The sequence below is a fragment of the Lupinus angustifolius genome, chromosome LG06 (genome assembly GCF_001865875.1).
Source record: "Lupinus angustifolius cultivar Tanjil chromosome LG06, LupAngTanjil_v1.0, whole genome shotgun sequence".
Taxonomy (NCBI): Eukaryota; Viridiplantae; Streptophyta; class Magnoliopsida; order Fabales; family Fabaceae; genus Lupinus; species Lupinus angustifolius.
This window is the reverse complement of record NC_032014.1, coordinates 5,051,723-5,122,405: the sequence shown is the minus strand read 5'-3', so window position 1 is coordinate 5,122,405 and position 70,683 is coordinate 5,051,723. Positions and strand designations below refer to the sequence as shown.

At 32.5% G+C, this 70,683-nt stretch overlaps 8 protein-coding genes and 1 long non-coding RNA gene across 17 annotated transcripts; 6 read left to right on the top strand and 3 right to left on the bottom strand.

The window, feature by feature from the left end:
* LOC109349186 (probable BOI-related E3 ubiquitin-protein ligase 2) lies at window positions 3,386-7,043 on the bottom strand. 3 transcript variants are annotated; one of them, XM_019589896.1, is made up of 5 exons: window positions 6,814-7,042; window positions 6,692-6,720; window positions 5,647-5,811; window positions 4,458-4,816; window positions 3,386-4,091 (listed from the first exon to the last, which is right to left on the bottom strand). In XM_019589896.1, the coding sequence occupies exons 3-5, from the start codon at window positions 5,747-5,749 to the stop codon at window positions 3,543-3,545; spliced, it is 1,011 nt and encodes a 336-aa protein (XP_019445441.1). In that variant the 5' UTR covers window positions 5,750-5,811; window positions 6,692-6,720; window positions 6,814-7,042; the 3' UTR covers window positions 3,386-3,542. The 3 variants fall into 3 exon arrangements, with proteins under 3 accessions (XP_019445441.1, XP_019445442.1, XP_019445443.1); XM_019589897.1 differs by lacking the exon at window positions 5,647-5,811 and having other exon boundaries at window positions 6,814-7,043; XM_019589898.1 differs by lacking the exons at window positions 6,692-6,720; window positions 6,814-7,042 and having other exon boundaries at window positions 4,458-4,860; window positions 5,647-5,775.
* On the bottom strand, window positions 13,499-16,003 carry LOC109349911 (axial regulator YABBY 4-like). The gene is made up of 7 exons (XM_019590968.1): window positions 15,271-16,003; window positions 15,053-15,187; window positions 14,800-14,923; window positions 14,653-14,701; window positions 14,493-14,568; window positions 14,257-14,361; window positions 13,499-13,769 (listed from the first exon to the last, which is right to left on the bottom strand). Exons 1-7 carry the CDS (start codon window positions 15,349-15,351, stop codon window positions 13,692-13,694), a joined length of 648 nt encoding a protein of 215 aa, XP_019446513.1. The 5' UTR covers window positions 15,352-16,003; the 3' UTR covers window positions 13,499-13,691.
* LOC109349185 (ubiquitin-40S ribosomal protein S27a) lies at window positions 22,137-22,800 on the bottom strand. Its single transcript, XM_019589895.1, has one exon. It carries the CDS (start codon window positions 22,758-22,760, stop codon window positions 22,293-22,295), a length of 468 nt encoding a protein of 155 aa, XP_019445440.1. The 5' UTR covers window positions 22,761-22,800; the 3' UTR covers window positions 22,137-22,292.
* Window positions 25,441-30,485, top strand: LOC109349183. Of its 3 annotated transcripts, none has more exons than XM_019589894.1 (9): window positions 25,441-25,709; window positions 26,494-26,851; window positions 27,571-27,604; window positions 27,823-28,050; window positions 28,492-28,581; window positions 29,315-29,380; window positions 29,461-29,552; window positions 29,642-29,689; window positions 30,069-30,485. In XM_019589894.1, the coding sequence occupies exons 2-9, from the start codon at window positions 26,526-26,528 to the stop codon at window positions 30,184-30,186; spliced, it is 1,002 nt and encodes a 333-aa protein (XP_019445439.1). In that variant the 5' UTR covers window positions 25,441-25,709; window positions 26,494-26,525; the 3' UTR covers window positions 30,187-30,485. The 3 variants fall into 3 exon arrangements, with proteins under 3 accessions (XP_019445439.1, XP_019445438.1, XP_019445437.1); XM_019589893.1 differs by having other exon boundaries at window positions 25,442-25,709; window positions 26,497-26,851; XM_019589892.1 differs by lacking the exon at window positions 25,441-25,709 and having other exon boundaries at window positions 25,888-26,851.
* On the top strand, window positions 31,974-38,542 carry LOC109349181 (ATP-citrate synthase alpha chain protein 1). Of its 4 annotated transcripts, XM_019589886.1 has the most exons (14): window positions 31,974-32,058; window positions 32,520-32,623; window positions 33,955-34,131; window positions 34,254-34,415; window positions 34,523-34,603; window positions 36,414-36,465; window positions 36,566-36,680; window positions 36,788-36,869; window positions 37,304-37,399; window positions 37,487-37,588; window positions 37,791-37,907; window positions 38,008-38,124; window positions 38,206-38,286; window positions 38,317-38,542. In XM_019589886.1, exons 1-13 carry the CDS (start codon window positions 32,016-32,018, stop codon window positions 38,275-38,277), a joined length of 1,320 nt encoding a protein of 439 aa, XP_019445431.1. In that variant the 5' UTR covers window positions 31,974-32,015; the 3' UTR covers window positions 38,278-38,286; window positions 38,317-38,542. The 4 variants fall into 4 exon arrangements, with proteins under 4 accessions (XP_019445431.1, XP_019445434.1, XP_019445432.1 ...); XM_019589889.1 differs by having other exon boundaries at window positions 32,043-32,058; window positions 32,514-32,623; window positions 38,206-38,542; XM_019589887.1 differs by lacking the exon at window positions 31,974-32,058 and adding an exon at window positions 32,115-32,308 and having other exon boundaries at window positions 38,206-38,542.
* Window positions 46,719-62,503, top strand: LOC109349184. Its single transcript, XR_002107929.1, has 2 exons — window positions 46,719-46,750; window positions 62,347-62,503. It is a non-coding gene; the product is annotated as an uncharacterized LOC109349184 (long non-coding RNA).
* LOC109349182 (F-box/kelch-repeat protein At1g23390-like) lies at window positions 50,660-52,187 on the top strand. Its single transcript, XM_019589891.1, has 2 exons — window positions 50,660-51,943; window positions 52,117-52,187. Exon 1 carries the CDS (start codon window positions 50,812-50,814, stop codon window positions 51,940-51,942), a length of 1,131 nt encoding a protein of 376 aa, XP_019445436.1. The 5' UTR covers window positions 50,660-50,811; the 3' UTR covers window position 51,943; window positions 52,117-52,187.
* Window positions 57,273-62,434, top strand: LOC109349178 (protein NSP-INTERACTING KINASE 3-like). 2 transcript variants are annotated; one of them, XM_019589883.1, is made up of 11 exons: window positions 57,273-57,958; window positions 58,347-58,479; window positions 58,598-58,672; window positions 58,883-59,026; window positions 59,159-59,230; window positions 59,380-59,439; window positions 59,536-59,630; window positions 59,723-59,869; window positions 60,011-60,352; window positions 61,075-61,466; window positions 62,003-62,434. In XM_019589883.1, the coding sequence occupies exons 1-11, from the start codon at window positions 57,856-57,858 to the stop codon at window positions 62,318-62,320; spliced, it is 1,881 nt and encodes a 626-aa protein (XP_019445428.1). In that variant the 5' UTR covers window positions 57,273-57,855; the 3' UTR covers window positions 62,321-62,434. The 2 variants fall into 2 exon arrangements, with proteins under 2 accessions (XP_019445428.1, XP_019445429.1); XM_019589884.1 differs by having other exon boundaries at window positions 57,275-57,958; window positions 58,601-58,672.
* Window positions 64,909-69,035, top strand: LOC109349179 (protein trichome birefringence-like 2). The gene is made up of 5 exons (XM_019589885.1): window positions 64,909-65,915; window positions 66,801-66,993; window positions 67,078-67,268; window positions 67,542-67,700; window positions 68,508-69,035. The coding sequence occupies exons 1-5, from the start codon at window positions 65,140-65,142 to the stop codon at window positions 68,848-68,850; spliced, it is 1,662 nt and encodes a 553-aa protein (XP_019445430.1). The 5' UTR covers window positions 64,909-65,139; the 3' UTR covers window positions 68,851-69,035.

Sequence of the window (70,683 nt, the reverse complement as noted above, 5' to 3'; positions counted from 1 at the left end):
GAGGACATAATAAACCCTCATATATACTTATAAATTCGATTTATTAATAATTTGTAGTTTAATTTATTCCTATTTGTCTCAGTTTGCTTTTCCATGCTCTAAGATTATGGCATAGTTTGTAGAGAAAGATAGGAAGGAGTAGATTCGAGCTTCTTAACCGTCCTTCTGTGCTTATTGTTCTTGTCTCGTGAACTTTTAAGTGGTCTCGTGAACTGCATGCTTATACAAATATGATTAATTAATTTAAGATTGATTCTGCTCAATTATTAAGCTGTGGTTTAATAATAGTTTTAGTAAAAACAAACAGAATAGTTACTTGCACAAACAAAAATTCAAACTACACAAGAACCATTTACAGGAAAGGAAAAGTGCAGGGAAAAAAAGGAATGGTTATGATGAATTAATGTGAACTAAAAACTTGAAGAACTTTTTATTATTATAAGAATTTAAATATGGGTACATGACAGACTCTGAAATGTTGAAGTTCTCGGAGTTGCTAAAACTTCTCCAAAATATATCACATTTCTTTATCATTTACTAGTTAAGTTGCATATAGATATGCTGCCTTGACTTTTTGTCCTGGATAATAAATTGGTTGGATTGTACATTTCTTATTCAAAATATAAATTAGATATCAACCGAAGAATGGAACCAATTTAATATGACATAGATAGAACATTTATGCAAAAAAAACTATCTATCTATGTGTAAAAACTATCTTACTTCTTATGTAAAAAAAATGGTACCATAAGAGTACCGGAGAAAACACTGCTTGGTTCCTTGTGGCTTTAATTATATACTTAATTTTACTATAACTTTTGGTTGTTGCTCGCAAGTTGCAATCATTTTGAGAACATTATATGTATGGTTGTAGTTATGTCATTTTCCTTCACAGAAGAAGAAAGCAATTATATGCTTTTGGACACATTCCCTCATTAATTAATAGAGAATGATAAAATAATCAGCTCACTTTAACAATAGCTGAATTAGATTCCACATCACATTCAACAATCAATTACAAATGTTGGTAGAAAATGTGCTAGAGAGGTAGTTATGCTTCTAGCTAGGAACAGCTTTTGGTTCACGGATCATTCTAGAATTTTTAAGAAAAACATGAGTGTAAATAAAATTACTATCATAATTTCTATCATTGTTTGTCATAATTACAAATATTTTCTGCCAACCAAAGATAATCTTGTTTGAGTAGGATAAGACTATTATGGAGAGCAAATGTGTCTTTGCCCAAGGCAAGTACATTCTCAAACTTGTAAATATTAATAAGGCGTTGATTTAGTGGTGTAAAGTTTTATTAGATATAATATTTATCTATAAAAGGCTGCCAAGAAAGACCAAATCCCAGCCTGCTTTTTGAAAAGGGTTGGATGTTACCAGTTAAGCAAATCATGAATGGCTAATTTTTCACACAGGAGATTTCTCATTGTTGCTGCTGCTTATGGCTTGTGCATGTGAATTTGCAGTTGGAAGAAGAACCCATTTATCTATGTGCCCCATCATCAACAATTTTTCATTCTTATATTAATCAAAAGACAAAAAGTGAATTTTGTCCCATCACTATGTTTGCATGCATGGACCCTCTTCCTTGGATTCATAGCCTACAAAAATGTCAGTTTCCCAATACACATATTCACGGATCACTTTGAGCCCCTAAAGCTTTTTGGTTCATCAATAATTCTTTGGAGGAAGAAACCCTTTATCTGTTACTTTCTTCCTGTCCATTAATCAAAAGTTATGTTCACTAGTTCGCATGAAATCAAGCATAGAAAATATTTCTTGGAATTCTTTAAATTGTAAATCTTGAATACAACACTTGTGATACACATTTCTCACTTTTGAATACTTTATCGATATCCTTATTGACTCATTAGCAATGAGACAATAACTTCATTTTGGCTATGATGAGTGTGCACTGTACTCACCCATGTGCCCTTTTGATTTTTGCTACTACTATGGAATGTTCATTTTGTGTCACTTAGATAATAGGTGCCATATTAAGTACCATATCAACAAGTACGGAATTTATGCAATATATTTTCAAGAAGCTTAAAGATATTTTGCATTATGAAAAAAAAATTGGGTCATTGTTTAATAATCTCTGGCCTCATATGACTGATATAACATTTTCTGTAATCAATAGTAATTTCTATATATAAGTAGGGGACAACAAGATTTTACACTTGAGATGAAAAGAAAAGGTATGCCTATATTTTAGATTGGGTGGTAGATACTGGTAATAGCACTAGTCTAAATTCAAACATTTGGAATCTAGAGCATTTATATTTCTGTGGTTTTGAATTTAAGATCGTGAAATTTGTTTTCTTAATGAGCAGGACTAACCTATGCTAGCTAGGCTCAACTTTCAATTCACATGTTTGGAATCGAGAATATTTAGGTGATTGTTGGTTTTTTTCTCATTTCGTTTTCTATGATAATATTTTCATATTTCAACTACCAAAACATATGAAAACATGGTAAAAGAGAAGAATATTGCAACAACAAAAATTGAAAATATTGTCATGATGTCATTCAAGAGGATGAAGTAGAACAAAGGTAATACACAACTACAACTACTAAGGAATCAACCAGCATTTTTATATGGAAAAGGACTCTTAGCTCACCAATTTTCATTTCTTACACCTGTTGTACTACCAGAGATCATGTATTGTACTAGAGAATCTAATACTAGATAGGAATTTAACGGTGACAAAAAAATATTTAACGGTGTTAATTTTAAGTTATTTTTAATAAAACAAATTAACTTTAAAATCTCATTATCCTCATACTCCAATATCAAACTCTATAGTACTGGGAGGATACTTGAACGTTTATGTTCTGTGCTTTTTTTGTTTAGTTCCAAATCTCATGAGCTTTAGAAACTCAATACTCAATTATATTTAAACTATAACTCCACCATTTCTGCACCTGAAACCCCCTTTGATACTACCAACTTTGAAAATGTGATATTATAGATAATAACCAATCCCAATTTATCATTAGATTATTTAGATATGTCAAAGCAACTACAAGCTGATATCCCATGTGTTACCTATGCAGCAAATGTTGAGAAATAATAAAACAATGTGAAAATATTGGCATGTAGGTGATATTTCCCATATATTATGTTCTCTAAGCTTAATGAAAAACATTGCATAAAACCAAGAAGGGTTGGTCAAGTGATGGAAGGCCTCAGTGGATCCCCAAGGTCGATGATTCCAATTCTTGTGAACGATACTTGTTGGGAAGGACAGTCACGAACCCCAAAAGAAATTAGTTCCTTACCCAAAAAGGTGAGGAAATACACTTCGTAGTACCCAAAAAAAACATTGCATAAATAAAAGGGCAGAGAGGAAGAAGAAAGGCAGATAGATAACACAAGAAAAATTGGATAGAAATATATTGGAAGTAGTCAACTTTTAGTGATAAGTACTTCCTCTTGGTACATTAGTCACAAATAGTTTTACTTTTAGTTAAATCACAAAGAACATTGACATATTTTCCATATTTAATACTTAGCCCTTTGTGGGTTAAGACAGATAGACTTCAACACTTCCAGTTTTTATCAATTGGCATACAGGACAAACATTCACAAATCCATCACAGTCCTTACACAAGCACAGGTGCCTACAAGGCATTAACAACATAGATACCTCCTTTGCCCGGCATGCCCTGCAACTCATATTCTCCATGCCTTGGCAGCTCTTGGAAGTAGACTTCATAGGCGCGACCGGGATGCTCAGAAAGTTACTGGGATCTATGTATGATGCTGCGTCATCAACTTCGCTATCCCCAAACCCTTCCTTCCCTTGTTCGACTCCTTGTGAAATGGCGAGCTGGAGATTGTTCCTTAACACATTGACAACTGACTCGTTATACTTTGCTTTGTAGTGCCAGTTTTGTGCTTCAATAGCCACCTGTTTTATTCTCTCTGCTAGCTCCCTGTTCTTCCGGTTCATGTTCTCTATCTCAACATCTTTTTCCCTTAGCTTCTTACAGACACCTTTCTCAATGGATGTAAGGAGAGTAGCCATGTGTTTTTGCTTTATGTCTCTTACACCTTTTGACAATTGTTCCTTCTGCGTATAAAGGAATTAAAATAAAATCTCAGGAAAGTGAAAAGTACTAGAACCAGAATCATGTACAGTTGATAACTCCATTATCGGAGTGCCACTTCAAGTTCGAAGTATTATTGCGTAATAGATAAAACAAAAAAACATTTCAGAACTTTTGATCACAGGCCCCAATATACAAAACTGTGACTCGGCAATTTGAAGAGTACATATATAATTTCCTCGTTTTCCTGTTGGATTAAGCGAAAGCCACAAGCTAGCATGCATACCTTTCTAAAGAATATAAATATTTTAAGCATAAATCATTTGCACCAGAAGATATCCCGTAACCAACATCATGAATTGAAAGAAGAGAGCAGCTATAATGTATACCTGAAGTTTAATATACTGGTCCAACTCATCTTGCTGCCTATCAAGCTCAGCTCTGATATTGTCACCAAGGGACAACATGATTGAAGGTGTGGCACTCATACTGCCACTAGACGTGACAGATGAGTTGTGCTCATCATCATCATATGAAAGCCTCAATCCAGTTGAAACAGGGTTACGGTTTGGAATGATTCCTGGTCGATTAGCATCATCTTGACAGATGTTGTAATTTAAGGAAATCTGAAGCTTTTGCTGCTTTGAGATATTTTCCATTTCGCTGCTTTGTTTATTAGGCTGACTCATGGAATTAATATGCTCGTTTCCAAAGTAATTAACTGGATCAACACCACATCCAGCTTGTACTGCAAGAGATATTGCATGTTCATCACTCAGTCCTAAGGTAAAACTACAGATAAAATATAAGAACAATTAAAAAATATAAATTTGTTGAGCTAATTATTTAGTAACAAGAAACAAATAAGTATTTCACGAAACAAAATAACAAGATTACAGACACAGTACATGATACAAGTAATATAAATAGCCTCTTGTTACAAGCATTTCAGTGTGCATGCAAATGACATGTCAAGGGCCATTGTAGTTCATATGAACCATGGCCACCTCAGAAAATTTGAAAAGTCCATATAAAAATTAAATAACATTACATATACTTCCCCCAAAATATCATATGGCATAGGCAACCAAAACATTTTTGTTCAACACTCCCCACAGACTTCATGTTTTCAACATCATAATATATAAGAGATTATGCAGGATAAGTAGCAATAAAACAGCATTGACTGATGTTGTCCTGTAACATAAAGCAGACACACACAATGCACAAAAGCAAAATGGAGAGGAGATACACACATGCATAAACAAAACAAGTTAATAACCAAAATATTGCTCTCCTTCACATTTTTCAGAAGAAGGCGTCGTCATGCCTGTGGCAAAAGGAAATGAAGGAGAGCAGAATGAGTACGAAATGGAAAGTGACAGTCATGTAAAAATAAAGTAAAAGGAAGTCATCGTAAGTAATGTTAAAAAGGTTGATCCAATAAAAACAAACATACTATAGTAAAAAATATAGGTTCAGCAAAACAAATAAGACATAACCCACTAACCCAGTATGACAACCACATCCAAAGAACCATTCTATTATCACATGACAAAAAATAAAGAGAAAACTAACAGTTTCCAAACAGCTGCAACTGATTTGCTGTATTTTGATACCGAAATTGAGTCTCATCAAGGAAAACAGGAAGCACAGGGTTGCCGTTGTTGCCACCCAACATTGTCCAAGAAAATGCACTTGACTAACTCAAATTATGTAAAGACTAAAGTAGCCAATAAATATCTACATGGAGATAAATGGAAGAGTTAATATCAATTTTAACTTATAAAAAACTAACATCAAATATTTTAGCACTACCAATCACATCACAACAATTTAAACTATATGGCTTGAAGAGGTAGGATAGTTGGTGGGTCTAATCAAAAAGACTTTTATCAAATTTTCCAATAAACTATTACAAGGCTTAGCAAGTCGGTTTTGTAGCAAGCTGTGATGATTCATTCCCACCAACAGGATTTCCAAATATTTTTGTGTCTACTAGTTGACAGGTTATTAGTGAAATATTCAATCTACCAAATCATCTAGAAGTTCATACAAAAACCAAACAACATACAAATTCCTTTATAAGTATAACCAATTTGAACAGAATAAAAAAAATAGGAGCAATTTGTACGATGGCACAATAAGTTGCCCCGAAAAATGATTGAATTTCACCAAAATCCATTAAAACTGTTACAAAAAGTAGCAAAAGAAGATAGATAGCATCCCCATAAATCAGTGGATCGGCATGTATGCTCTCTATCCCTTTATTGATCCCTTTTTCTAAGTAGTACTCATAAAAACTCAGAAACTAGCACCCCAATTACTTTTATTTCAACATAAGGTATTGTGAATAACTGAAATGGAACCAATAGACTATCCAAACAAATCTGATGAATGTCCATTAAAATGGATGCATAAAAAGGTGAAGAAATTTTCTGGTGAATTACCAATCCAATATATGAAATCAAAACTGAAAACTTAGTCAATGGATGATGAAATAACATGCAGATCATCGCAAGGACTTCAAAATATTTCATTTCATTCCTATTACAAAAAAATCTCAATTGAATAACAAACTAAATGGCTAGAGACAGAACAGAAAATGACAAGACAAGGTTACCTTGATATTCACGACCTTTGAGATTCCATCTACAAAGCAATCAGACATTAGAAACTAAAAAGGAGAAAACTTTGTTATAAGAATCAATGAAAAACCAATATAAACAAAAACCCATTAAATACCTTGAGATTATAATGCTTTCTAACGGTAAAAAAAGTTGAGTCAGAAACATGAAGATGAAAGACAATCCAAAAATAACATAGAACAAAAATTGGGTGAAATGGAATATGAGAGGAAGATATAGATCTGCAAAGGAAGGTTAAGGAAAGGGGAAGATGAATGATAGATAGATTGGGAATTGGTGAATAGAATAGAAAGGACGAAGAGGTGGGTGTTCCAGAAAATGGAGAGGTGGTTATTATTTATTTATTATATTATTATTATTATTGCATTGAAACCATCAATGGTTACAAAACCAATTTCAGTTTTTTTTTATAATAAATATTTTTCAAGACTATAGATTGCAATATTATTATGTTTTTTACTTTTCAAGATTGTGGAAGATATACGACAATATTGGAATCCCCCTATCTCCGTGCTGTGTGTCATGCATGACAAATAAATATAATTTAATAAAAATAATAAATTAAATCCTTTTTTTTTTTACTCACTAGTTATGCTCTTGGTTTCACCTTACCATTGTTGGAAACAAACTGGTATATAATATATTAGACTAAGTCTTTTAATAAGCACACAAGGAGTTCTCACAACACCAATTTAACATAAAAATGTCAAGCTCTACCTTCTTAAAAAATGTATTGAGCCCGATTAATCTGTAATTTTATTATATATTTATATTAAATATTTTATATAATATATACATAAAATAAAAACAAAATAGGTAAATCATGTAGACAATTTGATTTGATATTAAGTTGTTAGATTTATTAATTTTAATGTATGGCTATTAGCTTATTTAAAAGCATGAGAATGTTTAAATATCTTATATTATAATAAATTTTTAAATAAATTGTTAAGTCAAGTTAGAGTTTTAAACAGATTGATATTTTATATCAAACTTTTAAATATCTTATCTTAAACAGTTAAATATGTTGAACAAATTGAACCTTTCAAGTTAAGATTTTTTTGTTTACACCTTTAGCATGCATTTGATAGATATTATGTTTTAATTTTTTATTTTATAAACTCCAAGATTATAAGTTATGAAATTATAATCTCGTTAAGATTGTAATTTATTATCTTGGATGGAAAAAAATTGGTAGAAATCTTGGGTGAAAAATAAATATAAGCCAACATGTTCTTTTTCTTTCTCTATTTTCTTATATGATGATGACGGAATGATAGGAGAATCTATCCACCTAATAATAAATATATGTTATTGATCATTTAAGACTTTAAATTGCAACTCGAGAGTGTTATGATCCATACATCAAATTGAAGTTCAAGGGTTGGGTTAATTGTGCCATAATAGGTATCTCTTTGATTACTTGAGGAAATAATACATTTCGAATTGTGGAAGGAAATAAAGTATTTATGAAGGGGAATATGAGATCGATCTTTTTGAAGGCCTACTTCTGAATCGAAATAATTTGTTTCTGCATTTCAGTAAATAATATTCTTCCCGTGATCGGAACAATAGGTTGGCATATTTGTTAGAACTGAATATGTGATATCGGTAGCCCAACGTGACATGTTACTTATTAAAACACTAGGATAGAGCCACCTATCAAAACATCTTTTTTCTGCTTGTGTAATTTCATCAATAGGAATCATATCTTATAAAAAAAAGAGAATATCTGCAAATTATTCCATTTATAATGCATTTTGTTAAATCCCCACAACGTTAAACCACAAACTCAAATCTATTGGTACTAAATCAAGCTATAACATCAAAATGTTAACATATATTAATGTATGCATGTCAAATATTATTAACTCCCATTACTTTCACTACATTGACAAATATAATGCACCATCAAAATATAATGTCAATCACCTATACACATTTTGATTGACAATAAAAAATATAAATAAAACTGATACAAGGAATTTTAGAACACGATGAATAGAAAAGTAAAAGTATGGAATTATAAAATATGATTTATGACTTAAAAATCTTTCATTTCTCTCAATTTAAATCTCTTCCTTCATACAAACATTCAATAAATTAGTAAGTAGCCCCACATAAACTAATATCTTAGGTCGGGAATGACAAAAAAATTTGACATGTAGGTGCCTGTGAAAATAGTCGCAACTAGCATCCACTATAATAGCTTATGAGTTAGAATGAGTTTTATGATACTCGTCATATTTGTACCACAAATTTATAAATTTAGTTTTTAATTAATTATATATATTATAATTTATTATTATTATTATTTTAAGATTATATATATCATATACTTTAATATTATTTAATAATAAATTATTTTTAATATTGAGTATTATGAAGTATATAAATATATAATTAAAAATAAAAATATCCATATGAGTATCACAAATATTAAATTATGATATTAGGAATGGAAAAACATTTTTCCCATTAGCATGCCTACTTCCCCTAAACTTGAGATGCTCTTTAGAAGAACTTCTGCAAATGGTAAATGTGGCTTCACCTATGTCAATCACATATATTATAATTTTAAAAATTAATAAATATCCTTTAGTTTAAAAACATACTTGAATTAATTATGTGTAGTACCATTTACAATTTTAATATTTCTATATAATTCAAAATTCATCACTGCCAATAAAATATAAGGTTGAATTGATTATTTTCACCCTTTTATTTTTGCTCGATTTTTAAATAATTCCTAAAGTTAAAAAAATATTCATCACATTTTTATAAATAATTGCATCCAACATGACTTTAATTTAAAAAATATTGTTTAGAGGGACTGTAGGGGTTTTAATTTAATTTAACCTAAAAATATATACTAGCCGAAGAGTTGTATACAAAAACCAAACAGAGGTTGGAGTCTGCAGCAGAGTAGAGTCACAGGGCACGGCAATCGCAGAGGAAAATGATAATCCCTGTTCGTTGTTTCACCTGTGGAAAGGTCTTTACTGTCCTCACAATACTACTTTTTTCCTCTTCTCTCTTTTTCCCTCCATCTCAAAATTAACCAATTAAATTGTAAACTATGATATTATTTTAGGGTTTTGTTTAATTTTGAATTCTCAATTTGTTTCCTTTTCTCCCATTTAGGTCATCGGAAATAAGTGGGACTCCTATCTCGACCTTCTTCAAGCAGATTACAGTGAAGGGTCAGTACCCTAATCCTCTTTTTTTTCTTCCAATTTTTCATTTTTTAATTAATGATTTATTTCAATTTTTAGGGTTTTCACTCCCCTTCCTTCTATTGGGTGTAGGACTGTAGGGGTTTTAATTTTCTATTGACATTATCTCATTGGGAAACATTTAGGGTTTATCGTCACTGCCTTATTGGGTGTAGGGGATTTTTTTCCTTTGCTACCATTGATTCTGACGTGGCATGATTATGATTGCTGAAATTGAATATTGGGTATCGTATAGATATAACAATTGAATGGGTTTTTACTTTTTTATTTTCATCTTGCGAATTTGTTTTTGTGGCTTATATGAGAGGGTAAAGGTTGTGTTAATTGAGACTTTTTGTGTTTGCGGGAGTTGTTGAATGTGATGGCTTTGAATTTGTGTGTTTTTCCACCACTTTTACTTTTAATTAAATTGTAGTCCACATGCTTTCCCAAGGTGACTTTAGGTATCTATTGTAATAGGGTCATTAATCTTTGATTTGAATTTGTCATTACCGGTGATGATTAGTTGGTTTCTTACCTTAAAAGTATAAACTGCACTTTGTGTGTGTGTGTATATATATATTGTGTCTGTGCATGGTGCCCACTGCCCTGTAAGTTATATATATTTGCTAGAACCCCTTGGTTCTTCTCGGCTTGGACGATAAACAAATTTGTGTTTATTGCAGAACTATTCAGAAGTTATTTGCTTGTTATAATTATATTGGATCTGTAACTCAGTATTGATAACTTGTACAATTAATTGATGGCTGGTTTTCAATCTTATCTTCGTTTCCACATCCACTAATACGCGTACAACATGTCTGATTTAGCTAACTTGCTGATGAGCTGATTGGGGGAATAAGAATTTGAAGTATAGATGTAGGTTCTGCTTGTTGCACCTTTTTCGAGGTTTAAACTTTTCATAGTGTTAGTGTATTCCCTCATAAACATTACTTTTCCCAAACTGCATACCTTAAGGGATATTAGGTCCCATTGTATCCTCACATAAATCCTTGAGGGTACTTTAGTGTATAGATACTGGTGACTATATTTTAAATATAGTAGTATTAACATGATGATGAATGCAGAGATGCACTGGATGCTTTGCAGCTAGTTCGCTATTGTTGTCGGCGTATGCTTATGACCCATGTTGATCTCATTGAGAAGCTTCTGAATTACAACAGTAATATTTCTACTTCTCTGTCTCTTTTTCCTGTGTCAATTTTCTAATAGAATTATTGTTTTTACTGATGGTATATTTGTTGCAGCTCTGGAAAAAACTGATACCAGTTAAGAAGGATTAAGGAATTGCAATCTGGTCACATGGTTCGTGGTTTTTTTCTTCTTCTTCATGTTGTTTTGCAACAAGCAGTGGTCTAGTTTATGTGCTTGTTCGGATCAACTGTGACAGTATCCTGTGCTGCAACTTATGTTAGCTAGTTTTTTTTATTAAATTGTAGTCAGTGTGATGCAAACTCTCCTTTGATATTTATGTATCATATGATTTGAAATGCCAAAGTTTTGTGACAGGTATGTAAAAATCTAGTGATTTTACTCTACATGTTACAATTAACCTCTCTACATAACGTGCATGGTGTTAACTTGGGGACGAACTTGATATGAAAATTCATCATTGAAAATTTCACTCCAGTTTTTTATTATTCAATATCCAGCTGACTCTTAGGAGTTTGATTTCAACCTAAATTGTTCGTTTTCTCAAACACATTAATTCCAACTGATTGGCAAATTGCTGAGTGCGATGAATTTCTAGATATCAAGGACAGTTGCTGGGATTTTTATTCCTATATTTAATGCTCTATTGTCGCTGTATTTGTGTCGATTAACTCTGATATTGGGATCCTTAGGATTAGAATTCAGTATAGTATGCTGGAAAAATGTTCACCATATTTGGTTGCGTTCCTCCTTCCTCAAGCTAAACATTATCTCAGTGCCAGAACTATAAGTCTAGAGTAACTAATTGTAAAGTAAAATGGTAAGTTAATAAGTGTATGGTGATGGGCCTATAGTACCAAGGAAGAAACAGAATCAACTGTGCCCTTAGTTTTTGTAAACATCAAACCAATGTAATTAAAGCTTTTACAGAATCGAAAATGGAAAGATCCTTTGAGTGCAGACTCGAGAAAAATACCAAACACGTCATCCATTGTTTCTTAGTGGACTAAAGTCTGAAGTTAAATCTTAGTGATAAAATAATGACATGACAAAATCTTAAGAATAAAGGTACCTAATATGAGGATATAAATTTGTGAACAACCTCCTTTTTCGGTGCAGAATTGCAGATTAGTAAAAGAGTAGATTGAAGATATATAGGGTATTAGATATATAGAAAATATATAAACTGTAGATATTCTGTAGATGAAGATATGGATATATGCTTTTCAAAATAATCCTTTATTATTTGATTGGCTTAAACATGTCGAATCCTAAAAATAAAAATGATTTTGGTCTTGTAAATTGGTTTATTTGATTTCAGTCTATGCTAGTTGGCGATATGCCATACACTATCTTTGTTTTGAATTTGGTCAAAATAATAATCAAAAGAGGTGTCACTTGAGTGGGAAGTTTTTATGCGTAGTTAAAGATCATGAATTTTCAGTTTAGACGCGAGATGACAATCAATAGATTCATAATCCAAAACAAATAATATTAATGACTCATTTGTCTACCTCAAAGAGATTCACTGTACCGTGTATTCATTTGTCACTGTAAAATTTTCTAAACTTAAAAGCTTCTCTCCTGCCTTCAAAATTTAAGAAAATCTGCCGCGGTGAGAAATTATGGATAGTCCTCAAATTTGGTCAACACTGGAGAAATCATTGGTTCGTCCACTTTTGCACAACCCTTCAGAAATTAGGGACAATCCTTTCCTTCTCTGTGCCTTGTTAGGACATTCAGATAATTATTAATATCAAAATCATAAAGTGGTATCAAGTACTGGTCTGAGTTTGGTTTCAGTGGAAACTATGTTAAACAGTGAAGGACTGTCTTTTTAAGAAACGAAGTAAGTCATTAAATATCCATTACATTTCATTCCTTCTCATTTCATTTCATAGTTCATTAAATATCAAAACATACCATAATGATGTTGGTCGGCAAAACTGGATGATAAAACCAACAAAATGGGATTTCTAGATGAGTTTTTTTGTCATGTGCACTTGAGTATATATTAAGGATTCCAAAAGAAAACAAATTTTATTGGAAAACTTAATACATCATCTCTCTCACTTTTCAATGATACTTTGCTTCTCTTTATCATTAACATATGCTATGAGCACCCACCATAGAAAAACCTAAATATCTGTTGCATTATAGCTGCATGTGATGTGGGTATGCTTGAGGTTGTCTTCTTGGTGTAGTTCCTATTTGTATAAGGGTGGAACCCTTGTGCTTTTTTATCAATAAAACTTTGGCTTATCAAAAAAAGATTAACAATCTTTAGTTTCACAAAAGAGTTTAAAATGTACTGACTTTACACTATCGACACATCATCCAGCATTGATTTGTATTACTTTTGTCTAAGAATGTAGTTGATATGCTCAAGCAGAATTTGAAGTGTCAGGTAAAACTATCAATTAAGAACTTCCTAAAGTCTCAAATTGTCAGGTCAGAATTCTACCATAATTGTTTTCATTTCCCAATGGCATCTTTTCTTCAGAAGGAAATCAATTTACATGCAACATTAATGTTAAGATAATAAACAGCTTTTTCTTTTGTTATGTCATAACATGCTACGCTTTGTTCATTCAAATGGCATCCTTCCCAAGATGGAATTCCTTGGAATCTTTCTTCCACGGAAACCTTGACCTTCTTCATTGACCTGAAACTTCAAATATCATAATGCAATCATTACAATGGCAAAGTTATAAATGGTAGCCTTGTATGGGAAGCACATCCACATTTTTACCTTAGAAAGTTAGCATTTTATGTTAGTATTACAATGTTGTCTTATTTAGTTAAGTGTTACTATTAACTTTTCGGTCCTCTTCAAATTTCAAGGTGACTCAGCTCCTACCACATACTGATTTAATCTCTAAAGGTTACCTATAATTAGAACATTAATTAAATTATCTAAACGTTAAAACTTGCCATGTTAATCAAAAGCATATGCTATCTTCTTTATTGAATCAATGGAGCCTACCTCAATTCTTCATATGTGAAAGGGACAAGTAACACTATCTACACCAAATAAGTGCCTACTAATAACAAGTTTTAATTTTCAGAAGTAATTTGTTTCTGTTATAAGAGAACTATCTGATTAATTAATGAAGAAACTGTTAAACTTTACAAAATGATTATGCTTTTACCTCAGCATCATTAGGGTCCACATGTGAGTCTAGATCCAGAAGTGGCTCTGTTTGGCTACAGTTTTCATCATCCCCTTTGCACTGAGTTGGAGGGAAATTGGCCCACTGAAAATGGCAAATATTTTCAGGATCATTCTTACTTAAGTACCCTTTATGGTTAACCAATCTTAAAAGGCTGCCAAATATTAAAATGTGTTGAACTACTAGTACCATGCACTTGAATAAATAAACCTTACATTCTTTGCAGCAGTACTGAAAGCTTCCTTGTGGGTCATGTCAGGGTTTTCAGCCTTTAGCCTTTTGATCTCATCCCTGCATTAAACTAATACTGACATTAGAGTCCATGGTTTGAAGTTTATGGTCTATAAAATGCAACTTTGTTTCATAAAACATTACTTGATGAAGCGGTTATAAGCTGATGGTGTTCTTTGTCTCTTTTCTGGAGCTGCATGGAATTCATTTATAGATTTATGAGGAAATATTTGTTAATAAAACAAGCTTCAAACTGAAGTAACTTATCAAAGTTACCACTGCCTTACATACGTTTATTCACAACATTGTTAATTGGAATCACATCCTCTTCCTCACAATCAGAATAAGTCATCATGGAAGCATTATAGCTGTTCAAAGTCTTGTTTATATCCTCTTCTGGACTACTTTCTTTTGGCTAGAGTGTGGAAAAAGTCACAAATGCATTTAAAGAAGAAAAAAAACCATTAACTAATATGTGGGTCATTGGACTCACTTTAACAACTAAAAGAAAACAAACCATAAAATTGGAAAGGTCAGCTATCACCTCAAGATGGCTAAGAGATGCTAAAAGGTGTAAAGGGACAAAAGAAGCTTTCATCATGTTAACAGAGAGGAGGCTTGTGCAGTGCCCACATCTCACTGTAACCACCATTGACATACTGCTGCATGGGACACTTACCTGCATCTCACAATTGAAATGAAAACAGGAGAAAGCAAATATAATAAGAGAAACTCAAGAATTGTAGTTATATAACTCATTACCATCAAAATTGTGGTGCAGAATCCACATTGTACATAACATATCTGTTCTGGAAGATCAAAAAGATGGTTCAGTGTTGACATAGGAGTCTTTTTGAGTATATAAGAGAGGTTGTGTATGTTTGAGAAAGAAAAGAGAGAGAAGACTCATGGTTTAGATCATTAGACAAAAGGGTGCATTTATAGTTGAAGTTGGACATTCATAATCAATCATCATCATACTTCAATGATTTGTGGAATGAGGTACTAATGGTGATTTTCATTGCCGGAAAGCACTCCAACATTGATAGCTAGGGATAGAGAGAGTTTAAAAAAATTCAATCTTTAGTATTTAGGTGTTGAGAGTAAAACTAGAATTACAATGACACCCTTGAGAAGATGGTTTATTGTGATAATTTTACCTATCTGTTTAAACATTGTTGTCACTGGCAAACTTCTTCATTGGGTTGCAGTGGCTCAAAGTTCTATGGTACTTTGCAGAACGACTTCAAGTACTTGTTTGTTTCATGTGTTGTTTTCTCTTTTATTGACACTCTTAACCTCTACAAGGCTTCTCTTTGTCCTAGATGAAAATGAAAGTGCATAAAACTTTTCCATAATAGAATGAAGGGAAAGTTTCCACAAGTGTACATAGAGAAGGTAAAGAGGCATCTTAGGATTTGTCTTCCTTGAAAGACAGCAAAATAAATTGACCAATTAAAGAGGATCCTCCCCACTTTCTGTGCTCTCTTGGCATGTGTTACTTCTTTCCTATCTCTTTTTGTTTCACATTGAATTTCATTCAATCCTTTTTCTGCTACTTCCTTAACTCCATCCCATGTGATTGCAGATGAGTTGGGTTTGAGTTACATTATTTTAACATTAGAATTTGACAATTTTCTCTTGCAACAAATGAAACTATCTTTATCTATTACTTTCTTTTTATGTTTTATGTATACATACTCTTACAGATACATCCCAAAAAATCAAGGGGAAAACAAATCTTGTCTCATATTTGATGTATAAAAAGCAGTACTGCTTGGATTTATAGGTTCCCAGGATCACAGGTCAATATTCACTTAACAAAATGAAAAACTAGTACAAAACTACAAATACAATACTGCCATGAAAATATCCTAGAGTGGATTAGATTTTGTTTGATCAGCCTCATTAAAAGGAATTTTAATATGAAAATTGTCCTATATGCGTTATTGCAGACAACTAACATTGGCAATCCTATGCGTTATTGCAGACAACTGACATAGGCATCCTAATATCTAAAAGATTAATAGGGCTAGTTATTTTCCTACAGAGAACCAATGTATTTTGTGAAAAAACTTTCCATGTTATATTCATGGCTATGTCCTACATACAAAATAAAGGGAAGGTGTGTAGTAGGTAGGAATCAAGAACCGCATATATACTTATATTATTGCTGCATTATTTTGAAGTCATTTTTGGAATAGATAAAGATCTCCTTCAATTATGTTATCATGTTCTAAAGCACCCTCAACTGTTTATATTTTGGCCTTTTCTGGTTTGACAATTTTGTCTCAATAATGAACACTGGTCCATCTTTGTTCCTTGTTCATTTATTACATGCATACTTACTTGTTCATTTACATATCAGAATAATGAGTTTGGATTGGGAGACCTGTTTTCATGTAAATGGAAATAATTCACAGAATAACATAATTTAATTATACATATTATGAAAAGTTTAAGGTTCTGATTTCGACACAAAAATAATCAGTAATAGTTTGCTGAAGTACAAGAATCATAGCATTCCTTAGCTCACTTCTGAAGCAAAACCATAGCATAAGCAAAGTGACTATTACCTAACCTGACATTTATTTTTGAAAAAATTGTATCATCAATACAGTATTGATAGTAGTGAAACTAATTTACTATTCTAAGATAGCATGAGTAAAGAAGCTTCTTTGCCTATGGCATCTATCTGAAGATAGCTACTTTTGTTAATCACTCAGAAAAAGTAAAATTATCCACTTTTGGCATTTTGCTATATGAACAACTAAACTCAAAGCTGTCACTGCACCTAAGGAATGGTTTGGAGTGTTTGACTCACGGAAACTTTTGCTGTCTACATGAACCTGAGAAAACTATAAAGCTGAAAGCTAGGCACCAATTTCACGGCATAAATAAATTACCATAAAGCAACAGTGTAGGTTGAGCTTTTATTAACTCATATCAGAACCAGAATAGGGTATCTCATAATTGTGGGATGTAGTAGTTCAACCTTAAGAAAGTGACTAATATTTGAAAGTTTTGAAGTTTGAACTAAATGGTTGAGTCAAACATCAGATCATTAAGCATACACTGAGGTGTCACTGTTGTTAATTGAAGTCGGATCAAAAGTTTTCAACAACTCAGTTTGGCATCTAATCCTTCCCAATAACATAACTTCACATTTTCTTCTTCAATTCCAATGAGTCCTACATCATTTTCTGCCCATTTACATATTCTGCAAGTGCAACCAAAGCCTAATGCCAGGTGTAAGTAGGGATCCTCTCCATTAATAGAGAGATAAGTGCATATTTCATTATAATTAAAAGGATATATGTGTAATGGAAAGTAACATTTCTCTTTACTTTTTGAAGCATTTGCCTCTCCATTAAAAGAGATGATCCTAACTCGCCAGGTGTAAGATAAAATGTATACCAAACATTAAATAATTATTCCCCTATTTTTTTCTTCACAAGCATTGATCTAAGGAAAACTTTGAAAACAACAATGAGTATATGGTTATACACTTGTAACAATAATGGTAAAAAGGATAACAACATTTTCAAATAAAATATTTATTCTTATTTGGGTCTCACATATTATTTTATAATTTATTACAATTATTTATAAAATAAGAACAATATAATTTTTTTCGTAATGACTTATTCTTATTTAGATCTCACAACATTTACCTATCTCCTCATTTTCATTTGGCTAAGAACAACCAAGAATAATTCTTTAAGAACAGAAAAACTCCTCAATATGTTCCACATTTTGTATCAATCACTGTGTCATTAAAATAATATTTAAGATTACTTACTCCAAATATTCAATAGCTTAATATTTTCTTGAGCAACTAGTAAATGACATTACAGAGACACATAATCTGAGATGATAGATAACTAGTAAATGACATTAAAGGGGATATGTGGAAAAAGAATGTGCAAACATCCTTTGAGTCCTCACTTAGTTAGACTTGAATGGATTTAGTTCAATCCTGGTGTAATCAAGGATAAAGCTGTTTCCCTTTTTTTTCTTTCTGGTTTTATAGTTATAACTTTATAAGTTTGGGTGACCTTTTTGTGGTTTAGAATATACGAAATGACAGAAATAGTCTCTCTACTACCGGAGTAAGAATGCATATATCTATCTTTTTCTCAATCTACTAAGTGAAAGACTCATGCAGTAGGTTGTCATTTTTTAGATTATAGGAAATGTTGTAGACTAGTAGCAGTCTGTTTAAGGAAAAATACTCACAATTTTCCACACAAACCACGAAATAATTATACAGATAGGCTTATTCACAATTTCACATAGTGATAGTGATCTGGATAGTTCATATTCTGCACAAGTCTGCACACGAGAAAAAAAACATAATATGCCAGAGAGAGAGAATAGCTAAAAGCAGAAATGTTGCTGGCATCGACTGAGATGCATGCCTAACACATCAGATAATGAAATAAATATAATTACTAGCGGTTGAAAAATATTAGAAGGTAGCATCCTAAGTATAAGAGGCATGCCATTTTGGATGTTCCCTTTTCTGATGTTTTATGTAATATCATGAATAGGATACACCTTTCCATTTGGATAAAACAAAATTCTTGAGATCCCATTTCCCGGGTGTTGACAATTAATCTACAGCTTAAGTTCAATAAAAAAATAATGGTTAGATTCAATCTTATCAATATTGGACCACCATATCGGCAGGTATAGTGATGAAGTGTACCCTATACTGGTATACATATCATATATATCATCAGTGCATCAAAACCTATCAAAATATGCCACCTGGTTTTCAGTTATACCATCAATTCAATGGTGGTATCACTACACCGGGGCTATACTTTGATAAGAACACTGGTTAGTTTTCCAATTGTACCATTAACAATAATGTACAATTTTATAATATAAGAGATGATTAATAAAGTAATATAATGAAGAGATGAATGGTAAACTTGATAAACAAACAAAAATCACATGATATTAGTCCTATATTTGACTGTTTCACTCAGACACATGCGATCAATGATTGAGCTGCTGGTAAAAAAGAAAATCAAATACTCCAACGATAGATACTAAGAAAGCATACCGGCCAGTTACAGAACATCAGGCGCATGTTTGGTTTGATGATTCAAAGCAAAGTAATTAAGTATTCATTTCATCACAAGACGATAAAATCCCCATACCGTTTTACAGAAGACAAAACGGTTCAGCCTACGTGCTTAGCCCAAAATGTTTTCTACGGCTGATCCATGTTTTTAAGCGAGAAATAGGCCTGGACCAATTTTGGGCCAAGCTTACGTTAGATAGTATGTGAGTGTATAAGGGAGGAAACTAGTATGTTATTCTATTCATTTCTAACGAACACCCCTGTTCAGGTAAGATAACCATTTTCTATCCCACTGCACACCAAACTCCTTCTCATCTAGCTAAGCTGGGTGGATTCATTCATTCATTCTGGACTATACAAATATAGAATATAAAAATCAAGATGCAACTCTTAGTGACATCTTCACCAATGACTCCTCCATCAAGCAATGACTCCTCCATCTTACCCAATTCACACTCATTCTCAATGCATCACATACTCAAGCAATTACTACGAGATTCGACCAACCAGCTGAGATAGATTTTTTTCCTATACACCAGTAAGTAAACTCATTTTAGGTAGTTCCACTTAAATTAACTTAACATGAAAAACAATTATATGTAGTTTACCAAAATTGTCATTCATCAGTAAAAACAATTTCCTTTTCTTTTACTTCTCAATTTATTTGAATAAAAAAGGTATTAAAAAATCATTTATCATATATAAAACTTCTGAGAAAAAGATTTTACAATTAAGAACAAAATAAAAAACATCCAAAAAAATTATGAAGACAGTTTAACTATGAACTCCATAAGGCATGACAATTCTGTTGAGTGAACTGGTTAAGCTAACTTTTCAGCATTCGTAGTAGTTAGAGAACTCCACGGGAGAAAAGCCATCAGTTATTTCTGAAACGTTACAAAATAAAGGTTGTTTTATACAAGTTGAGCTTAATCCACTACCAAAAAATATCAGTCAGCTTAATCTATCCATAACTGTTATTTGGCTAACACTTGAGTTGAGAGCTAGAATTAGAGGGCAGTAAATGTTTCATGTCCTCAAATGATTAAGGGAATTCCAATGCTGTACTCTAATCAAGATCTTACAAGCTACTGAAAACAGACAAAACGAAAGCATAAACAATTTGCATGTACTATAACCTGAAACATTTTTTAGGGTTAAAAAGTGCTTCCCGTTTTCAATCGTTTGGGCAAAGTTGCCATTAGCCACTAGGTGAAGTGCACTGGTTTAAAAATGATAATAAATCAATGTTTAGAAATGAAAAGCTTCAAAAATAACTGTTACTGATATAGATGAAATTTGTTACTGATCTGACAAAAAAATTGGTTTCAAATATCAAGAAAAACTTCCTGCTGCTCATCACTAAATTACTATTCTAGAGCAAATGCAATAATGTTGATAACTCACCTGAAAAGTTTCAGCAATATGAACATATTATAAGAAATCTTGACCATGTGAGCAGTGAATTCATACACCATTTTCGAACAACCAAATTTTAACTCAACTTCCATGAAACCAGCTGGGCACTAATTCTCACAAGACAATAACAATGAGACCAACAAGGACAAAATTCAGTAAGTGTAGCACTATGCCAGGATAACCAAGGTGGATGTCAAGTTGTAATTATATAATAAAGATAATCATTCAAATAGAATTCCCTAGCACAGCATCATGTGTAGCTCGGAGTTATGAGTGCCAACAAAACCACAAGCACATTGTCCATTCACTTGACAAGTTATTCGATTGCCACATTATCATTGGGTCTCCTAAATATGATTGCGGATGTAATGATTAAAGCAGCATTAAAAGGGGCAGTCAGTATTAAGCCTGACATGAGCAAAGAGGGTATCAAGTTCTGGCCATATATATGAATCTTCAGCACAAGATGTTACATGTGCCCATTTGAGAATACTGTGAGTAACAGATGGGCACAAGCACATGCATCACATATGCAAGTTAATTGAATACCATATTTGTGTATTGGGCACCAAGATGATCCCATCAAGACGATCATACAAATTGAATCACATGAACATCAGCATATGACATGAGAAGCAACACAGGCACTAACATCAATTTCACGAGAACATATTAAGTGAAAGCCCCATCAATTTTTTTGGGGTAAATCATAACTCAGACTGATATCAATCAGTCACTAACAAATGACCTCAAAAATAATTTCAATAACCAAACCAGACACACTGAAACCGCATCCGAATCTGCGTTTGAAGAAAGAGAAGCAAAACATCTCTACAACAGTCCTGCTAAGTGGAAATATTTTCATAACTTGGAAATCAAATACACAACATGGACACAAAATAACAATAGATATCCAACAGACTCCTCATCAGATAAATTGAACAAGAAACTCAGTCTTGCATATCAAGAACAAGAAGGACACGGGCTAAAACACATAGCAAAATATCCTGTGTTCATATTGAACTTCATAAAAAATGACTACTCCAGCAGATATATAACCGGCTAATATAATATGAAATTACGGTATATAATAAATAAACCAACACGCAATTGGGATTCACCGAAAATAGCAAAACGCAGAATTCTAATACGAAATAATCAGGCGTTCATAACGATAAACGAAAAATTGTCTGACACCAGTATTCAAGAAACGAAAAAGACAATAACTTTAAATTAAAATTCTAGAAATTGAAGATTTCAAAAAACCTAATCAAGCATCAGCCTTCTGGTACACATAGGTCGTACCACACTTTCCACAGTAGTGACGATCAAAGTGGTTAGCCATGAAAGTTCCAGCTCCACACTCAGCATTAGGGCACTCCTTCCTAAGCCTCTGAACCTTCCCAGAATCATCAACCTTATAGAACTGCAATAGCGCTAGCTTAACCTTCTTATGCTTGTGCTTGATCTTCTTGGGCTTGGTGTAGGTCTTCTTCTTGCGCTTCTTGGCACCACCGCGGAGGCGGAGGACAAGGTGGAGGGTTGATTCCTTCTGGATATTGTAATCGGCGAGGGTGCGGCCGTCCTCAAGTTGCTTTCCGGCGAAGATCAGTCGCTGCTGGTCCGGTGGGATTCCTTCCTTGTCCTGGATCTTGGCCTTGACATTGTCGATGGTGTCAGAGGACTCAACCTCGAGGGTTATGGTTTTACCCGTTAGGGTTTTCACAAAGATCTGCATCTTCGAAAATTAGGGTTGTGGAAGAGTGGAGGAGGTGGGAAGTGATGGGTTTTTATATAGTGGTGGGAAATTAGGGTTTTGGTAATGAGGTTGTTGGGCTTATAAGGCCCGGGTTTGATTTAATGTCTTGGAATTGGTTTAGGTGTTTTAAGGCTGGTATATGAAAAGGATAAAAAAAAAATAGTTACGGTCCACGTCTCTAATGCTTTTGATTATGGGAGTCGGGGTCTCTATACCGGAAGTTAAGCTGACACTAATATGGATCGAGTTAGTATTTGAGCCTGAACTGATCATGAATCCTATTAAATATAATGTATTTATCTTTTATATAAAATATTGTCAACATTTTATTTATTATTATGACTATGTAATTTGACATATGAAATGATACATGTATATATAATGAAAAATTAGAAAATTGAAATTATTTTTTTTATTATTACTTTGTACACAATTAAATAGATATATATATAACTATGATGAGTGAATGATTGTGGAACGAGGTTAGCTCGAATCATGCATGTCTCATACTCAATCATAAATATTGTTCAAGTCTAAATTTTAAACTGAATCTTAGACTCGATACTATTTAGATACAATAATGGTCGAGCCAAATCACGTGAGTGGGTAGAGTCGAGTCTTGTTCACCCCTACTTTTGGCGTTATATTATTTTCATGATGCATTATACAACTATGATGAGTGAATGATTGTGAAACTAGGCCAGATCAAGTCATGCATGTCTCCTACTCAGTCATAAATATTGTTCAAGTCTAATTTTTGAACTCAATATTAGACTCGGTCTTATTTAGATCCAATAATGATCGAGCCAAAGCACGTGAGCGGGTAGAGTCGGGTCTTATTCACCCATACTTTTGGCGTTATATTATTTTCATGATGCAGTGTGATATATCTGTATTTTGTATAAAAATTTATATCTATGAATATCTAGGTACTGCTTGACATTATATCTATATACTATTAGTGTAAAATTTATATACAATTAATATATCATTCATTATTCATTTATATTATTTTATTTAATAGTGAATGATTTTTACATTATAGTTTAAGGTACACATATGTTGTCTCATATTTAATAGCGCATGACACACAAGAAGTGACACAAAGTATGGGAGAGCATATATGCTCTCTGACTAGTAACTCATTATAGTTCTTTAGTAAGGCGCTCACTAATGTTCCACGGCAACCCTCTTTGCTAAGCCTCACCGGGCCTCACCCAAATTTCAATTTAGGGCCGTAATTAGTAGTTGATGAGGTTTTTTTGTTTAACTTGTATCTTGTATCCTTGGGATAAATGACACGATGTTTTCTTAATTTTTTTCATATGTATTATCGCACAGAAAACAATACTATCTGAACCGGAAACATCTACAGGTATATGAGATTAACTCTCTCAACGATTATTTTTTTATCCACAAGACTCGAACACAAGACCTTGTTTAAAGGGAATCAATGCCAGTTGGTCACCATGTTTTCTTAATGTTATCATCAGAGAGAATTTAAATTAATCTGAACTCAATAATCAAATAATATAACGTGTTAATGGATTAGGATAAGCCTTTATACTTCTCAACTTCAACCAATTCGGATCCTTATCATCATCGACACATACATATTATGTAATTGCACGAGACCAGAGGAATCCCAAGTTGTATCCCAAACCTTCTCCTTTTCTTGCTAGAGTAAAAAAAAGTTCAATGTGGGGATATCTTCTGTCTTATAATGAGTGTTACGTCATGTGTTATAAACTATGATTGGTTAGAAAATATTTAAAATTTAAATTTAAATATATTTTTTAACCAATCACAAGATCATGACATATATAATAATACACTTATTATGACATAACAAATATGCTTCCGTATATCTAGTTGGTATGTGCATGAACATTTAAAAATACTCTCGAACAAAAGTACCATGTTCAAATACATTAAAAAGTCTGATTGATTTCTTGCATATTTTTTTTAGTTAGTAATAACTTTCTGATGACACTTTTCAGTATAACCCTTTCAATTTTTTTAATTTTATTTTTGTGACATTATTGTCTTCCCAACTACTTAGGAACAACGTGGTTATGGTTGTACCAATCAAAACTTAAGAATGAGTAATGACTTTAATAAAACACGTTAAAATAATTTATGGGTTGGACTCCTCAATAAAATTGGATTGTATGAAAAAAAAAACATTTAAATATTTTATATTATTTAATTTTAAAATCAATAAATATTGTCATATGTTAAGAGATCTACCCAAACAAATATATGGTGGATGTGCAATTAATTGGTGAACAAAATAAAAAGTTTCATAGAAAAATACACTCTCTTAATGAAACAACCAGCTTACAAATTTTCATCATCCCACCATAGTATAATTTGTGATTCATTATTTTGCTCTCATTATATTCTTATTTCTTTTACTCTTATTATCTTCTTATTTTAAAAGTATATTTAAAAAAGTTGAACACTATACTACTGATCAAATAAATTCAGATAAAAGTTACAAATATTTAACATAAATTTCTCATTCATAACTATAAACTACATGTTAGAATCGATAAGAAAGTAGCAAGTAGCAACAAGCTACTAACAATAAATAAAAAAGTGAAATTTAAACTAACTAATGCATGTCATATATTATGATCATATCGGCAAAACTGTACTGTGTAAACATGATTCTCCTTTGCTAATAAAGACGTGTTTTGTCTTCTCTTCTGCACTGTATAAACACAAATCTTCTTTGCTGATCCATCAAGCAACGAAAAAAACCAAACATAATTCCCCTTTCCCCAACTAATACCAAATTCTTTGGTTGGTTGGGGATTCATCAGTTGAGACATGTTCCTATATAGATACCCAGATAAAAGGTTGAAGCAAAGCATCTTCTTTCAACATTGACTCCTCTGCCCCTCTCAATTTTACTTCTCTACTGTGAGTACCACATCTTTCTTTCTTCTATCCATAAGGAATCAATTATCTTTATGTTTTTTTTGTTTTTTATCATCAAGTTTTGAACTTTTTGGAATTTGAGTGATGCCCACTTTAAGTAAGGAATATGAGATTATTAGAGCTGTTCTTTGCTAAATTATATATTTTTTGCTATGCATGCTCTAAATTCTGTTTTTAGCATTAACTAGAACATTGAAGCTTCCTTTTTTATTTATTGTTGTGTAGAACTGAATAATTTGAGAGTTTGGACTAAGTTGTCATTGACACACATTGTTACAGATAAAGGAATTATTTACAAGTTTGTTAGATGATTAGTTAGATTGTTCCAGTGTATAACACTATAACTTCTATTTTACACCCATTCTATTCACCTTCAATGAGTACAATTTCAGATTTTCCTCCTTTATCTCTTTTCCCTTACCCTCATTGCTTTCCAAAATTTTATTTGGATTACTAGCTTTCTTCTCACTCCTTCCCCTCCGTCGTTCAAACTTTCTTAGCTACTAGAGTTAATTCATATGTTTTTTCTAGTGGGGGGGAGGATTGTCATTATACTGTTAATATGTCCTTTTGTCTCTCCATAATTATGATCATGAATTTATCTGCTCCAATTTTCTTCATCTGAATTTTGTCACCCCATAACTCATGCATACTTGGGAGGCCTCCATGTCTAACTGAATGCTTAGAGCTTAACTAAATTTACGAGAAATTCATATTTACCCTAGCAAGTATCGAAAGTTGAAGCTCATGGCTTTCTTAACTATAGCAGGATCCTCAAACAATACCTGGCAACCCACCATGGGAGCAGATACTACTACCCCAAGTTATTGGTTGAATTGGAGGTTCTTCATCTGCGCAGTATTTGTTTTGATCGCTATGGTTCTAGCATCATTTTTGATATGGAAATATGAAGAATTCAATAAGCCGAGAAGTGAGAGGAGGAGAAGAAGGCAGCAAGAAACAGCTGGTTCGCTGTATAAGGATGAAGCATGGAATACATGCGTTAAAGGAATTCATCCTGCCTGGCTCCTTGCGTACAGAACAATCTCTTTTCTTGTGCTTTTGTCTTTGATCATTGCCAATGTGGTTTCTGATGGAGGTGGCATATTTTACTTCTACACTCAGTAAGCTACATTACGCATATCCTGTATTTACAATCTTGTATGCAACTATTCACTTAATCATCATGAGATAGATTAAACAAGTTATAGACATGCTTGCTTGAATTAACAAGAACTGCCCAAGGCACCAAAACTTGTATGCATGAAAAAAATACTTTATTGCTTCATGTGTTTAATTTGCATATTTTTCTGTTTCATTGCTACCTCAAGTAGCAAGGTAGGGACTTTTCTTATGTATTCATTTATTTATTATATTATTTTCAGATCCAGCATTAGGAGTTTTGAAGAATAACATCATTGTACTTTGTACTCCACTAATATATTCCAATCTTTTGTTCCCTTCTATGTCCTATATCACGTCTTCCCAATAAAAGGCTCCAATAAAGCAAAAAATGTCACCTCTCTCTTGAGTGATGAATAATATACCCCTCCCTCATAGTTGGTAGTTTTTTTTGCGTGCATAGTTAGAAGTAATTTGTTGGGGCATAGCATTCGGGACAGAAGATTTTCGTCCAACTGATCTCATATGTCAACAATGCAGAGCCCTTGTTAAAGTGGAAGTGGTTATTATTATACATGTATTGTGCTATTAAATAACCATTGCAAGAAAATGTAGGAGTGGGAAGTAAAGGGTCAAATGATTGATAGTTACAACGAAACACTGCTTTCTTAATCAGATCCTTGGTTGTAAGTATGTTGATTTTTTTTTTGGTTATTAACAGGTGGACCTTTACCTTGGTCACAATTTACTTTGGGGTAAAACTTCGCATCTCTAACTCTTCTCACATTGTAGCAATAAAATTTTATTTCTTTCATCTATATGTTTTTTTCTTAGATTGAATGATGCTATGAAGTTAACTTACAGTTTCATACCCGCTCCTTCGAGGAAACAATTTAGCCTATCGTCAACTTTCCCTATCTATGTTTTCACTTCTTATCCTCTAACTGACTTCTGCTCTCAATTTCACTTTCAGCTTGGATGTTGTTTCTCCATATATGGGTATTACTTTAACAAGAATTCATGTTGCAGCAACTTGATCGATCATGCTTCTTTAGACTCAGAACAGGGCACATATGTGGCACCTACACTAGATGCCACTGCAGATGTGTCTAACCTGTACAAGAGTACAGGTGCCTATCAGGAACATCACACTCGGGATGCAGCTGATGTATGGGGTTATATTTTTCAAATAATTTTTCAGGTAAATTTTCCTTAATGATATTATTAATCCATCTTGGTGTAGTAGGAAGACTCTTTACTCTGTAAGCAATTCTGCCGCATGCTTATATTGGAGTGGTAACTATGCTATATTTACCAACAATGCTAATTAGTCAGTTATCTTCCAGTTCAGATAGTCCTAGTTAATTATATGTATAATGAGCAGTGTTTAAATTCAAACCTAAAGATGATTATGTTTTAAGTTGGGGTTTGCAGATGAATATTTCCACGGCAATCACAATTTTGTAAAAAGCTGTCATATGGTCTCTGTCGTGTTTTTGCAATATTGTCTTCTTTAGCATCTTGTTCTTTTTTCAACTATCAATTAAACACTGCAAATCTTTTTGAATGTTGTTCTCTTACTAGCTGGTAAAACTCGGGATGCAATCTATTGATTTGTTTTCATTTTCTTTTAAATATATAGACTTGTGCAGGTGCTGTAGTCCTCACTGACTGTGTATTTTGGCTCATTATTTATCCATTTCTGATGTCCAAAGATTTCAGTCTGGATTTTGTAAGTATTGTTTATCTTGGCCTTGCTTTGTCATTTATCCTTTTGGCTGGGAAACTATATTTAATATAGAGATACAAATTTTGGAGACTGTTTGGCCTTCTTTTTCAAGTTTTATATATTTTTATACAAATTTCCCGATGGTGTAATTTAAACCTTCTTGACTCAACTACAGAAGTAATAAAACTTTTGTGACTTTAGGGAGTTCTTCATTGAACTCACGCAAAGCTTAAGTTTTGCCAAAACCTTCATATTTCAATTTGTAGCACTTGGGGTCCAGTATGCTAAGACAAAACATGATCCAGTACCTTCGTGTTTCAATTCGCTAAAAGCTTCACAATGCCAAAACATTTTTGTTTCAAAAGTGGACATTCACAAGAGTGCAGTGATTGGATCCAATATGCTAAGACAAACGTGCATTACATGAATCCATGTTTCAATTTTATGGTTCAATAATATGGGGATGATGAGGTAAGGGGAGAATGGAGTGAGAATGTTGGGTGGTTTAGGGGAGAGGGTGAGAAGGAAGATGGAATGATAGTGATAAGGGTATTTTGAGATTTAAAAAGGGGTGTGTTGAGTTAATTATGGGGTGTAAAACTTCATTCCTCAAGCCAATGAGGCTGAAGAAAGGTGAATATTGTTGACTTTTAGCTCTTAAAGAATAGGTTGGCCTTTTGATGCTTATACAATGTTCTTCTTTCATGTGAAAATTTTAGCACTTTTCAATTTGCAGTTGGTTGTTTGTATGCACTCCATAAACGCACTTTTCCTCCTCGGTGACACAACATTGAATTGCATGGTAAGGATTTTTTTGTGTTGTTTATTTCCCCCTTAATTATATAGTTCAAATTTACAACTTTTTCTCCTTAACACATGCAGAGATTTCCAATGTTTCGATTTGCATATTTTGTCCTCTGGACGACTATATTTGTGGTATTCCAGTGGATCGTTCATATGTGTGTTTCACTTTGGTAAAAACTTGTATCACATCTTTTAATTATTGCTTTTCAATTTGCCAAGATTCTTCTGTTTTTTTCTAATCTGATAACTTTCTTTACAGGTGGCCTTATACTTTCCTTGACTTGGCATCTCCATATGCACCCTTATGGTATGTTCTTAAATTCTTTTTTGTCACCACCACTAAATCAGACTCTTTCAAAATAAAAGTCCAACTTTACCACTGATTGGAATATGCTTATATTTTCACATATGAGCATATTGTTATTTATCAGGGGATGCTGACAGATTGGCTTAATATATATTCAGATAAAACTTTTAAGACTAACTTTTTGTGATGAATTTTTTGTCAAAGTCATCAAAATTAACTAACTTTGAATAAACCTGCATTCAAGGATCAATTTTTCATGCCACTTTGCATGTTTATCTTAACTGTTGCAAATGCTGCAATTGGACATGAAATAATCTACGTAAACTAAGGGTGTTGGTTCAAATGTTACAAATATATTGTTTTCTTGTTGGACTTGTAGGTACTTAGCTGTGGGTGTGCTTCATATTCCATGCTATGGCATCTTTGCTTTAATAGTGAGGTTGAAGCTCTTGTTGCTGTCAAGAGCATTTCCAGGGTCCTGTCAGTTTGTAAGGTGATAGTACATTTTACAATATTGATAATTGGAGTAGGACTACCTTCATCCTGGCTAAAGTATTTAGAGGAATGTGTTATTTATTTTTTATGGGATAAAGGCTTTGTTGTTGTTGGGTAACCGTGGAGGCAGATATTTGTATTTACTATTGATATTGGATCCATTATGGGTCTACTCTGTTAGTTAATGTTGATGATGTTTTGCATCAAAGTGAAATATTTTACCATATCCTAGTTTGGCTAAATCAGCTTGTAAAATGAAAAGTATATTAAAAAAGCCCGCTTTATTAGCATAATAGCATTACAAATAAGTCTACTTATAGCTTCTGCATAACTGTGTCAAGAGACATGGTTTACATATAAAAAGCAGGATATACATGTATAGTTTTTCAGTGTAAAACTTTTTATATTCAAGATACTGAAAATAGTATGCAGCAATGCTGCATAATAAACTCATGTGGATAATGCTGCAATAATTAATAATAATATATGCTAAACAGCATTGTATGAGCCACGTTATATGCCATGTCATTTACATTATAAACGTGATTGAGAGTTCACTTGATAAACGATAACAAATTTTGTACTCCCATAGGGTAATGCTTTACATTATACTATTTAGAAACAATGTAATTTTTTGCCTTAGAACACACTGCTTTCAAGATAGAACAGTAATACACATGAGATATCTAACCTAAAAGGTCCTTCCCCAAAGAAATAAGAAACCCACCACACCTCATAATAGCGAGTTATTATCATAATACAACTTGCATAAGTGTTCCATAGTCACCTTAGGAAAAAAAGAAAATGTCCATCACTGATCCTTATAAATTTGCTACTTATCTCCCACATATCAAGCATGTTACAATCTTCCACCAACTCAGTATAACTTCCTGCACTTCACCTTGAATGAAGTAATAATCTCATTGAAATTCCCCATAAAAAACAATTTTCAGAGAATCATTTCATTTTTTTGAACATTTTCTTTTTGAGTTGTCATCAACCACTTACCTCCTCAATTTCCAAAACTATCAAATTGCAACTAAAATGGTATTATTATTTGATGAAATGAAATCCTTATTTGCCATATAATATCTTGAGTATGATTAGTTTATGATAAGTGTAAATAGATATTTTTGAGAAAAAATTAATATATGATTCATAACGAATAGTCTCAACTACACTATTAAAAGAAGGATAATAGTTATTGAAAGAATATCTGTATTATTTATTTATATTTAATTATTATTGAAATTATGGTTCATGTAATCATTATACCTTATAATGGGATTCAAACCATCCATTTTTGACTTGTAACAATTTCTCCATTTTGGAATTCCTCAGCTCCACATGTAAGCATTATATTTTGTACACCAACCTTACAATAATTTTCAACCTAGGGATAATTTTAGGAGGAAAATATCATAAAAAACTGGCCATGAAAAACCTTTTTTTAGTGAAATAGTTATGTTCTTCATCTAAATTCACCACTGAGAGGAGTTGTTCTTGTTTTTATTTCATAACGGTAAACTAAATAAACATCATTTTTAAAGTTACGAATGAGCGTTACAAAATGAAAAAAATTGTTATAAAGAGACAAAAAATAAATGTGGAGTAAATTTAGGAGTCTATGAAATCCATTTAAAAACAAAAATAGATTTACATCATAGAAAATTAATTATTTTAACTTGAGTTTAAGTTGTTAATAAATATGAAATAATTAGTGAGACTTATTTAACCACCAAAAAAAAAAGGTGGCGCACTCACTGTTGTTTGCTATCTTATTCACCAAGGCATAAGTTGTGGCAAGTACCAACCGTTGAGGACCAAACTTATGAAAGTTGAAACATTGGTACATAACCATATAGGAATAGGAGGTAGGTGTAATATGTGTTTACTTAATCTCTTCCATTTTCCGCTACCCTCTTCTTCCTACTTGTGTTCTACGATATTCCACCAACCAAAAACCCATTATTATTTTTCTCTCATTGCCCCCAAAGAATATATTAATTAAAAAAAATCGAAGCTTTCAGCTATAAATAGAGCCATCACACACTTAAATCATTCGTTCACGTGTTCGTTAGATCTAACAACCCACCCCACTTTCTTTCTTTTCTCTATCTTACGGTAATTCCCTGATCTCTCCATTCTCTTCAAGCTTTGATTTTGATCCCAGTTTTGAGGTCCCTTTAAGCTAATTTGAGATGGGTTTTTGGTTTTTTCATAAGGGCTGTTTGGGATTTTGTTTTTGAACTTTTTTCACATTGATTTTGGTATTCAGATGTCTTATAATGAATCATCGGTAATTGGTTTTTTTTCTTTGTTGTGGAAGATTAAGGAGAAATGGCTCGCAAGAAGATCAGAGAGTACGATTCCAAGAGATTGGTGAAGGAGCACTACAAGAGACTTTCTGGGAATGACTTGCCCATCAAGTCTGCACAAGTAAGTGCTCTTATCATGATTCAGTAAGAAAAAACATTTATTGTTATAATCAGATGTGCATATTATGCGTAATGTTAGTTTATATCTGAACCTCTATCAACTTAAATTTGTTTAACTATTGAAAATAGTTTCATTTCATGTCAGATTGTCAATAATAATGAAAAGGTTGTTATTTATTGTTACAATCAAATGTGCATTTATTGGTATAACAATAAACATTAATTGTTATAATCAAATGTGCATATTATGCGAAATGTTAGTTTATATCTGAAGTTCTGAACCTCTATCAACTTGAATTTGTTTAACTATTGATTATTGAAGATAGTTTCATTTCATGTCAGATTGTCAATAATAATGAAAAGTTGTTATTTATGCTATGTTTATTTATTGTTCCTGACCTAGTTTCGGAGATCTTAGTAACTTGGCACGGGGTGGGACGTATTCCTACCTTTACTGTCTGACCGTGTTTGTCATTTTTGTTAGTCCTTTGGTGTGTGTTGTGTGAGTAAAAGTTAGGTTTACCTGGTTCCTTATGTCTTCCTCTACAGTGATTTTCCATATAGGGAAGGTGATCCCATGATTTATGAGCAGATTAGGCAATCCTGTGATGTTTCAGTATCCATCATTAAAAAATAATTTGTCATTTAAGCTATGTTTTACCATGTAATGTTCCTGACCTGGTCCGTGGAGGTCGAAGCAACTTGGAAAGGGGTTGAATGGGTTCCTGCTTTTGTTGTTTGGCGGTGCCTCTATGGGAGAACTCTGTCATTTTGTTGTGTGAGTAGAAGTTAGGTTTACGTGGTTCCCTAGGTATCCCTTTGTAGGGGTGTTCCGGGCAGGGAAGGTGTTCAGGAGATTTATGAGCAGATTAGTCAATCTCGTTATCTTTGCCAGTGAGGGAATTTTGGGATTTGATATTTATGAGGACGGATACCAAGGAGGGTGGTTAATGAACCAATTCATGTATCTCGGTCAGACGAGTTTTGTTTCTTTAGTGATTGATACTTAACGGTAATCCCGGATATCTCAGCCAGGTAGTTCGGTCCATAACAACTTGTATTATTTACAAAAATGGAAAACTCTATTATTAAAAAATCAACAATCTCCACTGTGGTTTTAAATTGCAATAGCTGTTGCAATACTGTGGTTGTGATAGTTTTTGCAGACGCTTTTTCAGCAATTTTCCACAATTGTGTAAGCACATCATAACCGCAACCGCTGCCGCAGTTTGAAACTGACCGTTTCACGACCTTCATAATCGCACATGTGAGGGACTGTAGAAGTGTGCATATCAAATTTGAGTAAACAGTTTATTATTGTTTGTGCCTCAGGTTACAGAGTCCACTGATCTTGTTGAGCTACAAGAGAAGGAACCTTGGCTTTCCTCTTCTAAGTTGGTTGTGAAACCAGACATGTTATTTGGTAAGCGTGGCAAAAGTGGATTGGTTGCCTTAAACTTGGATTTGGCACAAGTTGCTTCATTTGTGAAAGAGCGCCTGGGAAATGAGGTGTTTTTCTCCTTTATCCTTGAAATCTCAATCTCGTGATTTTCCTTCTTTTTTTGTAGTTATTGTAACTACTGTCCTTTCTGCCCTTGATGTATTATGTCATGTATTTCTCTAACATATAGGTTGAAATGAGTGGATGCAAAGGACCTATAACAACTTTCATTGTTGAACCTTTCATCCCACACAATGAAGAGTTTTACCTAAACATTGTCTCTGACAGACTTGGGAACAGCATAAGCTTTTCAGAATGTGGAGGAATCGAAATTGAAGAGAACTGGGATAAGGTACTAGAAAGCACAATTTTCAACTTACAAATTTAATACTCTACGTTTTCCTTACATAATCTTCCTCTATAATCTATAACTGACAAAATACTCCGTTCTTATTTCAGGTTAAGACTGTATTTGTCCCAACAGGAGTGTCTCTCACATCAGAAATTATTGCCCCACTTGTTGCAACTCTTCCCTTGGAGGTAAATTCACTTTTAGTTACTAATTTGTCATTTTATGAACAAATCACTTTTTAACCTTTTAACATGGTTTTAAATTGTGGATGTGGGATTCTACCCCCAAAAAAAATGCGATTGTGAGCGGATGCGCACTAATTGCGGCCTATGCGATTCACACTCATGGCATGTTGTGGTTGCAGCAGTCACCATAACTGAGACGGTTGAGACCACATCTTGTGTGGCGTCTGCACTTTAAAACCTTGTTTTTTTCTTTAATTTAATAGCAAAACTTGTTGATTGATCCTTTAACTTACTTCCTAGTTACAAATCAGTCCTACATTTTTTTCCCTTTCAAATAGGTCTTGTAAGGGTGTAGTGTCCGGTGAGGTTACCATTTCCGTCATAACGCTGTTACCATAAGCATTAAAAAATATAACAAAATTATTTCTTCTCTCTATCCTTCCTCTTCTTCTCTCATATCCTTTCTCTCTCTCTGTATACCATGTAGTCGATTGACAACTTTCTTTTCGGCCTTCACTTCACACTACATCTTGTTCTCATTAAAACCTTCACTTTCTCCCCCCATCTCTCTCTCCCTCTTTCTCTTCCCTTCCTCTCATCATCAACCCCAAATTCTCAGTTGCATATTCTTTTGCATACTTTGATTAGCTTCATCAACTGGAACCCCCTTAACCTACCCCACAACATATTCATCAGAGACCTGCATTGGATATATCTAATCTTTCTTCAAGGCTTGCACAAGAACAGCTTCAGTGTGTGTTTGGATAAAGATATTTTGAAAATGGGAGGGGGTCCACTAGGAGTAAGTGGGAAAAACATTTTCCACATCTTAACCATCCACTGTAGGAAAAACAGTGATTTGAATTAGTGATTAGATATGAACCATTAGATTTTCATAGAATAGATGACTAAGTCACTAAGATGCGGAGTAGATTTTTTCCACCTACTCCTGGAGTAGGTGGACCCCCTCTCTTTCAAAATTTATTGGAATTCAAAATGAAAAGGTATAATGCATCAATTTAATCCCCTGCATTTCAAAACACCTTGTTTGGATAGTTATCTATCAGACTAAAAAATCACATCACAGCAACAGTGGCCCACGGGTAAATGCTTCACCTTTTCTCCAAAATATGTAATCTTTCTGTACTCATTTTCTATCTCAAAAATGGTCATATCTGCTGCTCGGCATTCATCGCTGGTAATTAAAAATCAGAGTAGGGTAACCAGTATGCATTTATTGTGTTATTTGTGTACAATATGACAAGTATAGATATTGGGCAAGTGAACAGAATCTAGAGAGCTTGCACCGCGCTTAATTTAATGGCTATGGCGGTGGCGACAACAACACCTTTGTGTACTTTTAAATCGTTTAGTGTCAAGGGTAACAAGACTTGGGATGTGTGCACGGAAGAAGCTCAGAACCTCCATGTCACTCTGTTACAGATCCAAAGTGTTCCAACTCAAATGACTACGGCAAGGTCTCAGCTGCTGTCTGAATTCAGAAGAGAAAGAGGATATGAGAGGAGAAAAGAAAGAAGTAAGACAGAGGAGAGAGAATAAATGTTTTTTAATTTGTTTAACAGTTTAAGTCATGACCTTATGATTATAAGGACATAAAGGCTAACTTTGTTGGACATTTTACACTTATCGGAGCTATTTGAAACAAAACAAAATATTATAGGGCCGTTTTGAAACCATAAAATAATTTATGGGACCAATCCACTGAATTTTTGCCTACTTAAATTGTGTTTCTGCATATTGCTTTGATTCTTGATGTAAACGAGTCGGACAAGTAGCCCTTACTTTTTTACAGATCAAGGGAGAAATTGAGGAGTTTCTCAATGTGATTTTCAACCTATTTCAAGGTAGAAACACAACACCAGATAAGATTGTGCAGTCAACTTGTTGATAAGTTGCATTTACATTTGACCAAATATTTATTTATTTACTTTTCTTTTGTGTTAGACCTGGATTTCACTTTCTTAGAGATGAATCCTTTCACATTGGTCAATGGAAAGCCTTATCCTTTGGATATGAGAGGCGAGTTAGATGACACGGCTGCTTTCAAGAACTTCAAGAAGTGGGTTATTTCCCTTTAACAAATGCTGATTGTAATTTTCAAGGATAGAATATATTTCTAAATCGAGATGTAGAACTGATGGATATTTTGCATCTTATTTGTTGCAGATGGGGAAACATTGAATTTCCATTGCCATTTGGAAGGGTTATGAGCCCCACTGAATCTTTCATTCACGGTTTAGATGAAAAGGTGCAAAAAAAAATTTAACTTTGACCTCTATGTACAATTTTACGCAATTCCATTAAAACCAAGTCCATCAGATGTGTATGCATGTGTGAGGGTAAAAAATAATTCTTACCACGGTAAAAAAACTAAAATTGTTAGGCTCCACCTCTAAGTAATGAACTAGTTTTTATTCTGAAACCCTCCCAGAGGAATCATGGGTAAGTAATAATGTTCCAAGTTTTGATTCTTTTGGCTTCTTAGAATCTTAGGATGTAATAATAACATGTGGTCCTCATATCTTCAATGTGAATTAAACTCCCTATACTTATCTGCAGTAGTCGTCAATAGTACTATGGCTAGTAGTTATGGTCCTCGTAACTTATTGGTGAACACAATAATACTATTGATAGTAGTTATGGCCCTGATAGTTAACTTGATCACTCATTTAATGTTTGCAGACAAGTGCGTCTTTAAAATTTACAGTGTTGAACCCAAAGGGCCGAATTTGGACAATGGTAGCTGGTGGAGGTGCAAGTGTCATCTATGCTGACACTGTATGTTTTATTTAAAAACAAAATTCATATCTAGTTTTCATTTCTCATGGCATTAACTGACAATTACATACTATAATGCTAAAACAGGTAGGTGATCTTGGCTTTGCAAATGAACTTGGAAACTATGCAGAATACAGCGGCGCACCCAAAGAAGACGAGGTCCTACAGTATGCCAGAGTTGTTATTGATGTAATTAATTTCTATCTGTGCTGTAATTTTTTTAGCTTGTCCACTTATCAATTTAGAGACTCAGTGTTATTGCTTACATGAGCAGCCAATCCTGGTTCCGGTGTCTAAAGCAAAATAGTCTATGAAATGCATGCTAACTTTTCACCTGATACTATTAAGTATTCTGTATGTTATCTATGAGAATCCCATTATCTCTTTCCAGTGTGCAACTTCAAATCCGGATGGTCAAAAAAGAGCCCTTGTGATTGGAGGAGGCATAGCTAACTTCACTGATGTTGCTGCTACATTTAGTGGCATAATTCGAGCTCTGAAAGAGAAGGTAAGTAAAGCCTATGATCACAATAGAGCTTTGTCCACCTCTATCATTATGATAATCTGCTTATAGCTGAGTTAATTGATTATTGAGCCATGCAATCTAGGAATCCAAGTTAAAAGCAGCAAGGATGCACATTTATGTGAGGAGAGGAGGTCCAAACTACCAGAAGGGTCTAGCAAAAATGCGAGCACTCGGAGAGGATATTGGCATCCCCATTGAGGTTATTACACAACTGATGATGCCTTAATTGATAGTTTTGATGGGCAGACTTTTAATCTCTCTTTTGGTATCATCGTTACAGGTTTATGGACCAGAAGCAACAATGACTGGTATATGCAAAGAGGCAATACAGTGCATCACTGCTTCCGCTTAATCATCCATATTAGGCCACAATGCATTCTTTCAAAGCATTTTTATGTCTAGTCTGAAGTGAACCTTGATTCTTAATTCCTAGAATTGGAAAACTTAGTTACAGACATCTTTACAAAATCAAGTCTTCCATAAAAATGTATCAGAGAATGTTGTGTCTCATTTTTTGTAGAGTTCTTCTGAGGCACTGTGTTAACACCATAAAAATGTCTTATTTTTGGATATTTATCATTGAAATATGAATGATTGAGATCATGGTATTGTTAAGATGTTCTACGTCTTACCTAGTATATCTATAATGATAAGATATCATATTTTAATGGTGACTTCAGTATATCTGTTCGATGTTACCACGTTAGTACACGACTTAAGAAATAGAAACCTCATGTTTTATAAAAGATCTAATTTTGAATCCACTATCATGTAACATTATAGTATGAATAGTTATATTACAAAAACATTGAACATAATCACACGAATTACATCTAAAGCCACATGCCACATGTGATTTATTAATTGTATAATACGTGAAACACTTTTTTAACCACAGTTCATTAAAATTAAACTCTAATGGCACAATGCAAAAGAGATGGTGTATGGTAAAGCTACTCAAGATATTGTTTTATATCTTATTTCGGTGTTAACTAAAGGTATTCCCATTTAATTGATACATAATTAATCATTTGGGATATGTGGGTTCACATGTTCCTATTTTTTTTAAATTAAGTGTATGTTAAATATTTATTTCCTTTATATCTCTTTAGTTATACTAATATTTTTGTTTTAAATGGTGTTATATACTTAGAAAATACTTTGTTGATAAAAGACAAAGTTCAAATAAATAATATTCATATCTTAAAAGATATAATACTTAATCAGCAGCACGGAAAAAACTATTACAAAAAAAGGTGAATTTGAATTAAAATCATACAAATAATAGGTAACAACTTATTTGGGAATTGGGATATACAGTCTTCATTATTTTACCCATAGTATTTTTAGAATACTGATAAAAAATTGAATTAGTTTACATCTCTTCATAATTAAAACAAATATTCACTGTCAACAAAACATTGGTCTAATGGTCTAATGACGTAAAACTTCATTAGATACCTAACAAAAGATTAAGTGTTCAATTCTTAAGAGTGATATTTATTGGGAGAGACAAACATGCATCTAGAAGAGAGTCATAAATAAAGACAAATATGCACTATATTAATCTCAGTTATGACACAAGTATGATTAATAATTAATCAAGTTCTATTTTCCAAGTGCCTGGAATAACTCCCATTGATCCACCAGTAACAAACACTAAATAATTGCCCCTTGTAAGAGCCTAAAAGGTATTCAACTATGAAAATGAAGGAGCCGAAGATTATGGTTGTGCCCATAATAGAAGCAATGATGATGGCATGGACACTGACATTTGAACCGAATAAAGTGGCGGCTCTGAATGCTATCATATCAAAACACAAAATTTACAAAGCACTAATCCATGATACTTTTCTTATTAATTTATATACTTTTATACTCCTTTCCAGAAGGTTAACAACATTTTTTAGATTTAATATGTATATATTGATAGTGTAAAAAAATATATAATATCGACAAATCATATACTATTATTTATTAATTATCATTCACTCTCAAATAAAAGTAATACAAATCAATAATAGATGATATATTAAAAGTATAATAAATTTTATAATATCAATACATAGATTTTAAACTTCATATTTTTTATTTGAAGTCCACAACAATCGGTGCAATGAGAATGTCGGGCATTAAATGAAAAAAATGTGTATTTTATTAATTGAATGAATTATTGAAAGAATTGAGTTGAGTTGAAAGAATTGAATTAAAAAGAAACTAAATAGTTTATTATATAAAAATGTAAAATAATTAACTCTACCTAATTATAATTAACTAATTTCTTAAAAATTGAATTTAAAATAATTATTTATTATGTAAGGTAAATAAATTTAAACTAACTACTAACTTAATAAAATATTTACCCAAAATATGAAGATATTTCAATATATTTGTTTTATTTATCAACTTCCGATTAATTATTGGCTATCATTTTGTGAAATGAAGGTAGGACTCGTTAGAGAAAATTTATTTAAAATAGACGAAGAGAGTAAATGTCGTTTTTAAGTTCTTTCTAGTGAACTAAATTTTTCAGTTTAAAATGCTATTTTTTTTGTGAGAAGGAGGGGGGAGACCCCCACAAAATGCTATTAATTATTTTGTTTATCAATTACACTTTTATTATCATTATGGAGAGAGAGAATGGACTAGTAAAATAAAGTGTATAAATGAATTAGAAGAGTATAATAAACAGATAAAATAATAATTATTTTGTTCAAAAACAGTAAAAATAATATCTTTCAATCCTTTAATTTTTTTCATATTTTCTAAATAATTTGATGTTTTAGAAATTCTTTATATATTTATACTTTATTCTCTAGTTATATCATTATTTATTACTTCTTTTTAATATTTTGTTTCTTCATTTTTCATCCAAATTGTTATGTTAGTAATATTGCATAAACTTTTAACACTAATTGATTTTTTAAATTATGTATGTAAAAACTTTAACATATATATTTGATGGATTAATACTTCTTTTTTAATGGCCTGTATAATTCTGAGACCTCTTAATGGTAATACGAATTTTTCAATGCCGAGTCATATTCTGCAGCCATTATCAGATGTTTGTAAACATTCTTCATTAATCTATAGAGTGGTTAAGAAATTAATGAAAAGTTAATATTACTATAAACCTACACGCAACATTTCTTAATTTATGAATATAACACTTTCACAATAACATCATACACTTGTGACTTTTATTCATTTAACATCATACACTTTTGATAAAAATGGCACTGGTATGTAATGAAGCAGCAAAAGGGCCATTACATGCTGGTAAGGTGGGTGATAGACACGTCATCATACGAATTATATAATTAAGTCTTTCAATTCTAAAGACTTGGTAAATTACTTTATTAATGGGAATGACTATTCTACAACGAAGAGGATTACTGCATGCGAGATAATTAGATAAACGTCTATTTGTTAGAACCGAACATAACAGTTCATTAAAAAAATAGATATTATGAAAGAATATTGGATTGTTGTTGGAATTCTTTAACCAATTTTGTGACTTAAATTATTATTTTATGTAAATTGTGGTGCTATATATACTAAATTGTACTACTTTTTTGGTGTCCTCAAAGTTTGAAACATATGTTCTAATTTTCATAATAATGAATTTGAAACTAATATATAACATAAATTGTTATACATTTATTAATATGTATGTTACTAATTGTTAACATGGTTATACATTTATACAATGGGATTTCTCCCCAATTTCTAATCCAATACACAAATTATGGGTTCTATTATATTAACTATATGGTGTGTATTATCAACAATTTTCACATAAGGTGGTAAAAAGATGTCTTGAGCAGTTTGACAAAAATAGATGCATCCCGAGTTTCATACAACACCCAATTCTCTAGCAAATACAGTTCTATTTATCATTTGTTCACATGTACCCGCAGTATTACTTCTCATTACAATTGCTTCCAATTTTATAAAAATTTAGACCATAGGTGCGATGATTTACTTCATGGGTGAGGTCTCTAGTTCAAATCCAGGATGGCCCAGCTGTGCCAAGGAAAAGAATAGAAGACTGATTCCTATTTTTAATGTTACACATGTAACTTTTATATATACTACTAGTTGATATATATTAATAAATTAATATGTATGTTACTAATTTGTGAATTGTATTGTTATATATTATATTAATTATGGATTGTATTATTATATGTGGTAATTCGTTTTTTTTTTTTTCATAAATACATAATTGTTATATATTTTACTAATAAAGAATTATGAGTTTTTTTACTTATCTATTTATGATTTATATTTTCTGGTAGCCGTGTTTTTTACTTTATGGATAAACAATTTCTCTTATAATATATGTTCTCCTGTTCCTCTAATAAAATTTGTAATTAATTGAGGTAAATCAACCATATCTTTTTGTTTGGTTGGATTAGTGAATTGCATGAAAAACGAAACACAACTTTTACATTAGTAGACAATTTTTTTGTTATAAACATACCTAATATGTTTATAACAAAAATCAATTATAGATAATATACTGATAGTAAAAACACTACGCCATAATTGAAATTTAACAACGCCTATTTAACTGCGCTTATGTGTTGAACGCTGTTAAATATAAGGCGAAAGATAATTAACAACACTTATTGGAGAAAACGTTGTTAAATGTGTTATCTTTTGTTATCTTTAACATTACTTCATATATTTAACAACACTTCTTCAATAAGCGTGGTTAAAGATGTTATCTTTAATAACGCTTTGTCAATAAAGCGCTTTAAATACGTTATTGAAGAAAGCGTTAAATATTATACTTCATATATTTAACATCACTTCTTCAATAAACACTCTTAAAAGTGTTATATTTGATAGCGTTTAATGAAGAAATGTATTATATTCAACAACGCTCATTGAAGCAAGCGCTGTTAAATGTCATACTTCATATATTTAATAACACTTCTTCAATAAGCGATGTTAAATGTGTTATGTTTAATAAGGCTTATTGAAAAAAGTGATGTTAAATTTGTTATATTTAACAATGCTTATTAAAGCAATGTTGTTAAATGTCATACATTTGACGCTTGTTTTAGTGGATCAGAATCTTTTCAAATTCAAAAACAAAACCTTACACGATAATACATATTACTCAGTTTATTATTTCTCTTAATTTTTTTCTTCTTTCCCATAACTTACTTTTTTCTCTTTTTTGTTTTTTTAGTTTATCTCTTCAAGAAGTTGTGGATTTTTTGTTTTTCTCTTCAAGCATAAGGTAAATAAATCATTATCATATTTTAGCTCATTTATTTCTCTATTCACTTTATTTGTTGTGAAGTTACACAACTATGATGAAGTTATTGATTTTTTGTTTTTCTTTTCAAGTATAAGGTAAATCGTTATCTTATTTTAGCTCATTTATTTTTTTCTTTACTACTAGTGTGATATTTATTTGTTGTGAAGTTATGCAGCTATAGTGTTATAGGTTTTTGGCTATAGTGAATATTGGAGGAGAAAGAATGAATAAAATTTTCGTAAGATGTCATTACTCATATGTTATTTTATAATATTGGAATATGTTAAGGTTGAATGTAGTTGAAGTCGTTCGTGATTTAACAAATCTATTGTAAATGTAGTGGAGTTAGACATGTTTGTCATGTGTTTGATAGAATGTCTGTGAGAAATATTGTCTTATTTAGAAAGTAAACATTTAACAATATTTACTTCAGTGAGCATTGTTAAATGTCTATTTTCTACAACATTACAAAAAACAAAAAACACTGTTAAATGTAACATTATGTACTACTCCACTCATAGATAGGATTTTATTCAATCAAGAAAAGTCAGGTGGACGGGAAAAGATACATAGTGTGCCACATGTCCTTCTAGAAAGTGAAATAACATTTTTTTCATAAGGATAATAATAATTATTATTATTATATATTTTCTTAGCAAGTCATCTTACAAATTCATCCCTATGTAATCTAAAAGTGACATATTATTATTGAATCAGTTATTAATGAAAACAAAAATCACTTTTATGACATTATTTTTTTATAAGACATATGAGAGTATTAGTTTGTGATATATATTATAAATGTTTTTTTTATAGATAATTGTTAATGTGTTAGTATTTTTGTTGTGAGTGAGACTGCATACTTAATTTCCTTCACTCTCATCATCGAATTACTTATAACTCATTTTTTATTGATGGTAGACTCAAACTTATAATCTTTTGCACTTCAATCTTTAAGTCCTCCCTATTTACTATACCGTATGACTCCCCATATATTATAAATGTTTGAACGTGATCACAATTACCCACAAGAAATAATCTATTTTTTATGAGAAGGAAAATACCCTTTAAGCACTCCAGTTGAATCAATCTCCTTGGATTGATTATCTTGTTTCTCTATCCAGATCATCCTTGTTTCGATTACTCTTGTTGAAGTGGGGTTATAGTGTTGCTTGAATTTTAGCGGTCACGAGTGCGAAGATTCTACACGGTGCATCATTGTCAATGAGATGGGGCGGGGCCTAGTTGATGAGGAAGAGATTTGGTGCCACAGATTCCGTCGGTAGCTATTTGCAGCATAGAAATATGTGTGGAGACAGCCATATAGAAACAACCAATAAAATCAAATCCTAATAAATAAAATGTTAAATAATAGCATCAAAATTCATAAAATGTACCTATCTCTAAATAAGATGTGTTACATGTATCTACTACATAAAAGTTTTTCACTCTACTTAAAACCACAAATTAATTTTAAATGAGCTTTTATTCAAGTTGGGTAATTGCTTCTTATAAACACAAACCTCTAATATTGCAAAAAAAACATGTCCTTCGATAGTATTTGAGTTTAGTATATAAACATTTAAAATTAATAATTAGCTTATAATAGATTAAATTATTTTTATTTCTCTAACTTTTTATTTTATTAAACATCACCAAAAACTAATTTAAAAACTCAATGACAATTTAAAGTTGTGATATTGTCAATATAACATTATTTATTCTACATAATAAACCGTGACGATTGAATTCAAATCCCAGGTGAGTATAATGTGTAACTAGGTGTGTAAACCACAGTGATAGTTAGTACAATTAGTGGATTTTAATTCAAGCTTTGTATATTAAATACTCAAAACAATCCTTTATAATAATTTGTCCTATTTAAAGAAGACCATAAAATGATAGTATTTGTGACCTCATGTCAACAAAATATTGTGGATAAGATCAACAGGTGCAATGACATGTCATATCAAGTGGGGCCGTCCCACAACGATTTTGCGCACTATGAAAGTGATCCAGGCCAAGCCTTATCAAGAATATTAATATATTGATCCGCGCCAAGCCTCATTAAGAATTGTTAAATTTTTGGAACAACATTTGTTATAATGTGTAGTCACACACTTTAAAAAGGATTGTTTACTTACCTTAGAAGGCGAGTGAATACTATTGGTAATACAAAAAAAAAAGCGATTGATATATAATGGGATAATTCATGGGTGTGTGTTACACATAACGAACAACATGTGGCAAATGTAAGACGTGCTAATTCTGTTACACAGCTGGGACACGTGTTAGGTGGTGAGGAAATCAAGCTGAGCCAGAGGAGTAACACACACCCATCGAACTGCAACTGCGACGCGACAAGGGTCTATGTTACACTTGTGACGAACAGTTTTCCCTCACACATCGTTGTCCAAACAAACAATATCTATTGCTTCAACTGGACGACATGGAAGCAGGGTTGTGACAATATTGTTACAGATGCCCTCTTAAGATCATTATTCCTGGCTATCTCAGCACCACAATGGGACATTATTCCTAAATTGCGTGAAGCAATTGTTGCTGATTCTAAATTGTCCCACCTACTGGACTCATGTACTCAAGGAAACTCTCCTAACCCACATTACACAGCTCATAATCACTTGTTGTACTGGAAAAAACGCTTGGTCCTTCCTCCCAAGCATTCTCCTATACAACAGGTACTGACTGAATTCCATGCTTCACCAATTGGTGGGCATGCAGGAATAGCTAGGACAATGGCTAGAATTTCGTCCCAGTTTTATTAGTATGGTATGCAGCAGGATATGAAAACATTTGTCCAACAGTGTTTGTTATGTCAACAAGTCAAAAACAATACTTCCTTGCTTGGGGGACTACTTCAACCACTCCCAATTCCAGAGCGCATATGGGAGGATATATCTACGGATTTTATTGTCGGCTTACCTCCTTCCGATGGCTTTACAATGATTATAGTGGTAGTAGACCGTTTATCTAAATAAGGTCACTTTGCCCCATTAAAGACTGATTATACCAGCTACAAGGTATCTGAACTCTTTATGCATTATATTGTTCGTTTACATGGGATGTCAAAGTCGATTGTCTCGGATCGGGATAGAGTTTTTATAAGCAATTTTTGGCAACACTTGTTTAAGTTGAGTGACACAACATTGGCCATGAGTACAGCATACCACCCCAACCCGACGGGCAATCTGAGACACTAAATAAATGTGTGGAAATGTACTTGAGATGTTTCACGATTGAGAATCCAAAAAACTGGAATAAGTTACTCTCATGGGCTGAATTTTGGTACAATATGGCATTCCAAACCAGCAATAGTATGACCCCTTTTCTGGCAGTTTACGGGCGTAAACCCCCCACAATAACCAAGTATTCCCTAGACCTACAAGACCCTTCTTCGCTGCAAGAAGTATTATTGCAACGCGATGTTGTTCTCAATCAGTTGAAAAGAAACTTGCTCAAGGCTCAACACCACATGAAGAAATATGCAGACAAAAAAAGTTTAGCACTGGAATTTAAAATATGGGACCTTGTTCTTGTTAAACTTCAACCTTATAGGTAGCATTCAGTCACCTTGCGAAAGAACCAGAAATTGGGACTCCACTATTTTGGTCTGTTTCCAGTAATACAGAAGGTTGGATTAGTGGCTTACAAATTACTGCTTTCGTCGGCTACCAAAATCCATCCGGTTTTTCATGTGTCCTTGTTAAAGGCATGCAAAGGTGACAATCTATAACAATATGTTCCTCTACCATTGCTAACAGATGCCTTGGGCCCTATTGTCCAACCATCCAAGGTGTTGTAGTCTCGTATAATTTTACGTGGAGCTGGTCGAATTTCCCAAATTCTAGTACAATGGGACATATTGTAACCTCCTAAAACTACTTGGGAGGACCTATCATCCATAAAAGCTGATTATTCTAACTTCAACCTTGAGGAAAATGTTGATTTCGATGGGTGAGGAAATGTTACACATAACGAACAATAGGTGGCAAATACAAGGCGTGCTAATTCTGTTACACAACTGAGACACGTGTTAAGTGGTGAGGAAATCAAGTTGAGCCAGAGGAGTAAGAGAAAGAAAGTCACCACTAAAGCATTGAGAGATTATGTATGGGAAAAGAAGGAAGGAAAAAAGGAAAAGAAGAGGAGAAAAAAAGTACTAACCAATTCTTCTTCTTTGGCCCACTCTATGGGATTCTTCTTCTGCAATCTTCTATTTCTTCTTGTTTCTATTTACTATTCCTACAACACCAACATCATCTAAGTGTTGGTCCTCATCATTGTAAGAAACCCACACATTTACATAATACAAATTACAGGATTCTTTCAGCTATACTTTGTGTATTTACTATCAACATTTGAGTTCCCTTACGGTGTCACATTTTATGAGGGTTCAAATGTTTTTATATTAAAAATTAGTGTAGGATAAATATGTTATTATTTTTTATTCTTTTTTAAATTAATTGTGATATTAATGATTATCTATATACGTATAAATTGTTTGATATTTTATTGATCATAATAATAATTGTTTTATATTATCACATGACTGATGTATAATTGAAATAAGATATGATAAGGTGAGTAAAGTATAAGTTCTTTTAAAACTCATTGCAAAATTGATATAAAAAATAATTGGATTTAAGTTCCTAAAAAATTAAATCCATTTATCATTTATTGTAAAAATAATATAATTAATTTAGATACACATCTTATAAGATTCAGGACAAGCCAAGATATATGTACACAGAAAAAAAGTGATTGATATAAACCATGTTGAATGCATTCAAAAGATTTCTTTGTTGAAGTCCCAGACTGACACTCTCATTTGAAAATCAATACAAAACCCGTATTCATTTTGACCTTTATAAGCCACTAGCGACTCAAGTATTTCAATGTAATAATAACATAAAACAACATAATAAATATTAGGAATAGATGATGGTTCCATTGGTTTATTATGTGTTTAATGCGTGCTAGTAAGAATTTTATAATATCCAACTGAATATAGATGCCCATTCATATTGCATTTATCTAAAAGCGGTTAGTTTCTTGGTTGTGTGGCTAACATCCTACTTTCATAAGAATAGTATTACATATAATTTTTATTACTAGAGAATTTAACGTCAATGCATTTTCGATATATTTTTTTATATTGTACCATTCAATATTTATACGTTATTTATAATTGATTTTTAAATAAAAGTAATATATAATTTTAATTAGATAAAAAATTTGTACTGAAAAAATCAAGTAGGAATTCATTTTTAGATGAAACCCAAAATAACCACCATCATGGTGTAATTTGTAGTTCTCCCTACTTTGCTCTCACTATATTTTAATTTTTACAAAAAAAATCATATATAACTTAATGTTCCTCTCCACCTAATATATATTCATATTATTTTGTTAATTATTTTTTATTCTTACATTATAATTATTAGTCTTTAATGTAGAACATTACACCAATCAAATAAATTCAATTGTATATTACAAATATTTAACACAAAATATTATGTTTGACAACATACAAACTATACATTATAAATGATAGCGAAGCAGGTTAAAACGCTAGTGCTTATAGAAAAAATTCTATTATATCCAAAGTAAAATCTCAATTAACAATTCTTAAATTATTATTATTGCCTTTTGTATTTATTCCCAATAATAAATAAAACATGTGTCACCATCATTCATGATCCTGTCCATGCCTTTATAATAACTTCTTTACTATCAATTTTGTCATGTTCACCATCACTGCCCAACTCTTCCCTTTTTGTACCATCGTCTTTGGTCTGTAAGTTGCTGCCACAAGATAATTGCATTCAAATTTCACTATCATCATCGTAGGCTCTAGGAAAGGATAAATTATTGAATAGTTTATGATCCATATTCTTAACATTATAATGTATTAATAATTTAAAGTTAAATACATTTATTCCAAATTTATGAGACTATTATATTATGTAATAATTTCTCATATCCTAGTCTATATAGTTGAGTGCAATATATATGAGAAAATTAGCTTACAATAAGGCCTACTAATAATTTTGATATATCCAAGTTTATTTATTTCAAAATTATTGATTAACCGTTGGCTTCATTTGTTTAATCAGCATAACTTGATTTATCCACTTCATTTTATAAAGAAATATGATATTTTTCTTCAACTTCTTTCATCTCACTATCTTTATCCTCTTTTTATGCTATTCCAAAGGAAGTAACACCTTTTAGAGTAGATGACTAAACAAACAATCAACTTTTTTAATTTCCCATAAATGAATAGATGAATAATTTTGAGACATTAATATAGTTATTTTTGATAAATTTGAGAATTATTAATTATAATTTCATCATATATAATACAGTGGAGTCCTATTTGAAAAAAGACTTATTCATGTAGCCTAATATGTGGGTATACATTTGTTGTCTCATAATTTATGTCATTCAATGTGTCATGGACTTGTGATTAATCATAAAAAATAGATTTAAATTAAAATTTAATTATTAAGTATTTTTTTGACCAATCATAAACTTATAACACATAAAATGACATAAACTAAACAACAAATGTAATATCCTCACGAACTCAATTGATTCGAAGTATCACTTTTGGGATTGATTAAAGTAAAAGGAAGTCAATCATGAAGGAATCCCCGAAGTTGGTGCGTGGGGCTAAAGTGCTAAACGGTTTTTGTTGAGTGGTGCTAAACGGTTTTTGTTGAGTGGTGCTAAACGGTTTTAATGGGAACGGGATAATATATAAATTTTGATCCCGTTTTTAACACATTTTTTAAAAAAGTTGTACGTTCATCATTGGTTATGAAAATAATGAAATCTATATAAAAATACCTTAAATTTTATATAAATTAATCACCACATAAATATAATTTTAAATTCATAGTAATGAATGCATTTTTAATCTCTGTTTCATACTTACATCAATACTATTTTATTACCATATATAAGGATATTATTACGTTCATGATTTTCAACTCTAAAATTAACATTTTTTTCTTCTGAATCAATTTTATATTTTAATGATGATTTTCTTCATATATTTATGTTGGCTAATATACATTATTATATTGCTAGTAGTAAATGTTTATGATTAATTTTTTTTGGTTTCCCACACGTATTCTCGTACTGAAGGCAATCATGTCCGAGCCGGGTACATCCACAGGTAAGTGGGGCTAACTCTCCTAACGGACATTTTTTCCATCCACAAGACTCAAACCCGAGTTCTTGCTTAAGGGGAATCAAACATGTACCACTTGAACCAACGCCCGTTTATTGTCTATGATTAATTTAATAATATATGAACCAATTCCACTGACTAAAAAAATTTAGGGGGTAATTATAAAAGAAATAGTCTATGAAAACTAATTATAGAATATATAAAGGTTAGGGATAAACAATAGTTATAGAATATTATCATTCAACCAGTTCACTATCTAAAACATATGAGGTGTGACTTACCGATTGGACATTTATGGACCCAACTACTCTTTCAATTATCTTTTCCCACACCTTATAAATCTCTCAAATCCATTCTTTTCCTCTCATCCTTAAAAAAACACAAAACACATTATGGAAGTAAGAGATTTTCAAGAAACACCATTTCACGGAGACATATTAGAGGCCATTTTCTCGCACGTGCCACTCGTTCACCTTTTGGCTGTTTATCACGCGTCAAAATCCTGGAAGCGTGCGGTGTTCTCCTCCCTCGCCCACGTTAATCCAATCAAGCCATGGCTCATTATCCTCACTCAGTGCCCACGCGCCCCTCACCTGATCACAACTCACGCGTACGACCCTCGCTCACACGTGTGGCTGGAGATTAAACAAAAACCGTCGATGGCAATAAAGCATGCCTCAGCCGTTCGATCATCCCACTCCACTCTCCTCTACACTCTCTCCCCCGCCGAGTTCGCATTCTCCCTCGATCCCCTCCATCTCAAATGGCACCACGCGCCACCACCTACCGTGTGGCGCACGGACCCCATCGTTGCGTGCGTGGGGAATCATATAGTAATAGCAGGCGGCGCGTGTGACTTCGAGGACGACCCGCTCGCGGTGGAGGCATACGACATAGTGAAAAACGCGTGGGCCACGTGTCAATCCATGCCAGAGCTGCTTAAAGGCTCAACAGCATCAACGTGGCTCTCCGTCGCAGTCGTCGGAGACACCATGTACCTGACGGAGAAATATTCCGGCATGACATACACTTTCAATCCCATTGCTAATCTCTGGAACGGACCGTTCGATCTGCGACCCGATCAGAGCGTGATGTTCTGCGTCACTGGAACCCTAAGGAAGCGATTGGCGGTGGTGGGAATTGTGGAGGAAGGGGAGAACGTGAAGGGGGTGAAGATTTGGGTAGTGGAGGGAGAATTAGGTTCGGGAACGGTGATGGAGGAATTGAGTGAGATGCCGAAGGAGATGGTGGAGAAGGTAATGGGAGGTTCGGAGTTTGGTTTGGGTTCGGTTGTGGTGACTTGGGTTGGGGATTTTGTGTACGTGTGGAACTCGATTAAGGGGAAGGAGGTGATGATGTGTGAGGTTGTGAATGGTGGCGCGAGTGAGTGGAAGAGTGTGAAGAATGTTGCTGTGAACGAGAGGACACGGATGAAGAGGGTGGTGTTAAGTGGTGCTGATGTGTGCTTCCAGAATCTTCTAAGGGAAAGTGGGAATTTGCATGAAAGTAACGTGATTGGATAAAATATTTTAAGGAAAATAATATATCATCACACTAATCCTCATAATCATAAGAAAATGACATATGTCATAAAATGATATTTTATTTATTAGTGATTGATTTAAGTGACATATCTCTCTTTGTTGTTTGTTGTGAATAAAATGATTAGTATGAGGATTTAGTATGATAATATTACTAATGCTTTAAACTTTCTTCTCACTATAATGTGTTTTTTAGTGTTTCTATAATAAGGAAGGTTTACGGCCAAAGTTTTGGTTTAGTAGGAGAATGTTCTGATGATTAAAATGTCAAGAGTATAATTTCTGTGGTGATACTTGTTGGTAGGAGCAACCACAAAACTTGAAAGAGATTAGTTCATTACCCTTAAATGGTCAAGAGATACTTTTGATAATAATAATAATAAATAAAAAGTTTCATTTTGGAAAATGTATAAATCATAAAATGTATTTAAAATAATATGTTGTGATACTTTTATTATTTTATATACAACAAAACAAAAATATAAAGAATAAATTTCCTCTTAGGATCATTCTTCTTAAAATAATGGTTTGTGTTGCTTTAACTAGTGATGTGTATGAGGATTGGTTAAGGAAAATAACAAAAATAATTAGTGTTGGAAAAGTTTACCATATTTATCTGTTTTTGGATTTCTTTTCCGGGTCTGAAATTTGATAATTCGAAGAGCGTTGTACCGCATCGTGAAGCTTACAGATTTGGTGTTCACATTTGTATGGTGATTTTAGTGAGGTTGATTATTATACCCAGGACTTGTAAACATTAGTAATATTTTGGGATGTCCTAAAATATTACTAATGTTTGGTTCGGATAAAAGTGTTAGATGAATTTCGGGCCTATTTTACTTCGGGCTTCGAGGCTCAAATATTTGAAGACGAGGCCTGTATCAAAAAAAGCATTGCATTTTCCTGAACTCAGGTTTCAAGGGATTGTTCCTTTAAACGCTAATGATGTTTTAGGAACTGAAGTAAAGTGGGCATAATGAAAAATGGGAGTAAGGATCCTCCCCATCAAATATAATACAATAACATATAAAATACAGCACACTTAAAAATGGATAGCTCTTACTTGGAAAACCTTGAATAGCCTTTCTATAAGTGGTGGATACCACACCCCTTCATTCTGTTGTAGAGTAATATGCTGACTTTTGAGGGATCTTTAGGGTAGGAGTGGCATGAGTTGAGTATCTTTCATAAGTAGTTATAGGTATCTTGCTTTAAAGTTTTGCAATCAAATCTTATGGTCCTCTTCAGTGCTTGTATAGGAATGTGGGTATATTTGTACAAAACATATATTTTTAGAAAAAAAATAAACATTTAATATGTTACTAGCAATACATTTTTAATACATTTTAACTCCTTGTAGTCTTGTACTTAGACCTTAGTACTGAGGTTAAGGAACAAATATTGTTCAATAGTTTAGACATAATGACCTAAATTTATATGAGTAGCAACTTATAATACTCTCACCACTATATATTTATTTTAAAATTATTAATATACCATTAACAATTTGATTTATGGTTAGTATAAAGGGGAGATGTAATCCTCTAGTGGTTGATCTCAAATATGCATTTTCCAGATAATGATATGTTGTCCTAAGTATATTCTAAATCATCTACTAAACTAATGAAAATATATTATGTAAGATAAAAAATTAAGTATTCATTATTTTCTATTTTCTTTATCATTATTATTGGTTTAAGACATACTTTAAGACATTATACCATTTTCCACTTTCAATTCCCGAAGCTCGGACCTTGGATTGGTGTTTCTCTGAGTTGTATTGACCACATTCCACTTGTTTAAACTTTAAAGCAAAGTTAAAACTTAAAAATACAGTAAGGAATATTCAGCTTTCCCAATGCGACAAAAATGCCCTTGGAGTTGGGTTTATAAAGTATTGGGCATTTCAAACATTATGATTGTGTGTATTAATTAATCTCTCCGATGTTATTAAACAACTACTAATTGCATATTTTTCTTAAAAATATGAATTATTAAACTCCCCCAACTAGTAGCTGTGCCTAATAGGAAAAGCTGTTGTGGTTGGCTCCCAACCACATTGTACCACACTACCACCTTATCTTTTAAGGGACAAACAAAAATCTGTCTAGTGCACGTGTATGCATAAAAACAGAGAAACTGCACTGAGGAAAATAACTGAAAAATACATTTTTAGTGTTAGATAAAAAATGCATATATTCCGTTGGTTAATATTATTAATTAACCATATGATGATTTCAGTTTTGAAGAAAAATATGTCAAGATAGGTGGCTAAATGCTAATTCAACGCAAGCATGTGTCTAAAATTAAAATGAGTGAAAAAGATTTAACTGAAACACTGATACACCGATAGTGTAATAATTTTTTATATTATTAATACATCATTCATTATTTATGTTTAATTATTATTGACTTTTAAATATAAATGAATTGTAGATAATATATTGTCTATGTATAAATCTTTATACTAACAATATATAAATATTACATTTTTTAACTCATCATTCTAACATGAATCAGGTGGCAATTATCATAGGGTGATATATGTATGTGTGTGTGAAGATCCAGAAAGAAATATGATGGGTTTTGAAGTAAGAACCCAATTTACCTTGTTTAACTATAATTCCTAATACTCTTACTATTATGATGTTAATTTTGTAAGTACAAGACTAATTACCAACTAATTAAGAAGACTTATTATTATGTTTTTACTATAAATTTTAGGATAAACTCGTATACAGTGTGCTTGAATATAAATTGAGAAAATAAGTGTGTGATATTCCTTATATCATTAGAGGTAGAGATATGATGCCATTCAATTAATCATATGAAGTTGGATACAAAATGTTCCAATTTGATATATTAATATTAATATATAAAGAATAAAGTTAAATGGAATATTGCTTCATATTAATCACACATCCAGCAAATCCAATAACACCTATATACTAACTTTTCATATTACTTTTGTTAGATCTTGTAAGTACTGTTGAACAACTTTTGATAACATGATGCTGCAAATAAATTATTTTAATTTTTAATCGGATATAATATAAACATAGATAATACCTAAAAACAGATATTTGAAGAAGTTTTTTTATTTAACTAAAAACATTCTCTCACTTTATATGTAATGAACTAATTCATTTTGGGTATATGATTGTCTTCTCAATAACATTTTTTATCAATTTGAAAATTTAGTATATTATTATACAACTAAACCGACATTTTATAAGAAACTTATAGTGAAAAGTAACGTTAAAGATTTATATATTTCAAATGAAAGTTTAATATGTCTGACAGCTTTTACACAATTAACATAATCCATTATTTATATATATATATATATATATAACTTTAGTTATTTAAGAGTTAATAATAATAACAATTAACTAAAATAATATAAAATATCTTACAAACTGAAATTTCATAAATATCAATCTCTTTAAAAAAATATATATTAAAAATATATAAATATATTATAATAAACATATTTCATGATAATTTTAAAGTAATTAATAGTAAATTTTAAATGTTATAATAAAAATAATTTAGAAAAAAATGAGGATAAAAAAGGAATGAAAACAGTATAATCCAAAAAAGGGCCATACAGGCGAAGGCATGAGTGGATGTCGGCATTTTAGAGATTCCAATCTCACGCTATCCAATAAAGAATAACCATGTCTCTTTTCTTTCCCGCCCCTGCACCCTAGGCGTATTTTAGCTCACCCTTGCTTTCTTTCCGTCAATTATATAATTACATAAGTAAATTACTATTTTTAAGCAAGTGTCATCATTAACATTGCATCACATCTTATGTCCTGTTACCAAAAATAAAAGAGAAAAACGATTTTACCAAAAAAAAATAAAAAATAGAGAGGAGAGAAAGTGAAATTCCCACTGTTTAATAAGTGATGTTTGATATGTATGTACTATGTACTTACTCATTGCTACTGGTATCTGAAATCTGAATGTGCAAGAAAAGGAGGAATGTGGTTTTAATTTATAGCCACATGATAAATATAAGGAATAATGCTATATGTAGAGAAAGGGTATAATGCATTCCATGTACTATTATATAGATTTAATTTATAGACAGACCGTGACCATCCATGTGTAGTTCTGCACAGTTATGTACCATTGTCACTTTAGGACTATAGACTTAGTGTATTTGAAAATGCAAGCATTAATGTATAATTTCCTAATATGTACATACGTAAAATCAACCATTTAAATAACTTGGATATATTCATTGGTTTTTGGTAATGTTTGACAAGGTAGACACATATTATAATTTTAATCAAAACTCATGTTCATAATTTTTTGTTTTGTAAATATAACTGTTAATTTTGTATAGATTCTATATTTATGCAAAATTAATGGACATTATTATATAGAGAGACAATATCTTAATCTGGAATAATCATTCTAATTTTATTTTTTTACCAATTATCTTCACATATTGAAGGTAGATATTTATATGAAGTAAACATGAGGCGCAGTTTAGCGTGGTGGGTCACGCTTCTGGTGGTGAAAGCAGAATGTGTTTTGTTTCATAGTTCCCATATTGATATTGAATTTATCAAATTCTGATAAAGTTATATTTTCAAGCCAAAAGCAAACAAAGAGGGAGACAATCCTACCACGTGACTTGTCAAAAACTTGCCAGCAACTTTTCCTATTTATTTTTTCATTACATTATTGCTCCAAATACCATTCCCCTTCTTCTCTCTCATCAATCCCACACATACCTTCACTTCAACCAATCAATCACACTTTATTTTTTATTCCAACAATACTATATATACTAATTTAAAATGAATTGTTTAACAAGAGCTAGCGCAGTGTGTTAAGAAAAATAGTATAACTCAATAAGAATGTTTTTGTTTTCATCTAATTATAATGTATAGATATAAATTATATATATTAATAATAATTTTTTTGCATCGATAATAAATATATATTAAAAATACTATATTATGAGAGCAACGTCTAAATCTCTGTATCCAAATAAAAGTGGAATTAGCTCTGTAACTTAAGATTATGAAGAATAAATTTAAACATTGATAAAATTTAACAATTAAATTATTTTAAAATACAGCAAACACATATATAATAAAATTAGAAATTAAAAAAATACTTCTACATTTTTAACCATAAAAGTGATATGTATTTTTATTCAAAGAAAAACATTTTTTTTACAATTATTCCTTGAACTGTTTTTTAAGAAAAGTAGTAAAACTTTGGTTACTGGTTATGCATCTACATTTGTGTCCACTTTGCCTTTTTTTTGTTTTGTCCGTTGTTTGGTTCCTGGTTGTAAGTATGTTTCTTGCACCTAAGCTCTTTTTTATTCTCTGCAACTGGTAAAGTAAGAAGAAGATAATGGTAGTGGAGGAATCAACAGAGAAGGGGTAGAAACCAAAGACAAAACTCACATGAACTAGTGAGAATTGTCCAAGCCTTATTACAGTAACCAAAACCAAGGGCTCACATATCTCAAGGATCTCAGAATTTCAGGCTACAAGTTCTGCTAGTTCTATTAAAGTTTTGCTCTTTTTTAGTGCTTTGCTCTGTTGTTATCATACACTGCTCATTTGTCTTTGTTGGATTCAAATTCTTCATTACCAAGTTGCTTCTGTGGTGGAAAAGAAGCAATCTTGGCATCTGGGGTGTGCTTGTTTAGTGTTCATTGAATTGGTTCTTTAGGAAAGTTACTGTTTTTGGTGAAAGTGGGAATCTGATTCCAAAGAGTGGCTCTTGTTTGGATCAGGTGATACAGACTTGACCTTTCTTTGTGAGAATGTCGAGTCCAATTGTTAATTAAGGTGGCTTTCAGCACTAGCTACTACTAGTTGTTCAAGGAACATAGAGTTGCTGAATTGAGAGTAGAGTATGGAACTTACTGGGTTAGTTCTCTGGCTACTGTGTTTGCTTCTTCTTATGCTGATGGAGGTGTCTTTTGCTGCTCTTTCTCCTTCTGGCATAAATTATGAAGGTTAATTTTAACTTTCTTGGGTTATTTTTCTTCATTTTATTCACTATGGTCTTTGGTTAAACCTGTGAAGAGAAAGAATGTAAAATGATATTGGTCAATTTAATTATGCTGGGAAACAATTAGGCCTGGTAGCTGCATTTTCACTTGCTACTTCCTTTTGGTTTTCCTGAAGAACCCAAGCACCACCTAATGACCTATAACATAGTGGCAGAGAACTTAATAATATTGATTTCCCTTCCCCTTATACCCCTCCCCAGGTTATATTTCTTAGGGTAGGCCCTCCCTTGTGTTTTTTTTTCCTCATCCTTTTTTTATCATTATTTGTGTCCTTGAAAAATGAGAGAATTTTCTGAAGAAAGTTGTCCTCTTCTGTTTCTTCCTTGAACAGTTGTAGCTCTGATGGGAATAAAGAATAACTTGGTTGATCCACACAATGTCCTGGAGAATTGGGATAGTAATTCTGTTGATCCATGTAGCTGGAGGATGATTACTTGTACTCCTGATGGCTATGTTTCTGCATTGTAAGTTGTTTAGATTTTTAAGTATTTTTTGAAAGTGGCAAACAAGCTTAAAGATATCTTCATGAAAATGAACCAAATAACTTCTGCTAGTTTGATTTTCACTTAAAGTATTTTTTAGCAGGGGATTGCCTAGTCAGAATTTGTCTGGTACACTATCTCCTTGGATTGGAAACCTTACTAACTTACAATCTGTGTAAGTCAATGCTAATTTTTGTGAAGGTTCTTCATATCTCAGTTTTGGCATTAGTTCCTGGGTTCCTATTGGTTGACTCCATCCTTTTTCAAATTTGTTCTTTAGACTCATGCATGCTTCCCAAATAATTGTACATATTGATGCTTCCCGAATAAGCAGACAAAGCAAAGCCAATTGCATCGATGCTTAAATAGTTGCACACTTACGCAGGTTGCTTCAGAATAATGACATTTCTGGCCGGATACCCGCTGCAATAGGAAGCCTGGAAAAGCTTCAGACACTTGACCTTTCCAGTAACACATTTAGTGGTGAGATACCGAGTTCTTTTGGAGGCCTGAAGAACCTGAATTATTTGTAAGTTTCCAAAGTGTTTATATCTCAGATATGTTAACTGCTGCTGAGTTGAGCTTAATACTTTGCTTCAATGCTGTCTTATTATGAAATTGGGTTTCTCATTTCATTTAAATCATCACTTCTGCGTTCTAGGAGGTTGAATAATAACAGCCTTACAGGAGCCTGCCCTCAGTCTCTTAGCAACATCGGAGGTCTAACCCTTGTGTAGGTCTTTATTAACTTATAGCCCTAATTTTTTTTCCAATTTTTTCCGCTTCATTCGTTATACCCAAAAACCTCAAGAGAAGATTTAAAGCTTTGATATCTCCATATTAAATGGTATATTAACTATTATGAATTGAAAATGTTTGTAGGGACCTCTCATACAATAATCTTAGTGGATCCTTTCCAAGAATATCAGCAAGAACATTAAAGTAAGCTCACTTTGTGTTTCCTGTTGTCTTAAGTCCTATATTCAAGTTTACAACAAAGTGGCGTAGGTAATTTATTGCTCAATTGTTTACTTCCAGAATTGTGGGTAACCCATTAATTTGTGGTCCAAAAGAAAGCAACTGTTCTACTGTTTTACCAGAGCCACTTTCCTTCCCACCAGACGCACTAAGAGGTGTTAAAGACTTCTATCTTTCTACTACATTTTCGTTACATTTTTCTAAAAAAATTATGACATACTTGGATGTGGTAATTTTGGTTGTCTAGGCCAACCAGACTCGGGTAAAAAAGGCCACCATGTAGCAGTTGCTTTTGGTGCAAGCTTTGGGGCTGCTTTTGTCGTTGTGATTGTTGTTGCGTTTCTTGTTTGGTGGCGGTACAGACACAACCAGCAGATATTTTTTGATGTTAATGGTTAGTCATTTCTAAAGCATACCCCAAGATCTTTGATATTTGGTTTACAGTTATCTGATACTGGAGTATAGTTGTGTTTTTTTAATCTTTTGGGCTATACTTTATTCAATGCATTTTCAGTAAAATTCTGTAACTTGGCAGAGCAATATGACCCTGAGGTGCGCCTTGGTCATTTGAAAAGATTTTCATTCAAAGAGCTTCGAGCTGCAACAAACCATTTCAACTCGAAGAATATTCTAGGAAGAGGTGGCTTCGGAATAGTTTACAAGGCATCCTTGAATGATGGATCTATTGTGGCTGTCAAAAGGTTGAAGGACTATAATGCAGCTGGTGGTGAGATCCAATTTCAGACTGAAGTTGAGACAATAAGTTTGGCTGTCCACCGGAATCTTCTGAGGCTTTGTGGGTTTTGCAGTACTCAGAATGAAAGGCTCCTTGTATATCCATATATGTCTAATGGCAGTGTTGCCTCTAGATTAAAAGGTTAGCTCATTGGATTTTTCATTATGAGTGCTGGTTTTATCTTCTGTACCAATGTTAATCTTGCTATTTGTTTAGCTTACCTGTATCTAAGCCAATGAACTTAATATGCAAAATGGTCAGTTGATCATGTATGTATTGGATGCATTTACTTCGTCACATCGATAAAAACAATATTCACTGCAATTATATCCACAAGAGAAGGATGCATGCTTTATGTTCCATGGCTTCTTGACCTCCATCCACCGCTACTTCATTACTACTAAGTATCAAACAGAAAAGTGTTTCTTGTTCTGATCGAAACTTTCTCATTCTTTGTATTTTATAACCAGCATACTGGGATGACCAGCTCTCTGACCTAGTACTACCATCTGTAGAATCATGAAGAGTCTGATGTGCATTCCAAATTATCCCTTCCTAGCTTCCTACATTCTATACTAGCATTGTAAAATAAACACAGATTATCTTTACTAGCTGAACATGCTTAAAAAGTCTGCTATCACACACTTGTTTGAGAGAACTTTTATGCCAAGTTACTGTTCAGTCACATATTACCTATTGCTTGTCTTCTATACAAGTGTCTTTCTTCTCACTTACTGTTTTATGTTTTGTTTGCTATACAGCCGTTTTCTTAAGTTGCTTAGGATTGTTAATTACTCTAATTCCTCAAGAGTCAAAGATCATTTGAAAATGTACTTAACCTTGGTTTTGGATTTACATATCAGATTACATTCATGGTCAGCCAGCGTTAGATTGGACAAGACGGAAGAGGATAGCTTTAGGTACAGCAAGAGGGTTGGTTTATTTGCATGAGCAATGTGACCCTAAAATTATTCACCGTGATGTCAAAGCGGCCAACATATTGCTAGACGAAGACTTTGAAGCAGTTGTTGGTGATTTCGGTTTAGCTAAGCTACTGGATCACAGAGATTCTCATGTGACCACTGCTGTGCGTGGTACTGTTGGTCACATTGCTCCAGAGTACCTATCCACAGGTCAGTCATCAGAAAAGACTGATGTGTTTGGCTTTGGAATCTTGCTGCTTGAGCTGATCACAGGTCACAAGGCCGTTGATTTTGGACGAGCAGCAAACCAGAAAGGTGTAATGCTTGATTGGGTATACCCTCCTTCTCTCCTATATATATCTTTTCTCCTTAGTTTAGCACATAAAACTTATAATTCTAGAAGTATACTTATTTCCACAACTTACAATGCTTTGTACAATGAATGATCTATTGGCGTACTGAACAAAATTCCACTCATATGACACAGCTTGTGTTCCTTGAAATTTTAATCAGATTTTTGGTGCTTCTCTTTTTAATAGTGATAGAGCAATATCGTATTAGGATTAGTTAGAAGACCGTTGAAGTCAAGTATGCGCTGGACCTAAGATTTATTAAATAGATAAAGTTGTTACAAGAGATAATATAAAAATAAAATATAACTGGAGATGGAATGATAATTTAACTTAGATAAAACATAACTGAAGAAGATATACTCAAGATATTTGCTGACAGATAGGAGCTGTTATTCAAAAAATGGGCTACTTAAACAACATTTTTTAAATCTTCTTTTAGTAGTTGTGTTTAAAAGATGAGTTACTCTTCTCCAATCACAATTATTTTGTTTTTTCGCGAATCAAAAAACTTTCAGGTTAAGAAGCTCCACCATGATGGAAGATTGAGTCAAATGGTAGATAAAGATATTAAGGACAACTTTGTCATGGTTGAGTTGGAAGAAATGGTTCAGGTTGCACTCTTGTGCACACAATTTAATCCTTCATACCGTCCCAAGATGTCGGAAGTATTAAAGATGTTGGAAGGGGATGGCTTAGCCGAGAGATGGGAGGCTTCGCATAAGGTTGAAACACCAAGGTTTCGGTCTTGCGAAAACCCTCCTCAAAGATACTCAGATTATATAGAGGAATCTTCACTCATAGTAGAAGCTATGGAGCTCTCTGGCCCTAGGTGAATTGCACCTTGGTTTTTCCACTATAGCTCATTGTTGTCAATGGCTATGTAATGCTAAATGCTTGTATTAATCTGTAAAAAGAAAAGGGGAAAGTCATGTATAAGAATCTTCTTTGTTGGAATGTTGATTTAGTCGTTTCAATTATTTTTTTAAAATCAATGATACAAATTCTATGTAGTTGCACTGAATCTGTTCTTGATGTTTGTCTTGTTGGTCAAGTAATCCCATATAGCCAACCGGGTTTTGTTGTCTTTAAAACTCAAAATAAGACTCTACTAATGTGAGGTTGATGAACTACAAGCTAGATGTTATAATCACCTTAATTTGTTGAAGTTCATTAATTAATGTTTATGTTCTCTAGCCTATAAGTTGTTTCCATGTTTCATGGTTCATATTAAGCCACCTACATGTGAATGCAATAAAACTATAAGTTTAAACTGTTTTAATCAAATATTTCTTTGTTTCTGTTTCATGGTGTACCATAGGTATCTAAGGTGGATAGAGATTACTCATCCCAAATGGTGTTACACTCCATATTCCAAGTCAATCATAACACTTCTTTTTATTACTTTTTGTTTTTTAAGAATTTTCTTTTATTCATTTGTCGAAATATAATTGGTTTGGGACAAAGAATGAGACACCGTCGGAGACGGGTGATCTTGTCCGATGCTAAAGGTTTTTTAAGGTGTTAAAAATGAATACATCAATACTGAACAAATTCAAAAGGGAAGATAAGTAGTAGAGAAAAATCCCATCTTCATACTAAAAATGATGTAGTATAAAATAAAACCCATAAAAATCTTTCCTAGGTAACTGTAGAAATCAATAAGAAATGTCAAATTGATAATTAAACATGAATATTTTATGATAATAATAATAATGTATAAAAATCATATACTTTAGTGTATACATTTCTTTCTTTTTAGGTTCATATACAAAAACAATTTAGATCTCAACTAAACCCAACGCAACCAGGGAGGAAGTCAGGCACGCAGTGAACGATGATTGAGACATTGAGTGATACTCTGATCATGTTAATGTTTATTATCATTATATCATGAACGTAATCGGTGCTACGCAATAATGCAATATAGCGTCATACAAAGAACACGAACACAAACAACAAATTATTACATGTTCTATAATTAGTAATAATTACAATCAAATCTTAATTACTGATATATTAATGATTTAAATTTAAATAGATTTATTTTAAATTAATGATCAAAATGAGACCATTGATGCAACACATGTGTCATTGATCGATTTAATAATTTATGCTAGAACATGTGCCTCCGATACTCATTGAAGTCACTGCTAATGCCTAATAGGCTATACCAAAACTCAAAACTTTGTTCTCTTATGGAACTGCCATTTATTCCTTAGTGCCCTTTTCTGCATTCACGTAACTACCCTTTAGCCTCTCCACTTATTTGTCAAACAATCTGTCAAGAGCCTACATTACGCTGGATTCGACATACTCTTAATAACCAAGTCAAGTTAAGTTAAGGCTTTTTAAGAAGCCTTTTCAACTTAAAAGAAATCAGACTTTAAGTCTTCTAATATGTTATTTAATTATTAAAATTATTTTATATGAAATTTCCATATAAAAATATTTTAAAATATATATATTTTTGTTGTTGAGTTAGATATGTCTATTTGTAAGTGAATATATTAACATATTTAAAAACAAATTATATTGATTTATTTAACAGTCTAATAAAAAAATATGATTAAATATCACATCAAATTTTTAAATAGATTAGGTGCTGGTATTTTTTTAATCATGTCAAAATCACCCTCGTTGAATCTTGGAAAGCCTGTTTTTCACTTACTGAGTTCCTCTTCATTATTGAAAAATTTATTACTATATTCAAATTATGACACATAAGACTAATTGTTTCAATGATTTAGATCAGTATTTATTTTTCAATTATTTTTTAAAATATTATATTTCTCTCACCGTACTGAACCGAGAGATTCCAATTCTGTTTTAACTTGTTTCGCTGGTTACATTAACGTGGTGATTGGTCCGTTGCTAGTTGCTACTACTGCTTTGGAGAATGAAACTGAATTTGGTTAGATACATGTTACAAACTTACTTCTACAGGCTGCTACGAGGGTACACATACACGTTACTAACTTACTTCTACAGCCAATAAGCAAGACTTTTATTTTACCATCTATCTAGACTTAAAGGTTCATAAAAAATAACATAAATACTACATAAGGGTCTATTTACATAAGGTATGTCAGTGACATAAAATTAATTTGATAACGATATAAATGAACAGATATAGATAAGTTTTCACGAAGCTTTCTTTCTACATCGCATATTGGACAACTTTTAACTTCGGTTTGAACTTAAAAACAAATAAAAAGTTTGAATTAGAAAAACAACTTAACTTACGGGTTAACCTATTTAAGAAATGAAAACGGAATCATCTTACATTTGATAACAATTCACAACCACTATAACTAATTATAGTTTGATGATAATTAGGTCCTACAATTTAGGACTAACTGTTAATAATTATAAGTTTTTAACCCTATCTTCCATACCTCAAAATTCAATCCCTTTCAACATTAGTCATGCATCTATTTCAATTTAAATTATTGATCAAATGATTTTTCTATTTTCACATACCTTACTTTTACTACTACTATCATGTCTATGCTTCTCTCTCTTTCATTGCCTGTGTGAAGTGGAGGAATCCTTTTTTTGCATCCCATTCCAAAACGACACAGCATAACACACTAATCTCTGAATCCTGAAGCAAACACGTTGTTCTATCTTCTTCTAGTTAGATTTGTTATGCATGTTCATGATCTTAATCATGGACTCTTACTTCTTTAAGAAACTTACATTCTCTGAAAACTTTGTGTCTCATAGAAGAATATTGCTTTCTGGGTTTAGTTTAGGCGTTGGTGCTTCCCTTTTATTTCTTACTCTTCTTTTCTTTAATAGTTCCCTCAATGTTCTCCGTGGATCTACTACTTCCCTTGCTAATTCCTCGTTTTCCTCTTGGCCATTTTCATTTTCATCTCACCCTTTTTCCTCTTCTTCCCTCACCAATGCTTCTTCTGTGAGTTGGGTTAAAGAAAAAGGGAAAATAAGTGAAGTCAATGCGTCAAGGGAGGGTTTTGACAATACCCATTTGAGTAATTCCACTGAGAATCATGGTAATGCAACCTTGCATGATGAAGAACAACGTTTTCCAAAACTAAATTCCTCGGATCCTACTAATGGGGTTGTAAAAAATGTAACCTTGATGGCTGCAAAAACAAGGGTTTCAGATGAAGTGGGGACAGAGAAAACTATGGAAGGAGAGTTGCATGAAGGAGATTTGGTTAAGAAGAATGGTGTAACTGTCATTGGTCATGATGCTGATTCAAAAGAGAAGAAAATGCATGTTGGGTTAAATGGGAAGTGTAACATCTTTGATGGTAAGTGGGTGAAAGATGATTCAAAGCCATACTATCCCTTAGGTTCTTGTCCCTATATTGATAGAGATTTTGATTGTAACCTTAATGGGAGACCTGATAGTGAATATGTGAAATGGAAATGGCAGCCAAATGGGTGTGACATTCCAAGGTATGATTATTGATTACTGTTTTTAACTAATAGCCTAGAAAATATTATTCATCCAAAATAGGAAAATAAATAAATGCAAGTTGCTTATATTCTTATTAGAATAGGGAATGAGAAAGATTTAATTTGATTATAATATATGGCAATAAATTAATTGAAGAATGAAAGCTTGCATGTAGACAATATTCTTCTGAATATAAAATTGTAATTGGGTCCTCCTGAGTGATTAGAAAATGGAAAGGGGTGTGTTACTATGGAAAAACGGTAGTTGCATTTCCTTTGTTTGGGTTATTAATAACGTAAGGGAGAGGTAAATGGTCATAGTCAGTCTTAGGTGTTATATTGAGTTAAATGGTATTACTTCACTTGCAACATAGTTCCTGGTTAAATGTATGATTCAGTTCTTAAATTATGCAAGCTCATTTCATGCATACCCACGAGAATAGCAAAAGGACAATGTGAAATGACTCTGTGATTTTAAGGAGTGAATGATACATTAAATTAAATAATTGGCTAAACTGCTAGTTAGTTGAATGAAACAATGGGAAATGTTCCCTTACCATCCTTTACCCTACAATGCCTCCAAATACCCCTCATTCAAACAAACTTTCTTTAGGAATGTTCATAATGTTTAGTAGGCTTTTGATTTTATCAATTAACAAATGGGAATATGGGATCCACTGGTTTGCCTGTATAGAAATACTCTAACCAGAGTCTGTGAAACTCATGGGAGGAGGGGGATTAAACGTTTTTTACACTGAGAATACTTCACTTTTTTCTCAGTTTTGATTTACCGTCATTTACATGTAAGCATTCTGGTGGGAGTTATTTCAAACTAAAGTAGATATAAATGCCTTGTATATTCATTAACTATTTATATCATCTCAGTCTGAATGCAACTGATTTTCTGGAGAGGTTGCGAGGACAGAAGCTGGTTTTTGTGGGGGATTCACTGAATAGGAACATGTGGGAATCCTTGGTATGTATCCTACGTCAAAGCATCGAGGACAAGAAACGTGTTTTTGAAATTTCAGGGAAAAGTGAATTTAAGAAGAAAGGTGTCTATGCTTTTAGATTTGAGGCAAGTTTTCGGTAAACTAAGATTTTGCATTCTAAAAACCTTGAAATGTTATCTCATTGAAATTTTCATTTTCTGTATTTATAGGATTATAATTGTTCAGTAGATTTTGTTGGTTCACCATTCATTGTTCAAGAGTCAACTTTCAAAGGCATAAATGGGTCATTAGAGACATTAAGATTGGATTTGATGGACCAGACAACTTCCATGTATCATGATGCCGATATCATAGTCTTCAATACAGGCCATTGGTGGACTCATGAGAAAACATCGAAGGGGTGAGTTCAGTCCATTTTCTATGTAATCATTGTCTATGCTTAAAAGTTGTCCTGAAAAGTGCTGCATGAAGATGAATGAAAACAGAATTTTAGCATGATATTTAATTCAAGTTCATGCATACCATATTATCATATGCAATTTTGTAATGTGAGGTTGCCTTTCCATTCATGATATCAACCATTGTTGTTGCTTTTCTGCCGCATTACTGTTTTTACTCATGAGCATTTGGATGTAAGGTTTTTAAACTTTGCTGTCATGTGGTATTTCTATAGAGAAGACTATTATCAAGAAGGGAACCATGTATACCCAAGACTCAAGGTTCTGAATGCATATACGAGGGCTTTGACCACTTGGGCTAAATGGATTGACAACAATATTGATGCCAGTCGAACTCAGGTTTTCTTTAGAGGATACTCAGTCACCCATTTCAGGTATCGTTCTTTTAAATACCTTCCGAGTTTGATTGTGTCTGCACTTGCTACTTTCACTTCCTTGTCACGTAGGCTCTTATATTAGTTCAAGTAACTATGTGACTGGAAATTTATGTATTATGTGAAACTAGACATGCAAACTTACCAAGGTTCTTTCTCTCTGATATTGACTATTATTGTGTTCATTTGCCCTTCTAAAAACCTGTTTATATATATTCATGAACGTGCATGGGTCTTTTGTTGGAAGTTTCCGCAGTGTAGTATACTTTGATCTTTTGAAGTCTGAACAATATTGCACGAGATCGATTTAGCTATTGCAAAAGTCTGGGGATATAAACAGAATTTTCTTGCTTGTTTAATTTAAATAAGGTCAACAGTTGATAGTCTAGTTATTATGATCATCTTTTAGCTACTTCACCAGGATTTTTGAGAAAAACCATATCATGTAGTCGATCAAGTGTCAGTAATACAGTGTGAGCTTGCATTCAATAATTGATGTTGTAGTCAACTTAGTCAATAGCTAATCCTAGAATATTAATAACTCTTGAAATAATATTGGGTACTTGTTAACCTCTTACTATATTAGTTATCTATTTTATCTGAACTAACAACTTATCAATAAAATAAACCACTTACCATTTTTTCCATTTAACTTGACTACTAGCATGAATGGTCTCATAATGGTAATTAAGATGTCCAAAATGAGTAAATGGGTGATCTCAATTGTATACATTAGCAATGTACTGATTCATATTCATCTTGTTTGCCTTCATCATTAAATTCTTATACTGCATTACATGGTTTCAGAGGTGGGCAATGGAATTCAGGAGGACAGTGCAACAAAGAAACCGAGCCGATATTTAACGGAACTCACCTACGGAAATATCCATCGAAAATGAGGGCTTTAGATAATATCATCCCAAAGATGAAAACTCCAGTGATATATATGAACATAAGTAGGCTTACAGATTACAGAAAAGATGGGCATCCGTCTATATACAGAATGGAATATAAGACAGCAGAAGAACGAGCCTCTGCTGAGTTACACCAAGATTGCAGTCATTGGTGCTTGCCAGGAGTACCAGATACTTGGAATGAATTATTTTATGCTTCTCTCTTAAAATATGGAAAAGGCAGTTGGAAAACCTGAGCAACCTTCCTTATAAGTGTTCCGAAACTGATTTCGGATTCCTTCTTTATACATATGTTTAGTTTCAAAGAGTGTATATTCCTTAGTTTCCCTTTAGGGAGCAAGTACATCATGATGTGTCTTGATTTATAGTTTGTGAAGAAGATTAATTAGAGTGACAAGTTTATGTGTATGTTCTGTGTTCATCTACTTTGCAAGCATATTTGTCATACTTTGAATACTACAAAAGTGCTGTACAAATTGCCTATCTTTTCTGTCATTGAGGTCTTAGCACGAGATGGAAAGGTGGCACCTTTTTAATTTGGCCATTACTAAAATATTACCATAAAAAGATAATCACCATTAAGCAAATAAATAAGCCAAAATAAAGCTGAATAGACATAGCAGTACCCTCCACGTAAAACACATGTTTCTTAAACGACCATTTGATGATATGGTCAATGATCCTCATTGAAGTACTAAATTTCCGTTGGTTATCTTCAACATTGAAATATTGCAGTTCAAAGGAGACACAACAAGACCTTTGTTGAAATTGTTTTGATTATTAACTTCAACCTGAGATTCTTAAGCAGACACAGTCTATCTATTATATGCACTTAAATTAAAAGTTGATCTGTGAAAAGTTATTTTTCTCATAGATAAACTGCATTTCTAACATGTCCCACACAATCTTGCACATATCAACTATTAATTTGAGTACCTAATTACCTATGATATATCGTGTCTACCTAAGAATTTTTTTACCTTTGTATTAGTTTGAGACATGCAAACTTTGTTTTTTAAGATGCTTTTTATGTGAAGAGCCAGGGGTTAAGATCACTATTGAGTATTGACTCCAACAACCTTCCATAGAGGGCTCCGAAGCTTTCCTAGTTAAGTTCAATGGAATACAATCTAAAAGACTAAAACTTTAAGGAACTAAAATGCTACTATTCTTTAGTGATAGCTCAACACAAACAAGCTTATACTAATAGGAAAAAAAAGAACATAGACACAGGTAAAGAAGGGACAAGAATGAAGAGAGAAACAGAATCTAATAAGCTGCAAATTGAAGTTGGTAACTTCTCAAAAGAAGGCCTTTTTTGTTTATTACATTCTGATGAAACAAGAAGAACTATAATAAAGGGATACATAGATAAAGATTAGAGCCATAAGGACCCTAATGGAGTCCATGCCTTTTTGTGACTTGCCGGTTTGCTGAGGCTGTAGCCAAAGAAAGCCTTTGCTCCATTGGAGAATGCTTATATGCATCTGCTAGTCATAGAGAATGTTTTTTTGTATACATATCTCTTGGTGATTAGAGAAGCCAATAGCTAAGCCCAAACAAACTATTGGAAGTGGTGTAGTGTGAGGGGTGAGGACCCTCTCACTTCTAATCCATGCTTCTTCAAGAACCATGGAAGGATTTTTGCCAAAACAGATCCATGCTTCTATCAAATGATGATAAATTGGTTTTGGAGGATTTCCAAAGGGCTACGTAGAAAGCTAGTGCTAGTGGAGAAGTTAGTCTCTGACCATTGCTTTAAATAGTGCCATCTATTCCTTATATAAATAAAGAATAAAGTATCTCCTAGTACAAAGAGATGAATATTATCTTATATAGCCAATAAAATCATGACATGTGTTCAGTTTAATTATTTTTTATAAAATCATTTCTAAAATCAAACAAAATAATACACATATCATATTTTTACTAACTAAAAGAAATAAATTATATCCAAATATTAGGTTTTATATAGAGAGGAAATCTCATGTCTAAAATATGTTCATTTTCAATACAAGCTATCTTTATGTCTTTAACCAACGCACTTAGGTCAATTGTTAAGATTTTTC

Excerpts from the sequence above, each read along its gene's own strand:
- LOC109349911 (XM_019590968.1), bottom strand. The coding sequence starts at position 15,351 with ATGTCAACACTGAACCATCTTTTTGATCTTCCAGAACAGATATGTTAT. Across the intron at positions 14,924-15,052 it reads CATCTCTTAGCCATCTTGAG|CCAAAAGAAAGTAGTCCAGA; the intron begins GTGATAGCTGAC and ends TCCACACTCTAG. Across the intron at positions 14,702-14,799 it reads TAACAATGTTGTGAATAAAC|CTCCAGAAAAGAGACAAAGA; the intron begins GTATGTAAGGCA and ends AATTCCATGCAG.
- LOC109349178 (XM_019589883.1), top strand. The coding sequence starts at position 57,856 with ATGGAACTTACTGGGTTAGTTCTCTGGCTACTGTGTTTGCTTCTTCTT. Across the intron at positions 60,353-61,074 it reads TGTTGCCTCTAGATTAAAAG|ATTACATTCATGGTCAGCCA; the intron begins GTTAGCTCATTG and ends TTTACATATCAG. Across the intron at positions 61,467-62,002 it reads AAGGTGTAATGCTTGATTGG|GTTAAGAAGCTCCACCATGA; the intron begins GTATACCCTCCT and ends AAAAACTTTCAG.
- LOC109349182 (XM_019589891.1), top strand. The coding sequence starts at position 50,812 with ATGGAAGTAAGAGATTTTCAAGAAACACCATTTCACGGAGACATATTA.
- LOC109349181 (XM_019589886.1), top strand. The coding sequence starts at position 32,016 with ATGAAAGTTGAAACATTGGTACATAACCATATAGGAATAGGAG. Across the intron at positions 34,132-34,253 it reads AAGAGCGCCTGGGAAATGAG|GTTGAAATGAGTGGATGCAA; the intron begins GTGTTTTTCTCC and ends TCTAACATATAG. Across the intron at positions 38,125-38,205 it reads ATATTGGCATCCCCATTGAG|GTTTATGGACCAGAAGCAAC; the intron begins GTTATTACACAA and ends TCATCGTTACAG.
- LOC109349179 (XM_019589885.1), top strand. The coding sequence starts at position 65,140 with ATGTTCATGATCTTAATCATGGACTCTTACTTCTTTAAGAAACTTACA. Across the intron at positions 67,269-67,541 it reads CATGAGAAAACATCGAAGGG|AGAAGACTATTATCAAGAAG; the intron begins GTGAGTTCAGTC and ends GTATTTCTATAG. Across the intron at positions 67,701-68,507 it reads TACTCAGTCACCCATTTCAG|AGGTGGGCAATGGAATTCAG; the intron begins GTATCGTTCTTT and ends ACATGGTTTCAG.
- LOC109349185 (XM_019589895.1), bottom strand. The coding sequence starts at position 22,760 with ATGCAGATCTTTGTGAAAACCCTAACGGGTAAAACCATAACCCTCGAG.
- LOC109349183 (XM_019589892.1), top strand. The coding sequence starts at position 26,475 with ATGGCTTTCTTAACTATAGCAGGATCCTCAAACAATACCTGGCAACCC. Across the intron at positions 28,051-28,491 it reads TTTTTCAAATAATTTTTCAG|ACTTGTGCAGGTGCTGTAGT; the intron begins GTAAATTTTCCT and ends TTAAATATATAG. Across the intron at positions 29,690-30,068 it reads TCTCCATATGCACCCTTATG|GTACTTAGCTGTGGGTGTGC; the intron begins GTATGTTCTTAA and ends TTGGACTTGTAG.
- LOC109349186 (XM_019589896.1), bottom strand. The coding sequence starts at position 5,749 with ATGTTGGGTGGCAACAACGGCAACCCTGTGCTTCCTGTTTTCCTTGAT. Across the intron at positions 4,817-5,646 it reads GTTGCAGCTGTTTGGAAACT|TACAAGCTGGATGTGGTGTT; the intron begins GTTAGTTTTCTC and ends TATCTCTTGCAG. Across the intron at positions 4,092-4,457 it reads ACCAGTATATTAAACTTCAG|AAGGAACAATTGTCAAAAGG; the intron begins GTATACATTATA and ends CTTTATACGCAG.